Source organism: Podarcis tiliguerta, assembly GCF_965153285.1.
Source record: "Podarcis tiliguerta genome assembly, chromosome: 11".
In the NCBI taxonomy this organism is placed as follows: Eukaryota; Metazoa; Chordata; class Lepidosauria; order Squamata; family Lacertidae; genus Podarcis; species Podarcis tiliguerta.
Genome location: NC_139544.1, coordinates 2,270,201 through 2,342,289, shown reverse-complemented (window position 1 = coordinate 2,342,289; position 72,089 = coordinate 2,270,201). Strand labels below are relative to the sequence as shown.

The 72,089-nt window shown below is 43.1% G+C and overlaps 1 protein-coding gene across 1 annotated transcript; it reads right to left on the bottom strand.

Moving 5' to 3' along the window:
* Positions 1-56,725: 56,725 nt before the first annotated feature.
* ANXA1 (annexin A1) lies at positions 56,726-71,780 on the bottom strand. The gene is made up of 13 exons (XM_083404586.1): positions 71,638-71,780; positions 68,116-68,195; positions 66,953-67,046; positions 65,714-65,808; positions 64,959-65,072; positions 63,274-63,364; positions 62,168-62,247; positions 61,101-61,157; positions 59,947-60,040; positions 59,542-59,637; positions 59,046-59,104; positions 57,996-58,118; positions 56,726-57,116 (listed from the first exon to the last, which is right to left on the bottom strand). The coding sequence occupies exons 2-13, from the start codon at positions 68,179-68,181 to the stop codon at positions 57,057-57,059; spliced, it is 1,029 nt and encodes a 342-aa protein (XP_083260712.1). The 5' UTR covers positions 68,182-68,195; positions 71,638-71,780; the 3' UTR covers positions 56,726-57,056.
* Between the last annotated feature and the right edge of the window lie 309 nt (positions 71,781-72,089).

Here is a 72,089-nt window from a genome sequence, read left to right as displayed (position 1 = left end):
TAGCGTGATTGTATGGTGGTTAGACCTGAAGAGAGTCGGTGTGGTGTAGTGGTTAGAGTGCTGGACTAGGAGACCAGGGTTTAAATCCCCACTCAGCCACTAGGGGGCCTTAGGCCAGTCATTCACTCTCAGCCTAACTGACCTCACAGGGTTGTTGTGAAGATAAAAAATGCAGGAGAAGCATGTAGGTCCCCTTGAGTTCCCTGGAGTAAGGTGGGATATAAATGTAACAAACAAATAAATAATTCTGTTGCACACCAAAGTAGTGTGAGATTCCAGGGGTCCCAGGTGCTTACTCAGGGTCAGTGTTTCCTTTTGGAAATGAGGCTCAGCAAAGACTGTGGTGTCTTTATGATATATGGTTTATTTACACACATATGCAACCTGAGCCTGCCATGTAGGGGTCCACAGCATTCACAGCATCCTTCAGCCTGGACACTGAGGTCCAGCTCCGAGGGCCTTCACTGCGAGAAGTGAGGTTACAGGGAACCAGACACAGGGCCTTCTCAATAGAGGTGCCCTCCCTGTGGAACACCCCCTCCCATCAGATGTCAAGGAGATAAATAACTATCTGACTTTCCTAAGACACCTGAATGCAGCCCTGTATCAGGAAGTTTCTAATGTTTGATGTTTGCTGTGTTTTTATTATGTTGAAAGCTGCCCAGAGTGGTCAGGGCAACCATGTCAGGTGGGCGGGGTATATATAATTGTAATTATTTATATAATTATAATTATACTCTAGGAGGGTCTTGCTCCTCCCATAGGCATTACAGCCTGGGATTCAAATTGACAATAGCCATTGTGCATTTGCTTTCTCTTCAGGTCGCTATTTTACTACTATGTTCTGTGATTCTATAATCCCTGCAAATGCTACTCCTAAACAAAACTCTGCTTTGTCTCTGCTAACTCTCTCTTTTTTGCAGAAGGGGTTCACCCCCATCTGCCATCCAGCACAGAGGATTTGCTTTGTTAATTGCCCATTCCTTTTCTTCTCCTTGATGGCTCTTCTCCGTAAAAAAATCCTGAACTCTGGAAACTGGTTTGGTCTATATTTGAATCCTTTACTAAACCCAGCGCCTGGCAGCCATTTTTAACATTCTAAGCTTTAATTACCCATTAGACCCTAATGACCCATTGGACCCAGGAATTTAGGGAAGCTGCCACCCACAACTCATAACTATACATTACCCACTTTTAGGTAGTAAACTGTTTGTGAGAAGGAGTACCCTTGTGCCTTGCGGCTGATTCTAACCTTACTCTAACCTCACAGATTTCCCTGCTTAGATTCTGGTAGACCCATGAAATCACCACTTCCCATAACGTGGAGATGTGTCACTTTGGTTTAGGCTCCTGAAAACAGCCAGGCAACAAGGGAACTATGCGAAAGAGGGTTCTGAGCAGCTTCTACATGGAAGTTCTTTCCTGAAAGGATGAAATAGAAGCCTCGTTCCTACATTGTGCTAAACTATGGACAAACTATAATTCATTTAAACTATGGTTTGCTGAAACAAGACATGGTTTATGAAACTAGCTTGCTTTAATGAACTGCAGTTAACCACAACTTACTGTGCTGTACATTCAGCTAAAGCATGATTGACTGAAAACCTGAAAACTGAAAAAGTGAATGTTTCCAACCTCCTTGTAATGCTGAACGATGTAACATTACATGTGAATGAGGCCAGACAAAGCTAATTGCAAAGCGATAAGATGTCATGCTGCACTATTTAGTATAACTACATGATATAAGGAACTGCCTTATATAAATGCATCTAACTCAGAACTACAGAGCCCCTTTCATCCGGACAGCCTTTAACTGAGAGATGGGGAGCCTGTGGTCTTCAGATGTTGCTGTGCTGCAGCTCCCCAAATGTCTGCTGCTGGTCATGCTGAATGGGGCGAAGGGGTGTAGGAGCCCAACAACACATGGAGAGCCTCAGGTTAGCCATACCCTGATCGAACTGTGGATGGATGAAATGGGATCTGAGAGCTTCACCACACAGCACATGCACATAACTCTCTCGCTGGGGGGTTCATGACTGAAGGGCCCCTCATATATGATATATAGATGATGCCTTCCTGGAACAGATGGCCAAGCATGCAAAAGGAAGGGAGATAGTAGTAATGGGGGACTTCAATTACCCGGATATTTGTTGGATGTCAAACTCAGCCAAGAGCATAAGGTCAAACAGATTCCTCACTGGCCTTGCAGACAACTTCATTGTCCAGAAAGTGGGAGAAGCAACAAGAGGAACAGCCATTTTAGATCTGGTCCTAACCAATGTCGATGACCTGGTTAATGGGGTAGAAGTGGAAGGATCATTAGGCGCAAGTGATCATGCTCTTCTGAAGTTTACTATACAACGGAAAGGAGCAGCCAAGCATACTAGGACTCAATTTCTTGACTTTAAGAAAGCCAACTTCATAAAACTTAGGGAAGTGCTGGGTGAGATCCCATGGACAGTAATACTAAAAGGAAAGGGAGTTCATGATGGCTGGGAGTTTGTTAAGAGGGAGATAGTAAAAGCACAACTTCAGGCAATACCAATGAGACGGAAACATGGAAGGTGCCTAAAGAAGCCAGGGTGGCTATCTAAAGAACTTTTAACTGAGTTAAGATTTAAAAAGGATGTGTACAAAAAATGGAAAAGGGGGGAAACCACCAAAGAGGAATTCAAACAAATAGCCAGCACGTGTAGACACAAAGTCAGAAAAGCTAAAGCACAGAATGAACTCAGGCTTGCTAGAGAGGTTAAAAGCAACAAAAAAGGCTTCTATGGGTATGTTCGTAGCAAAAGGAAGAACAAAGAAACAGTGGGGTCACTCAGAGGAGAAGATGGTGAAATGCAAACAGGGGACACAGAAAGGGCTGAACTCCTCAATGCCTTCTTTGCCTCAGTCTTCTCCGATAAAGAAAACAATGCCCGACCTGAAGAATTTGGAGCAAATGATTCAGCAGAGAAAACACAGCCCAGAATAACTAAGGAGATAGTACAAGAATACTTGGCTAGTTTAGATGTATTCAAGTCTCCAGGGCCAGATGAACTGCATCCAAGAGTATTAAAAGAACTGGCAGATGTGATCTCAGAACCACTGGCAATCATCTTTGAGAATTCCTGGAGAACAGGCGAAGTCCCAGCAGACTGGAGGAGGGCAAATGTTGTCCCTATTTTCAAAAAGGGGAAAAGAGAGGACCCAAATAATTACCGCCCAGTCAGTCTGACATCAATACCAGGGAAGATTCTGGAGCAGATCATTAAGCGAACAGTCTGTGAGCACCTAGAAAGGAATGCTGTGATCACCAATAGTCAGCATGGATTTCTGAAAAATAAGTCATGTCAGACGAACCTGATCTCATTTTTTGACAGAATTACAAGCCTGGTAGATGAAGGGAACGCAGTGGATGTAGTCTACCTTGATTTCAGCAAGGCATTTGACAAGGTGCCCCATGATATTCTTGTAAAGAAGCTGGTAAAATGCGGTCTTGACTCTGCTACCACTCAATGGATTTGTAACTGGCTGACTGACCGGACCCAAAGGGTGCTCATCAATGGTTCCTCTTCATCCTGGAGAAGAGTGACTAGTGGGGTGCCACAGGGTTCTGTCTTGGGCCCAGTCTTATTCAACATCTTTATCAACGACTTGGATGATGGACTCAAGGGCATCCTGATCAAATTTGCAGATGACACCAAACTGGGAGGGGTGGCTAACACCCCAGAGGACAGGATCACACTTCAAAATGACCTTGACAGATTAGAGAACTGGGCCAAAACAAACAAGATGAATTTTAACAGGGAGAAATGTAAAGTATTGCACTTGGGCAAAAAATTGAGAGGCACAAATACAAGATGGGTGACACCTGGCTTGAGAGCAGTACATGTGAAAAGGATCTAGGAGTCTTGGTTGACCACAAACTTGACATGAGCCAACAGTGTGACGCGGCAGCTAAAAAAGCCAATGCAATTCTGGGCTGCATCAATAGGAGTATAGCATCTAGATCAAGGGAAGTTATAGTGCCACTGTATTCTGCTCTGGTCAGACCTCACCTGGAGTACTGTGTCCAGTTCTGGGCACCACAGTTCAAGAAGGACACTGACAAACTGGAACGTGTCCAGAGGAGGGCAACCAAAATGGTCAAAGGCCTGGAAACGATGCCTTATGAGGAACGGCTAAGGGAGCTGGGCATGTTTAGCCTGGAGAAGAGGAGGTTAAGGGGTGATATGATAGCCATGTTCAAATATATAAAAGGATGTCACATAGAGGAGGGAGAAAGGTTGTTTTCTGCTGCTCCAGAGAAGCGGACACGGAGCAATGGATCCAAACTACAAGAAAGAAGATTCCACCTAAACATTAGGAAGAACTTCCTGACAGTAAGAGCTGTTCGACAGTGGAATTTGCTGCCAAGGAGTGTGGTGGAGTCTCCTTCTTTGGAGGTGTTTAAGCAGAGGCTTGACAACCATATGTCAGGAGTGCTCTGATGGTGTTTCCTGCTTGGCAGGGGGTTGGACTCGATGGCCCTTGTGGTCTCTTCCAACTCTATGATTCTATGATTCTATGATTCATAGCAGGACTCTGATTAATGGTCTCATGAGGTATTTAATAAACAGCTTGAGCATATTTACAATGATAAGTACTGCAGTTACTGCTCCAACAAAGGATTTCTACTGAATGTTTCAAGGCAAAAATCCAAAGGTCTTATGCAATGTTTTGTAGGTCCTAGCATTGTGTAGGAAAATCCAGCTGTCTTGAAGCAATTCTCACTTGACATATCAGTAATTATCACATCCAGCAAATTGAATAGTTTCCCTGTAATACACTGTTCTTAAACTTGCATTTACCAATTTACTATTAGTCAGAGAGCCAAAGTTCATTGTGTTTGCCTACCCACTTCTATGGAGACAGACATAAACATCAATTAAGATACTTTCTGGGAGAGAGGTAAACATGCCGGCTTTATATAACAATGCCTCCCTAACATTGCTACTTCATACTAGAAATTTTGTGAATGCTTCTTGAACCAAATCTGAATAAAAGGTGACAGAAGATGTTTCCTACTTTCGTTTTGTTCTGTGTAACATCTATCTGATAAGTAGACAATGTTCTTTATTCCTGTTAGATCTTCTTATGTTTGCTAGGTGCTAAGAACATGGCAGAGTCCAAACAGGCAAGGTCAAGGTGGCCCAGAGCAAGCAGATCATCAGCTCCTGCAGGGCTGGAAATCAGCAGGGACAGATGATGTAGTAGAGGCTGCAGCTACTCACAGCAATGACTTGCTCAGACTGATGGACCATGGCTGAAGTCAGGGCTTTAAAGGCGCAGGTGAGGACCCCACTGGTCCGTGGAGTTTTTCCCTACTCACAGTCGCTGACCAGATGCCTATGGAAAGCCCGCAAGCAGGGCAGGAGAACAATAGCACTGTCCCACTCGTGATCCCGAGGATACAGGAGCATACGGATTATGTCTTGCTACTGCAGCTTGCGGCCGCCAATGTAACAAGGGTGAGAAAATAATAGTAACTAAGGCCCTATGTGCACAATGCATTTAAAGCCGTGTTATACTACTTAAACAGTCATGGTTTCCCCCAAACAATCCTGGGAAGTACAGTTTAAGGGTGTTGAGAGTTGCTATGAGACCCCAATATCCCTCACAGAGTTATAATTCCCTGGAAAGAGGGATTGATTGTTAAACCACTCTGGGAATTGTACCTCTCCAGGTGTGAATCATTTTTAAGAACTGGAGAGAGAAAATATTAAAATAAAGAAGTCCAAATCTATTTCACTCAAATGCACTTCCTTACTGCTATTTCATTGTTCCAGTTCCCCACACTACATATTTCTCCTTTGTCTTGAATTAAAAAAAAAATTAAAAAGATTTTATTTCATTTAGTTTCATTTTTTATTTGTATACCGACTTTCTATATTACTATACATGAGGAGGTTTACAACAACAAAATTTTTCTTTCTTTGGCGATCATTCATAGCCGAGTAAGATTGTCTTCCATAAACACGGTTTTAACAATGAGTCCTTAAGTGACTGTGGAGGCCAATTCTGGATCCACATGTCCTTCCACAGTGGGGACATAGGTTTCCGGGTGGGAGTTGATCCTGGTGACGGTTTGCCAAGTGCGCCTTCCTCTTAGCACGTTTCTCCCAGGGGAAGGCAGTGCCACAGTGCCTTGAAGTGAGGGTGAGCAGGTGCCCTGTTCTCTGTCAGCATGAGGGGACGGCAACGCCTCGCAATTGGCCGAAGGCATGCAAGCAAGTGGTTGGGAAACCATTCATAATTAAATTTTATTTTATTTTTTTCAAGACACACCTCCATTCTACCACTGACCATTGTAGGCATTGTGAACAGTTTTCAATATCACCCATTGGCAGATCATGACTCAAACAATGGTCACAAACAAGCCTGGAAGCTCAGCTCAAAATTTGGAAAATGTATCTACAGCCCCAAGTAGCTCTTTCATTAAGGAGCAGACTTCAGATTAAAGCACTAACATGTTTTTAGTCACATTATTTTTGGTGCATGACTCAGTGGCAGGTCATATACTGTATTTTGAATGCAGGAAGCCAAGGTTCAACCCCTACCATCACTGAAATATTTCTATGTATGCATTTATTATTCATTTCCTATGAGGCATCTTGAAACAATTTGTAACAGAATACACAATTCTAGATAGCAGGGGATAGGAAAAATTCTCAACCTAAAGTTTTTTTAATGGCCATTATCACCCTTCAAGAAAAGATGGCCACTGGGGCATTGAGAAGGACACAGAATGGTGGCCAGGCTGCTAAGACAGTTCTCACTGCTGCCATTTTCAATTACAGCTGCAATGACCAGAACTGTAGGAAAAAATAAAAACATCATGCTATTGCAATGGATAATGGTGAGTCCAACCCCAAAAAACAGTTAGGGAACCTCTCCTTCTCCTGGAGAGATTAAGTGAAATAGCCTCCCCTCAATTTATCTACTCACAAAAAAGTGCAAAATTTATAGGGGGGGGGGGCTTTTATGCCTATATCTACCATGAAAAACTGCTGTCAGTCAGAGTAGATAAAATTGGGCTAGATCAGGGATAGCCAACACGGTATAAACCAACAACTGGAGGGCACAACTCCCATTGGCCCTGACAATTACCTCCTCCTCTTCCTGGGGATGATAGGAGTTGTAGTTCGGCAACATCCGGGTTTCCCTGGGATACATGGACAATCGGACCTGGTATAAGCAGCTTCATTCATATGGAAGAAAAATGTATTTAAGTAACAGAAAAGAAAGTACAGTTATACACAAGTACTTTTATTATCTCCAGCATTACATTTGGAGAGAGGATTTCACCTGTGTGTATGTTCCTGCGTGTATCTATTCATGTAACCATGAAAATAAAAGTTCAAAAGTACAACATTGTTTTGAAGGAAATCTCCATCTCTACAGATACTTTACTATTCATTTTTACTTAACGAGGCAACAGATATGCAACAGATGTAGCATCAAATAGCTCAGTAAAATCTCTCCCTCTCTCTTTCTTTTCCCAGGAACTGCTAGAGGACAAATCTCAACTTATATTTCCTTCCCCACCAAAATAAAAATGCTAACAAATGTTTGCAACCATGACACATTTTCAATTCTGTACAGTTTTTTGCCAATGAATAGAGCCTTTTAAAGCTGCTACAGCCTACACTAAAAAGATAAAAACGTCTCACAGAAAACCCAAATCATGTGAAAGCCTCAATTAGGAATTTAGGAGATATCATATGATCCTAACTATGAAACAGAATTTGGTGAAATGAATACATGGCATTCATTGGCTACGTGGGATTTAGTAATTAATGGTGGTGAGAGAAATTATTTGACCCTGATCCAGAAGTCCACAGGTGCTCCAGTCTGCATACAGAAGTCCCTCAAAAGACAGGTTTCCCCTGGTCCTACAGTGGCCCCAAACTCCCACTGCATGGCTTTGACTCACCTTAACCTGCCAGCCAGCTCTCCTGCTATAAGCTCCCCCTCTACCTGAATAATGTTTTAGTACACGAAGGCCTTGCCTTCACCAACATCACAAACTGCTGCTCCAGCACAATGGAGGCTGACTGGTGATGAGTTTACTTCTTTCAGTTGTGACATTTTAAGGATCTTTCAGAACAATCCATTCCTTGCTGATTTGCAGCCATTCAGGAAACCTCTCTAACCAAGCTCTACAGCAGTAGAACCAGGTGCTGTACTACTAAAGTTGCTCCATAAAACATCCACTAAAAAGCTCACTGGAGCCCATGTTACAGAAGCTGTATATGCCTCCATCTTCCAGACACACTGAACACATTTTTATTTATCTCTTTATTTTGTCTGAGAGATTGTCATCCCACTCTTCAGATGGCCAAGCTCCCAGAGTGCCTATTAAATGGGAAAGCTTCCTGTTTCCTGGATCACAGTAGCTCTCCGAAGGCATCCAAACCGAGAGATCAGATAAACGGCAGCAAAAAATATATCCTCACCAGCTGAACTGTGGATATGGACATTGACTTCTTTCTAATCCCGGAATACCGTATTTTTCACTCTATAAGACGCACCGGACCACAAAACGCACCTAGTTTTTGGAGGAGGAAAACAAGAAAAAAAAAATTCTGAATCTCAGAAGCCAGAACAGCAAGAGGGACTGCTGTGCAGTGAAAGCAGCAATCCCTCTTGTTGTTCTGGCTTCTGGGATAGCTGCGCAGCCTGCATTCGCTCCATAAGACGCACACACATTTCCCCTTACTTTTAAGGAGGGAAAAAGTGAGTCTTATAGAGCAAAAAATATGGTAATTTTCAGAAGCTATTATTTCTTGTGGGATAATGAATGCCATATTTACTCAGCACCAGCCAGATAATACATTTTCTGTAGTCCAGGGCCCTGTCTGCTCTACACGTTTAAAGCAGCATCACACCACTTTAAACAGTCATGGCTAGGCATGGAAGGATCTGTCAATTTCACTTCTCTCATTTTCTCATTCTTCCAATTGTAATTTCAGTTCTCCACATTTTGCAGTAATTTGCAATTTTAAGAAAATCAACAGCATTTTAGTATGAATTTCTCCCAACAAACACATTTTTACATTGACAAATGTACAAATTTTTGTGAGCAATTTTCCCTAACATAATGTCTTTTTATATGTTAGATGCTATATGCACTAATATCCCAATTATTTCCTAAAATATGTATTTTGTAAAAATTGGTTGGTTGGCAATATGCATCACAAAATTTGGGTAAGTGTGACTTTTGAAAGATAGCTGTATTTCAATTTGCAGATTGTTTTGGAAAGTGCAAATTTGATGGATTCTGTTTTAAATGTCTCCTCTACCCCTAGTCATGACTTGCCCAGAATAATTATGGGAACTGTGGTTTGTTAAGCGTGCTGAGAATTGTTAAGAGACCCCTATTTTCCTCAGAGAGCTAATAATTCCCAGAATTTCCTAGGAAGAGAGGCTGGTAGTTAAACCACCAATGAAAGGAGTTGCTGGACAGATGTTTAATTATAAAAACTGCAAAGGTGTGGCACAGGGAGGGTTCCCACACTCAGCAGCACAAATGGCAAGAGACCCAGAGTTTTATACAATTGTATATAAAATTCACATTGTGGCAATGTACCATACAGACAAGGAATAACCATACCAATTACTGCATAATACTAATGTATGAGTCCAATCTGACTAAATGTAGCCTTTATCAAGTTTATATAAAGGTAAAGGGACCCCTGACCATTAGGTCCATTTGTGACCGACTCTGGGGTTGTGGCGCTCATCTTGCTTTATTGGCCGAGGGAGCCGGCGTACATGTAGCCAGCAGGACTAAGCCACTTCTGGCGAACCAAAGCAGCGCACAGAAACGCCGTTTACCTATTTATCTTCTTGCACTTTGACGTGCTTTCGAACTGCTAGGTTAGCAGGAGCAGGGACTGAGCAACGGGAGCTCACCCTGTCGCGGGGATTCGAACCGCCGACCTTCTGATCGGCAAGTCCTAGGCTCTGTGGTTTAACCCACAGTGCCACCCGCATCCCATCAGGTTTATATAATAAAGTCCTAATTCCTCGGGGAAATTTATTTTCATGTTGAATTCCAAATAGAGATGCTACTCAATTGTAATCCCCCCACTTGTATAGAGATAACATAATTCCTGCAATTATAAAGCAGACCTTTGAAATCAGCTTCTGCCGTTTACTACATATCCCGTTCATTAACTATTACAAAAACAAAGTAGAGGCCTTGCAAGACCTCCAACGTGACTTCCAGTTTCTACCAGAAGTCGTGCAGGAGGCCTGGGGTGCCTGGGCCCCCAGGGCCCCTAGAGTTAGCGCCAGTCCTGCAGAGCTACACACAGGAAAGCACTGGCTACAATCCATTATTGAAAACAACACTTAATGACCAGCAGTGATTTTCTTTGGTGCCACCTTCCTATTCAGTACTACAAGTAAAGATAGATAATTTACTGTTAAGGTTCAAAACACATTTTCTATCCTTCTCGTAAATAAATGATGTAAGATTGTTTCCCCTCTGGATGTGTGATTTCTTGAGCTGGAAATTAATAGCACTAAGCACCAACTTTTGTCTGGTAAGACAAAGCTTGTTACATGTCTTTTGCTACTTTGTCTAAATACACTACATGAATCAAATGAAAATTCACCTTAAGGAGGTCTGGTGGAGATTATCACCTTGCGAACAAAAAAATCATTAATTAAGTCTAATTAGACATCAGACTTTGTACTACTCAAACTTCAAAGAGAAACCTTTATACACGTGTATATCAATGAGTCTTTGAAAAAATTACCCAATAAATGAGAAAGATGCTTTGATTTGTGGAAGATGTTTACTAGAACATTAGGCTAAGGTGCAGATCTAATGATCCTGGTAACAAATTTAGCTAATGGGCAGATCTGAACTTGTTTCTTAGCAAGTGGCTGGTTCTGTTACATCAGCACTATATCAGCAATCATGTTGGCTTGACTAAAGTTCCTTAGGGCATCCACCTAACTGTGATGCCTTCCTCCACACAAAAATACAATGAACTCAAGAAGGAAAATCGTGTCCACTTGGCAGCAAAACCAATGAAGAATCTTATGGCATTTTAAAGACCAGCATGTATATTCTGCCATAAGATTTTATTGACTTTGAGAGAGGGATGAAATGGTCACTTCAGTGGTCAGGTATATATACCTTGAACCAGGGCTCCCCGCCCCCTAGAAAAATAGGTGCCAAAATTCACCATGAAGTTGATACAAAAGTGCCACACTTTTTAACAACAACAACAAAAGAGAGGTGCCAGTACTGTGTACCATTGAGTACCCCCTGGAACAAGGGGGGGGGGGAGCTCTGCCTTGGACACACAAAGAACAAAAAAGCCATAATAATAATAATTTCCTTTTCCACACAATGTGCTCAGAAGTATTGCAAAAGAAAGCAGGAGAGCACAAATGAATACAAGATCAAATCAATTTACCAATAATACAATACTCAACCCCAGTACTGATTGTGTCCCCATAAGCTACTCAAGCAGAATACCATCACAGCGTTAAACGCCATCAGTATGCCATCAAAAACTCACCCATCTCCATAGCATCCAACATTTCTTAAGTCATCATCTGCCAACAATGCCCCCTGCCATTCACACAGGAGAAACAAGACTGCTTCCATGTAAATAGATAAATAAACGGACACAAATCAGACACTGAAGATGTTAACATTCAGAAACTAATGGGAGAACATTTCAATCTATCCAAATATTATTTCGCAGATTCTGCTTCCAATCTCTCCCTTGACTCTTTGCAATCAGACATACAAACTGGATATGAGCTTGGAAAATGTTAGCTGTGCCCCGTGGAAAGTGGCTTGTGGGCTTCCACAGGGTATGATATTGCCATCAATGTTATTTAACATCTGAATGAAGCTTTTGCATGAGATTGTTTTTAAATAAAAAACTACATGGAAAATTGTTTTTAAATACATGTTTTAAGAGAAAATAGGCATTTTAAAATATAGTTTGATACAGTTTGGGGAACTGAGAATTGCACTGGAAACTTCATGGTTGCTAAGCAACACCTCCACCCATCCGCTGTTTGACTAGTTGCCTTTAGGTAAAGGTAAAGGGACCCCTGACCATTAGGTCCAGTCGTGGCTGACTCTGGGGTTGCGGCTCTCATCTTGTTTTATTGGCTGAGGGAGCCAGTGTACAGCTTCTGGGTCATGTGGCCAGCATGACTGAGACACTTCTGGCGAACCAGAGCAACACACGGAAACGCCGTTTACCTTCCTGCTGGAGCAGTACCTATTTATCTACTTGCACTTTGAGGTGCTTTCGAACTGCTAGGTTGGCAAGAGCAGGGACTGAGTAACGGGAGCCACGGGGATTCAAACCGCCGACCTTCTGATCGGCAAGTCCTAGGCTCTGTGGTTTAACCCACAGCGCCACCCGCGTCCCTTTAGCATTAACAAAATTAACTCTTAAGTTATCAAGTGAATGATTCTTGCTGTTGTGCTTCCAAGTTTGAAGCCAAGCAGTCCAAACCAAATGAATACGAATATACTGCCATTGCAAAAATAGTCAGCTACTAAATATAGACAGTCTAAAATGACCATAGAATCCATGTTGGCCAAATAATGACTAGAATTCACAATAAATTTCAGAATACTTTGATAATCACTACCAATAATAAATCTGAGATATTTATTATAATGAATATTATGTCCATCTCAAACCTAGATTGATTTTGTGCTGTTACTTTGCCTAGAATTTCTATCACCAGGAAAGGTATGCGTGAATTTGTACTGCAGGCACATCAGATACATATTGCCATTCACAGCATTGCACAATGGCTGTCTTCCATTTAGCTCTCCCAGCTGCTGTACGCTATTATGTTCCAAGACAGGCAAGTTTTGAAAGGCTCACTTGCAACTGCCTCCCAAGGGCACCAGGAAATTACCTGCCTCTGACAGGTAACTTGATCAATTAATTATGCACAACATTTTGGACTAGTGTTCAGTTATCTATGTTAATTACTCAACAAAGGCTGCTCATGCCAGGTTTGTCAGCAAGATGAACACTTTAATGCAAATGGAGTGATCATAAAAGAGGCCAGCCAGAAAGCGCTTCTCACTGAATGGATCTAATTATCCACATCATCAGGATGGCCTGGGCTGGCGAGAGAATATGCTTCTCCTCCAAGCACCTTTCCTACTTTGTCTCAGATTGTTACAGAGATGAACTCTTGGGATTGGGGGAGGAAAGCAATGAGGAACTGCAGCTCCCTCACTCACTGAGATCTAAAACAGAAGGACCAATGTGATATATAATGGTTCCTAGACCGTTTTATCCTGTAATTGAATGACTGATATGTCCCCACATATAAAATACCTGCCTCTTCTCACACAAATAAGCATGTCCGAAGAAAGCTAACCTGTAACTTTCTCTACCCCATACTCACTGGGGTGTGAGGGGGCTTTGCACGTTCAGCAGCATGCTCTCCAAGTGTTCCGTTTTAACCAGGACATCACAGAAACAATGTTAGCCACCACAGCTCTTCCAATCATTGAGCAGGATTCAACCCCAACCTCTGAACTGTTGTCACATTGGTTGAAACCAGTGAATGACCTTACCTCCCTGCTTGGTCCAAGGACCACTTCTCACCCACCCCTGCCATTCTCCAATAGGTAATAAACCATGTAGGGCCCTCCTCCCCTGACGGCCACTTCAGAAGCCCCCTGACACTCAAGCCGCAGAGCCTGCCTTTCAATACCTTCTAAGAGGCCAGATGTTTAGGTTGCCTGTTTCCTTTTGTACCCACTGGCCCATTTGCCCTGCCAATCACCTAAAGTCCATAAACAATTTGGTGCAGCCCCTGCCTACAAACTGAAATGGTATAGTCAAGCAACATTGTTGTATCCAATAAAGTTGTCCCACTAATGCAAGGACTTACTCCTGTGCAATGGAACTTCCTCTCACTTTCCTCTCCCCATGTGACCCCCTCCCAATTTTCTCTGGAGGTGAAGATTTTTGGGGTGCAGGGGGCACACAGGAAGAAGAGAGGAAGTCCCATCATGCAGACAGAAGTGCTTGGGCTAACAGTATAATTTAGTTGCATACAACACACTATACGAGGCTTCTGCTGACCTGCTATTTGCTCCAACGCAGGGATGAGGAACCCACAGCACTTCAGATGTTGGTAGACTATAAATCCCATCACACCAAAATGTTGGCCATGCTGGCTGAGACTTTTGGGAGGGCCATAGGTTAGTCAGCCCTGCTCTAACACATTCTGCTCTCCCTGTTCATCATTGCTGCAGGTAAGTTTAGAACTTTATTTATTTCTAAAGAGTCTTATTTACCATACTTTTGAAACTGGATTCCAGCACAGTAAGAGCAGAATGAACATAATCTACTCTCTGCTTCCAGCTTTCCATTTCAGATGCTGAAGCATGATTTTCATGCAACTCTGCTGACAAACACCAACATGCATGCAAGCCAAAATGCCTGGTTTAAAGAATGGTGGTGTTTAAACTACTTGCTTCAATGTGTGTATTTGTTTTCATGGTGTTGAAAAGCTCCTTTTATGTTAGGGATTTCTAATGCTTGTAAATGTGTGCAGTTAGATGTTATCAGTGCTTTTCTCCTAGAAAAAATGGCACCGGTACTCACCATGAAGTCGATACAGTAAGTGCCACACTTTTAACCAATGCTTTTCTTCTTTTCTTCTGGGAGAAGAGGAGGGGAGGAGAGCAGGGGAAAGCCCAATTAGAGTGGTATCTCCGGTTACGAACTTAATTCGTTCCAGAGGTCCGTTATTAACCCAAAACTGTTCTTAAGACACACTTTCGCTAATGGAGCCTTATGCCGCCGCTGCGCCGCCGATGTGTGATTTCCGTTCTCATCCTGGGGCAAAGTTCGCAACTCGAGGTACTGCTTCCGGGTTAGCGGAGTTTGTAACCTGAAGTGTTTGTAACCCAAAGTATTTGTAACCCAAGGTACCGCTGTACAGTGGTTCTGGGTAGGGGGAGGCTGATCCGGCATGCATCACTGAAACCTGGGTGGGTGAACAGTTGGGAGTTGGTCTCACCCAGTTGTGCCCACCTGGGTACTCGGTGCAACACCAGGCCAGACTCAAGGGTCGGGGAGGGGGAGTTGCTGTGGTCTGTCAGGATTCTCTATCTCCAGGCTCTCTGTCCAGTTGGGGGGAATCTAGAGTGTGTGTTCCTGGCACTGGGCAATCGGGACAGATTAGGGATTCTGGTGGTTTACCGCTCGCCTTGCTGCCCAGCAGTCTCCCTGCCTGAGCTGACAGAGCTGGTCTCAGAGGCAGTGTTGAGGACTCCCAGACTGCTGGTTCTGAGAGACTTCAACATCCATGCCAAGGCAGCTGACTCTGGGGCAGCTCAGGACTTCATGGCTGCCATGACAACTATGGGGCTGTCATAACATGTGACCAGTCCAATGCACATGGCAGGTCACACTCTGGACCTTGTCTTCTCGACTGGGCAGGAAGGTGCAGGACATTGACACAGGTGGCTTGCCTCTCCTGGCCTGGAGGCGAGCACTCCTCCTGCGGGAACTTAGTTCCCTCTGCCTCTCTGCCCTGAGCCTCTGCAGCTCAGGAGAGGCTGGAGAGTTACAGGACCCAGAGGCAACCTCAGCTTCCCCTGACGGGGCTGAGAGTAGAGCACCTGCAGGCAATGGGTCCTCCATCACCTCAGGAGCCTGAGCAGACTCAGCTGGTGCCTGCACCTGAGGATCCAGCACAGGTGAGGACCCTTCAGGCTCAAGCCCCAGCCCCGGCTCAGCTGGTTCTGGAGGCGGGGAATCCTGTGCAGGCTGGGATTCCTCAGGTTCAGCCTCTGAGTCCGAATCCCAGGCCATCACAGTTCTAGAGCAAGTGGTTGCAGATCAGATCCAGGCACTTTTGGAAGTAACTGATTTTCTGGATCCATTTCAATTGGGGTTTAGGCCTCGTTTTGGCACAGAAACTGCTTTGGTCGCCCTGTATGATGACCTCTGTCGAGCAAGAGACAAGGGAAGCATGTCCCTGTTAATTCTTCTTGACCTCTCAGCAGCTTTTGATACCATCGACCATGGTATCCTTCTGGTGCAACTCTCTGAACTAGGGGTGGGTGGCATCACTTTGCAGTGGTTCCAGTCCTACTTGGATGGTCGTTCCCAGAGAGTGTTATTTGGGGAATGCTTTTCAGCCCTGTGGAACCTTCTATGTGGGGTCCTGGAGGGCTCAATCCTATCCCCCATGTTGTTTAACATCTACATGAAACCGCTGAGTGTGGTTATCCGGAGGTTCAGAGTACATTTTCAGCAGTATGCTGATGACACTCTGCTCTATCTCTCCTTTACATCTGCAGCTGAGGCTGTGGAAGTGCTGGACCAGTGTCTTGCCTTGGTAATAGACTGGATAAGAGCCAAAAACTGAAGCTCAATCCAGATAAGACTGTGGCACTGTTAGTGGGTGGTACCCTAGGCCAGATGGGTGGGAGGTCGCCTGCTCTTGATGGGGTTACACTTCCTCTAAAGGAGCAGGTTCGTAGCTTGGGGGGTCCTCCTGGATCCTTTGCTGTCTCTCGAGGCTCAGGTGGCCTCAGTGGCCCTGAGTGCCTTCCATCAGCTTCGGCTGGTGGCCCAGCTACGCCCCTGGACATGGATAGCCTAACTACTGTTGTCTACGCTCTGGTAACTTCAATGTTAGATTACTCCAATGCATTATATGTAGGGCTGCCTCTGTAGACGGTTTGGAAACTTCAGCTGGTGCAGAATTCAGCGGCCAGGTTGCTCACTGGAGTAAGATGGTCTGAGCATATTACACCAATCCTGGTCCGACAGCAATGGCTACCGATTAGCTTCCGGGCCCAATTCAAACTGCTGGTTTTGACCTATAAAGGTTTAAATGACTCAGGACTGCAATACCTCAAAGACAGCCTCTTTCCATATGAACCTACCCAGACCCTGAGATCATCTTCTGAGGCCTTCCTTCATGTGCCACCTCATCTAAGAAGGCTAATGGAGCTGGTAAATGATCAACACAACCCAAACAATGCAATATTTGGCAACTGTCAGGAAGACACAGGAGCTGCTGCTCCAGCTGTCTTAGATGTTATTCCTCTAACTTTATTCAAATGAAAATATAGGTGAGCCGGCTGAGGCACAGCAGGATGGCAGCAACTGTGGAGCATTGCAGGATTCTGGAGTGCTGGCAGAAGTCTCTCAGGAAAGTTTCAAGTGAAAGGAAACAAAGGCTGAAATAGATAAAAGTACAAGATGGGGAATTGCAGGAGGAAGGAAGAGAGACAGTGAAGGTAGGAGGAAAGGGAGTTATTCTGCAAGTAGAGCCAGAGGGAAGAGGAATTATGGGTTGCCCAGTAATGGGCTAAGAAGACAACCGTGGAAATATTATGAATATGGGGTGTGAAACACAGAGCAGTCAAATACAACATTCCTAGACTGGACATAAAAAGGGGATGTCTGGACCAGCCAGCCAGAACTTCCTGTTTCCTCCTGGGCTGGGACAAACTTCCTCTACATGTGACCAAAGGTGGGCATGACCTCACCTATGCAAGTAACAAAATAGCACAGGGGAGGCAGCCATCTCTCTCTCTCTGACTCCATTCCTTGAAGAAGCAACATCTCCTTAGCCTGAGATGCTCTCCTTATGGGATAGATTCCACAAGTATATATTTTCTAACTTAAGTCTGCCTTCTGGGATCCAACTGTGAACAGGATGTGTGAGTAAACTATTTTATGCTTTTATACAAGACTGTGTCGTGTCTATTCTTTTTAAGAGGAAATAAAGGGAAATTACCAAGAAACTTATTTTAGAGGCTTATGCAAGCCTGGCAAACCTATCCGCTGTGAAAGTTTAAAATGGGAATGTTACTCTGCTAAATTGTAGAACTTGTTACCACAAGTTGGGAAGGATATAATTAAACAATATATCCTCTCCTGCCTCTCTGAACATTCCCATAATCAACAGCAGAACAGGTGAAAGGAACCACTACACTACAGAAAAATAGATATGGGTGTAAGTTAAGAAAGGCCTACATTATGGAAATAAAAGTAGAAAAGGGGTCCTCTGATTTAAAGGGACTTAAAGCCCTAGTGGTACATGTTCTACCAGGCAGTCTCTGAAGCTAAGAGTCAACCTGAGACTCTAAGGATCCCCAGGACTTGAAAAGGGGGTCTCTAAATGAAAGATTAATATTTTCAAGTGGTTTCTTCACCTGTAACAAATGTATTAATTTCAAGGCAAATAACAAAAGCAGAGAATCTGGTGTAAATCTAGTGTATGTTAAAATACCTGTCTGTTATTTTAAATCTAGTTTAATTAAAATGCTTGTTTGGTCACAAATGGGCAGGGATTAGAGGAGAAAAGAAGTGAGCAGTATATTCAAGGTTTACATTATGATCAGATACTAAATGTTGAAGTCCCTGGCCAGCAGCAAAAACTAGATACAAAGTCTGCTATACAGGGTTGGCAACTTAACAGAGTCAACATCATCCTAGGACGGTCGTGCCTTCCTTCTGTCACTTCTTTGGGGGTACCTAAAATGGGCCTCTTTGTTAAGGTGAATAATTTTCTACTCACAAAAGCATAGGAATTGGAAGTCACACTTATTCCAGCAGGACAAACAAACAAAAGGGTGGATACTGCCTACAAAGCTGCTCCCGCGGGTTCTTGTGGTTCGGGTGCCTTCTAGAACAGCATGGGATATGGCACAGAGAGATCAGCAAAAATGACGTGACCCACGTTGCCTGAGCGTAAGTGTTTTCTGCTAGTGCAAAGCCACCATTGCATACAACCCTTTGTTTGGTAGGTCAAAAAGATTCCTACTTTCGATTGAAAAGGCTCAATTCTCTTTGGCAGAAAACTCATGGCACATCTATTTGGTTTTAGTATAAGTGTCCTTCTTTCTTCCAGTTAATTGAAAACAATTCTCAATCACCCTCCTGTGTTTAAAGACGCCAGGATTAAGATACTTTTTCCGCCACTCTATCAGGGGTTTAAAGACATATAAACAACATCATTGTTTGAAGAGTTGACAAATAAATTCAAGCTCCCCAGGATACTCTTGTTTAGGATTTTCCCAATTAGGCATTTTATTTGATCTTAGGGTCTGGGTGAGCCACAATTCTTTAGAATTGAAGATGAGATTAATGGACCAGATAGAATGGCTAATTCATCTCCAGGGTTTTGTTCATTGCATGCCTTTGCTAATTTAATAGTGATATAACTAAAGTCAAATAAATCAAAACGAGAATGAGGCTAAGAGGAGCGCATCTTCAGAAAAAGTTGCTTTAAAAAATACAATGTAAATGCTAGACTTTATGGGAAAGATTTTTACAAAGTATATACAAAAGTCTGTTTGTTAGAGAGAGAGAAATTAATGGAAGTCTGTTGCTTGAAGTCTGTTACTGGTTGTTAAAGACATGGACAGAGCTTAAAAAAACTTTTTCAATGGGGTTTGGGGGGTGGATACATCCCAGGCAAATATCAGAGGGAAGCGGATGCAAAGTAGGGCACAGATAAAGGAGCAAGCAGGTTTTTCTTAATGGCTGTACTAGAATCTGAAATTAAGCACAGCAGGTAAGAAGACACTGCAGGGAGTTTAAAAGGTATCACACATCTGTATGCTAACAAAGTTTGTTAGAGACCTCACACTGTTTGTATTGACAAGGGGGAATTGTGTATATTGTGCTGTTTTTTATGTTGACCCACTCTACAGAAAATGCAAAGTGTACTATCAACCCCATATTGCTCCCCAAAAGATAACTTTTCTTTACTTTCATCAGAGCTGTGCATTTTGCACACCTAGAGGTGCATCAATTTCTATCTTACCTCCTGGATAAAGTCTATATTGTATAAGTTATATCAGACTGTACTCTGCAGGCCTTTCACCAGAAATTATGGCTGGTGGAGGGAAGTAAGGCTAGAGCTATGTTAAGAGAACCAGCACAAGTTAACATGAAACAGTATAGAACAAATATACAAGTAGAATAAATATTGTTATTTATTTAACAACTTAATTAAATATTAAGGATAACATTTTAACATTAAGGATAACATTTTCATAATGTGTCAGGACACAGCATTTACATTGAAATATGGGATGATCCTATATTATACAGGATGGGTGGCAACCCTAGTTGATAGTCTAGAAAGTCCTATGTATATTCTTATGTGACTCTGAGTACTTGAACATTTGGAGAGTATTTGCTTAATTTTTTTTAAGCCTGGTGTAAACCTAGGGTGGATCTACACTCATGGGTTTTTAATGTTAAGGAAGGGTTGAGGAATGGTTTTGATAACGTATATGGACACATCCTTCTTCTAACATTCATAATGAGCTATTAAAATGACACCAGAGGGTGCTGCAGAGCAACCCTCAACCAGCAGTAGGGGGACAGTGTTTTGACGAAAAAACAAAGGTAAGAAATGCTTTAATTTACAAGTATGCCCTATGTTGTTTTAAAACGATACATCTAATATCATTCTAATAACGTTCAACAGGTCAGTGTAGATCCAGCTCTAGTTTAGGAAGCACATGGTGTCCAAGTACCAACAAAGACTTGAGACTAGCTGTGTCTGCATCTACCATTGTCACAAAAACCATCACACTGATGAAATCTTACTAGGTGGGTGTTGAGAAGAGGAGAATTCTGAATATGGTGGTGCTAAAGCTTAGCTTAGCTAACTATAATTTATGAAATGACTGAATTCAAACTCTCTATAAACATCATTCCCTTCACCAAAAACTTCTTAGCAACCTCAAGAGCTTTAAATTGACTGATAATTTTAGAGGAAACTGAGAAGAGGATGGTAGCGTCAGATAGGTTCCAGTAGGCAACCCCAATGCTTTCCATCTCTTCCTTAACTTTTGAAGTCCCCTTTGAAGCTAGTCATTTGGGTCTCATTATGTGCTTTGAAGCTGTCATGTGCTTTGATTTGTTTGAGGAATGAAGAGCTTAGGGCCAGATCAACAGAACAGCTTTGCCCAGTGCAGCCACATGTAAGGGGTATAATTTGTTCTCTAGGGTGGGTACGGTAGAATTCTCAGAATCATAGGTGCCCAGAACAATCACTCAACATTACTCAGTTACCAGGTGGATCTTTATTCACCTGTGGCCCCTGGCTAGATTTCTCATTATCATCTCGATCCCTTGAATCAAAAGGTAATAATCTGAAAAGACAATTACGTTCCTCACAAACAAGCATGTTTGTCATTCATGCACTTGGTGCACTGTGCCTCTTTAATCTTTCTAAGCACAATAAACAAAACTATTTCAAGAAGATGCACGGGCTACATATTCATTACAGTGGTACCTCGGGTTACAGACGCTTCAGGTTACAGACTCTGCTAACCCAGAAATAGTACCTCGGGTTAAGAACTTTGCTTCAGGATGAGAACAGAAAACATGCAGCAGCAGTGCGGCGGCAGCAGGAGGCCCCATTAGCTAAAGTGGTGCTCCAGGTTAAGAACAGTTTCAGGTTAAGAACGGATCTCCAGAACGAATTAAGTTCTTAACCTGAGGTACCACTGTACTTGTGGCCAGTCCTTAATAAAACAAGAATAACCATTAAGGATATTGATAATTTTGCAGCAATATATATCAGTGGCAGGCAGTTTTTAAGCTTGCAGGATCCACTAGAATCAACTGGAGTCAAGTGCAAGACAGGAAGGTGGGCACAGAATTATGGAATAATGTGTGTCCATGCATAAGCCCAGTTTGAGAACTGGTTTTCAGTGCCAGAACTGGAGTCCAGATAAAAATTGTTCTGTATACATTTCCAGAATAATAACTGTAATAGCCTGCTGTGGCAGCAGAAAGAAAGAAAAAGGTCCTGTCACACTTTAGGAGCCAGCTAGTATAGTGTCTCATGGCTCATAATGCTATTTTGACTAAAGGGCTGAGTATAGAATTTCTATACTCTGCTCTTCACGCCGCTACCCTTGATTCCTTCAGAAATGCTGCTCTTAAAAGGGATCCTCTTGCCTGGTTTCCGAAGTCTGGAGCTGCAGTAACAACAGGGAATCCAGCAAGCTCCACAGGAGCATTTGTGGTGTGTACAGACAGGCCTCTTTGGATCCAGACCTCATTTGTTATTTTACAAAAGTTTTCAAGAAAGCAGTCCATGCCAGTCAGACCCATCACTGGGATTGAATGCAAATCATTGGGTCCCTATTTTCCAGGGATGTCCCTGATTTAGAGACCTGGTTTCTGATTTGATCCCAGAATGTCCCACTTTTCCTTAGGACGTCCCTATTTTCATTGGAGAAATGTTGGAGGTTATGGAGTTATCTGACCCCTGAGCTGTCTGAAGGCAGCCCTGTACAGGAAAGGGTTTTTTAAATGTTTAATATTTTATTATGTTTTTATATATGTCAGAAGCCCTTCAGAGTGGCTGGGGCAACCCAGTAAAATGTAAAGTAAGTAAAATTATCATTATGGAATGGGCTGTCCCTGTTTTCATTGGAGAAATGTTGGAGGCGATGCCCTGTGACAGACAAACCCTTAGCCAGTCATGGCAAGAAGGATAAATGGCTGACAGGAGAGCAAGAGGATGGCAAAGAGAGAATTTAACAGTTTAATGGGCAGATAGGGCCTGGGGGGTAGTCGGGCAGGATAAAGGCTGACAATGGGACATCTTACACCATACCTGAGGTTAACTTGAGAGGGCAGAGAGGCTAGTCTAGGGGTCAGCAAACTTTTTCAGCAGGGGGGCCAGTCCACTGTCCCTCAGACCTTGTGGGGGGGCTGGACTATATTTTTTTGGGGGGGGGTGGATGAACGAATTCCTATGCCCCACAAATAACCCAGAGATGCATTCTAAATAAAAGGACACATTCTACTCATGTAAAAACACACTGATTCCCGGACCGTCCGCAGGCCGGATTGAGAAAGCGATTGGGCCGCATCCAGCCCCCGGGCCTTAGCTTGCCTACCCCTGGGCTAGTCTAAGAGACTTACAGGGAATGGTGGACTTTGGGAGTGCTGCTGCCCCCTGGCATATGCCACCTGAGTTAGCTGTCTCACTTTGCCTAAGAAGAGGGCCTGAAATGCAGAACAGAAATGACACAGGAATGAAAGGGTTTTTAAAAACAGTGGCTAGAAACGCTTACGGGATTATTTTTAATTGAACTACTTGTTGAATCTCATAGCCAGGCAGGCTCCTCTAAGCTCACCTCTCAAGATGGAGAAGGGCTTGACTCAAATCAAGTGCAAGCAAAGAACTTGTATGCCACATCCTTGTATAGGCAACCGTTTATTTCTTTAAATGCCTAAAGTGGTTGCAGGTTGGACCAAAACATATAGAAGAGAAAGGTCCATAGCTTTGTGGGAGAGCACATGCTTTGCAGGACAGAAGGTCTAAAGTTCAGTCCTTGGTATCTCCAGGTAGGTCTGCAAGGGGGAAAAACCTGGAAAGCCACCACCAGGCATTTTAGACAATGCTAAGGTAGATGGAGGCATGGTTAGCCATGGTATAAGGCAGCTGCTTCCTATAATTTTCCTTACTTACCTTTGGATTTAGTAACCTTCAGCCAATCTCTTCCCTCTCTCCCTGCCATCTCCTCCCAGTTTTCATACCTGCTAAAAATAAAGGTGGTGTCCCTCATAAGACTATGGTGCAGACACACACGATGGAAGACTCTGAAGCATTTCCCTAAACAGCACTTTCATACTCGTGGTGAGTGTAAAGAAAACTGTCACAGAAACCTCTCATATATTTTTTCTGGCAAAAATGAAGGGCAGAACTGATTAGTTAGAATTAAAATATATAACCTGCTCTGCACTTTTTTCCTTGGATGTTGGATGTTTGCCAATGATGTTTAAAAGACTCAAGCCACAACTGTGACCTCTTCTCCATTTATCCTGAGCTGCTGTTTCACATACAATGTCCCAGTGGTCCTACAGTAGCCACACTTCTGAAATAGCAGCTCATCCTTGACCTTTTTTATCATGAAAGAAAGAATGAGGAAGCCATCTAGAAGTGGCCAGCTCTGAAATTTTAATGACTGGAAGCATTGTGCCTATTTTAGGGAAACAAAGAATAAAAATCCCAATCGTAGCTAATGCTGTCAGGTTCAGGGACGCACCTGATGTGAATAGTTCTATTTATCATAAGTGCAGGTTTTAAATAATCCACTTCTTATCTTGTTTGTCAACACAGTGTTTGATGCTCGGAAAGATTTATTCGAAGTGCAAACATTATCAGATACCTACTGTTCTTCTGTAGTACCACAGGGGAATTCGAAATCGGCCAGCTTAGATCTCTGCACTTCAAAGGATTCCCCCTGAAACCTTGTTTACAGCAGAAGCAGAAAAAACAAGGTCCCAGTCCCCTTTTGTACAACTATTAAAACCACATTAAAGCACAGCACTCTGCTAAAAAATTCCTCCCTAACTTACATAGCTATACCACCGACAGCTAAAATGGGTCAACCGCTTTTATTTCAGCATGTTAATTTCGTGTTACCAAATAGAAACCCAGAAAAGGGAGAAACGGAGGTATTTTGACAGTACGCTCTGCCCTGACCCCCTGCTACTCATTGCTGTACTTTCACACTTTGCCGCAGAATTGGTGACAGGATTTACCCTCTTAAATTACCATGCAGAAGGAGGCTTTTGTTGTAACCCTGAAGGCATTTCCAAGAAAGATGAATTTGTGCCAACTGGGCTTACATCTTAAAAAGAGTGTTTGGGTCGGTGACATTATGCACTCCCAATTCTGCAATAAATGCACCCTGCGAGTTGGCAATTGAGATCAGATGCAGAGGGTTGTGAGCAACAATGGCTGGGCACTAGACTTAGGGCCATGTAAGCTTCTGGGTGCCACAGTGGATGAGGCCAGAGAATTCTCATAGTTCAAGGACAATTTTTAGCCTCGCCAAAACTCTCAAAGATGTTGCAAAATGGGATAGTGAGGGGTGGGGCCTGGTGAAAGTGGATGTGGTTCAGGGGTGGGTGTAGCTTGGAGAGAGCCCCAAAGGCCATATGGAGAGGCTGGTGAGGGCTGCATTTACCACCCAAACTCTGCAGTAGTAGGAAGCACTTGGGTAAGGTGGACATGACCTACTGCAGCCTTCCACACCACATCCTACACTGCTCCATGGGATCCTCCAACCCTCAAGAGTAGCCTTTTTGTAGGTAAGGGAGATGGAGGCCTGCAATACTTAGGGGGTATGTACAAAAATTGGGGGTTGTGCCATGTGTAGATGAAAGTTCTTTTCATTAGTGCAAAGCCATCATTGGAGACAGCCTGTTGGTTTGTACAGTGGTACCTCGCAAGACGAATGCCTCAGAAGACGAAAAACTCGCAAGACGAAAGAGTTTTTCGTTTTCTGAGTTGCTTCGCAAGACGGATTTCCCTATGGGCTTGCTTCGCAAAACGAAACGTCTTGCGCCTCTTTTTTTAAACTGCCAATGCATTCCTATGGGAAACCGTTAACACACAGTGGTGCTTCGCAAGACGAAAAAACTCGTAGAACGAAAAAACTCGCAGAACGAATTAATTTCGTCTTGCGAGGCACCACTGTAGTTCTACTCAGCCTGGATGATGTAGCCCATTGTTTTGTTCATACAATAGTTAAGCCATCTGGTCTTCAAGACACTGCTATACTGTCATTCTTCCTGTGAGACACAGATTCATTTCTATTCTGCAATTGGTTGTCCAATACAAGTGCATTACAAACTTGGACAATGGGATGGAGCAAAAGGCAGGTAAGGACATCTGAAAACAAGATTTTGAAATCATTATCTATGCATTAAGGTTGCATTTATTGCATAATTTGGAGTGTGCAGTATTGATTGATATCTTTCCCTTTTTCCTGAAGGAGCCCAGGGTGACACACACACAAATGTTAGAACAAAAAATAATCCAAAACCACTTTTAAACATTCTAAAAACAGTTTTAAAACATTGTCTCCAGCACTGTTTTCACGGTTGCTTGAAAAAGAATCTTTAAGTAATCAAATGCCTGGGTACACAGAAATGTTTTTATATTTGTCCTGAAAGGCAGTCATGAGGGAGCAAGATGCACCTCTCTATAGAGGGCATTCCACATATGAGGAACCATCCCTGAAAATGCCCTATCTTGCATCAAGGCCAACCTGGCAACCTCCAGTGGTGGCACCAACAAGGCCTCACCTGTTGATTGTAGGGTCTGAGGTGGTTGATATTAAGGGAGTGTTTTTAAGTACTTGGGTCTCAAGCCATTCCAGGCTTTCTGTGCTAGTAGTAACACATTTAATTTGACCTGATAGCTCACTAAGCTGCACCACTTACCAGCCTAACAGTCACATTGTGCCCTAGCTGCCACCTCCAGAATGTATTCATGGGCAACCCCTCCCCCCAACAGTCCATTACAGTAGTCAATCTATCCTAAATACTCCTAAAGTTTAATCCCATTTGTTAAGTTGTGGGTGAACATATCAGACGACACAGCGATTCTTCAAACAGCTCTTGTTTATTCACAGGCCAGAACAGAACTGAACTGAAGGGTTCAGTCAGCCTGCTTATATAGAGCTCCACTAGAACACAACAGTAACCATTTTCTGTAACTATCCAATCACTGAACGTCACTTTTGATCCCTTATTTGCATATGTGGACCTGAGTGAAAACTATCTACAGTATCCCCCTGCTGGTCCAGGGTGAGAACTTCAGTACATAACACCATTGATTTTAATTTATCTATATCAGAAATGTCTTCGGGGTGAGAACCAATATATTGTTGTAAATCAGAGACATTGGGGGAATTTCCTCCCCATTTGTAGGGCTGGGGCATGTTTCCCTGCCTGCCTCAGTTCTTACCAAGGCATTTAAGAAATTCACTCCCAAAGGGATGGGCTTGGAGTAGGGAGCTGCACTGGCTGCCAAGGGATTGGAATCAAGCTACGTAAGTTGAATCTGCTGCAGACACAGCCTTCTTCTCCTGCCTCACCCTCCCTGCCCTCTCTAAAGCAGTGTGGGCTCACCATTTGTGTCTTCTAGGGGCTGAGAAGCAATTGGGGAGGGGGATTCCTTGATTGGCTTTTAGGACTCCCTTTTAAACCTACTCCACAGTTCTGGGAATTTTAATTGACTTTCTGGGAGTGGCACTAATTTGATGGTTGTGGTTTGGCAGTTAGTACAGGCAGGTGAGGAAGTTAAGAACACAAAGGATGTGACACTGAGGCACTGCAGGGTTAAGGGCACCCTTAGGCACCCATCATTGCCTTTGGCCTGGTGGCTTCTCTATGCCTGACATGTGCAGTTTGGATCAGCACTTCCCATGTGCATGTTGGGTTTGTACAGTATGTCCAAAGCTCATTTAGCAAGTAGGGAGCAATTTGCTCCTAATCCTTGGCTGGAGAAAGGCAGACTGTGGCTATGAATATGCCCAGGGGCTTAGAGAGATACACCCCTACCAGACTTATACACAACCCCACCTGTCCATACTTTCTGAATTTGGCTAATTAGATTCTAGTTGTTATCTTAATAAATATAACCTTTTAAACCAATGCATGGCCTATCAAGGTGTGAGGGTTAAAGCCTGCACACTGGGATGTGATAATACAGCTTCCTAAATGTTGGAAGAATATTTTCTCAAGAAAATTAATCTCAATGAAAGTTTCAAATTCCTCCGTTCACTAAGTTAATAAGGGTAACTGCCTGCCATTCCATGTTCTGACACTTTTATTAGAATTTACATCTAGCTTTTTCATGATAGTCTTTGATATCATTCTGCTTTATGACTCATTGTAGACTGCCTAAATATATTAGGCACTTTATTTATAATGCAACCTGCAGAACTGCAATTTTCTTTTGTAAAAAATTCAGATGCACTTTATTATCCTAATTCTGTAAAGTTCAGTTGCTTAGAACCAGACAAGTATGGACAAGTGATGACACCTCTTTTAAAAATAATAATTAATAATTCTATATTGTTTGATATATAGAAGCAGTTGTTGTTAGGAGTTGGGGATTGAAAAGGAACAACCACATTCTCACCAAGGAGTGTCACATCCTTTGTGTTCTTTCCAAACCTTACTTGCAGAAGTCCGGAATTGACCCACAGATTTTCTGAGTGCAGATCATGCCCTCTACACTGAGCTGCAGCCCTTTCCCTCAAGCTCCCCCAGATGACCAGCTATATGAGTAAGGGTTAACATCCTGACCTCATCACTGTAATTTATGTTCTCAGATGAGAAAGGTCCCCTTTGCCAGTTCTGTGGCTCTCAGATGCAGCTAATCTATGACAAAATGAAGTGACATTTCACCAATCTCAATTACACCTAATAAGTGCCTCCTGTTGACAGTAGTACTGTGTTTTAATGAACAAATAAATGGCTTATCTACCATTCTTGGCAAGCACCCCCAGCTAGTGAGGCAAAGCACTAGCTCTCCCAGTGTTACTTGGGCTAATTGACTCCTTGGATAAAGTTAAATCACACTATCCCCAGTGGGATGTATGTTTGCCAGTAATCAATAGCTCAACAAGATCCACATGGCAGGTAATTAAGTGGAAAGTAATTAATACCCATCAAATGTTTTATTAACTGTTTGCCATTCCTTCACTCAAAAGTCCCTCTGTACTGTAAATAAAGTTGTGATGGAAGCAATAAAGGCAGGTTGTGAGCTATAACAAGCAGAAAGACGCAGCTGGTAAATTCTTCAAAGGCTTGTCCCATTTCCAGGCATGGCATTGCTCTGAGACTGTATGGGATAGCATAATAAGATAACTAGTGAGGACATCTCTAGACTTGCATGAAACAGGGGGTCAGTATTCACTGCTAAAAGCCCACCAGGTACATGGTACACAAGACCAGGTTAAATAATATTTAACCACTGAGCAAGCAGTACTGACTGTTCCTCGGGCATCTGCTCCCATAGATAAACTTCATGGGCAAAGCAAAGAATCAAAGAACATGGCAGCAAGCCATGACATTCCTGGAACCAGGGCAGCATTTCTGCCAGCCCCTGCCATAACAGGAAATGCAACAAAGATTTCACCTCAGAAAAAAGACAATTCTCAGTAGACACCTCTGTAACTTCAAGGGGACAGCAAAATGTTGTGGGGATGATTGGCACATCCCTAGATTGAACTTCTCTTTAAACAAAACTGGTGACAAAGGGAATTTAGTGTCACAGGTGAAGCATGTTTCAAGAGAAATCAAGAGGGAAATGGCATTAAGGTACAGAGTGGCTGGAGCAACCCAGTCAGGCGGGTGGGGTACAAATAATAAAATTATTGTCGTTATTATTTTGCACATCTCAGTAGTTGGGTGCCAGATGTATGAGTGGAACTGGTGGAGAGCCTCAGGACCAAACGTGGCCCTTAAGGCCAGTCTCCCTGGCTCTCAGGTCTCTTCACCCTCCAAGGCAGAGAGAAGTCAGATGAGTGTCCTTACTTACTTATTTTTTAAAATAAAAACACACACCAAATATTTACATTGGTAATTTGTCTGACAAGAAACAATGTATCTCAGGTCTATTGTGTCTCACAAGCAGCTCTAATCAGTGGAAGAATCACCCACACATTTGATTGTAAAACCTCAAGGCAAAAATGTAAAACAATAAAATTAAAAAATGCAACCATATTTAATATGTATATACAAAAGATAAATACTAAAGCAAGTTAAAATTACACACGTTAAGATCAAGTGCTTCCTTATATAAGACACAAGGACCATTTCAGCATTAAAGTGAAAATACTTCACCATTGGACAGGAGTATTTTTATTTTAGATTTCTTGATATATTTCAGAATGTCAACAGTTTCATTGCCAAGTTTGGCCCAAGATGGAGCCCAAATGGTGCCCTGCTACAGCCAAGCATTTAAAAATGTCTTGCTGGACAATTCAGCACCAATTCCTGCATTCAGCAATCCAGCCACATAGGGTCCCTCAACCAGCTGCAGGGCAAGGCCAGCAATGTGCCTTGGCAATGAGGGCTATGTCAAGTATAAAAGAGGGTGAATAATTTGTGGCTCTCCAGGTATGGCTGACTCCAGCTCCAACCAGTCCCAAACAACATGGCCAGTTGTCAAGGATGATGGAAGTTGTAGTCAAGCAACTTCAGGAGAGCCACAGGTTCACCTGGGAAAGAGAAATCCTACTTGAAATCCCATCACCACCGAATTTCAGTGTAGGTATTCCGCATATAGCTTCTGAAAGGCTCTCTAGCTAGATGGTTAATGGAATCCACATTTTTATGGCATGTAGAGGCCTTGGCAGACTTTTGTAGAGAGCTCTGGACAATAATGTGCTCCCCAGATGTCACTGGCACACACGTATCTGAAGCCCACTGCTAAAGGTTTGGTCCTTGGTCTTACAGGTTGGCAAGGCATCCTTCTTCCGGAATAATTTTCACCTTAGTGCCATGATTAATTCTGGCACAAAGGCAGAGTTGCCACAACTTTGTATGACCTCCTTCCGAAATGTTCTGAGGGAAAGGGTGAGGCACAACACAGGCATGTTTATATAGCTTGATATTGCAGTGCCTCCAAATTAAGCAATTAACATCTACAACTGGGGCTCCTTAATTAGCTGCAACTGCTGCTAAAAAGTAACAGACATCTCCATTAGAATCCATTCTTTTCAATGGTTCAAAAGCAATTTTGCTTGAGCTTCCTTAATTAAGCCATGCAATTATTTCTCCTAAATTTAAAGGGTTACCAAAGAATGGCTTAAAGATAACAACTTTATATCCACATATTTTGACCCTGGAGAGAGGGAGAGAAAGTGAGAGATGTTTAGACTAGAGCACAAATAAACAATATTACAATCAATATTCCTCTTCTCAAATCAAATCCTCAAAGCTCCCCAATCAAGAGGATAAAATGCTGAAATGAATAACAGCTCAAAGGAGGCAGCGACCTTTTAACCCAACCAAGGAAATAACAATTTCTTGTGACGCTGATTGCCCCATCTGCCAGGGGGATGCTTTATGGAGGCTGTCTGAAGCAAGTAGTTTCCCCAGTTCCATTTGCAGCGAGATTTGCACAAAAAGCAATAGGACCCTTTTATTCTAAAGACCTCAGAAATAGTTCTTCATAACAAACTTGCACTTTCAAAGCAAAAAATGTTTTCATATTGGCTGCCTGGGTCTCTGCCTCTGTGCTTCCTAATGACAAGGCTGGAGCCACTGTGAGACGCAGGAGGCAGAAGCAGACAGGGAGCAGACTCACAGAGCAGCCCACTCACCGGCAAGCTATTCACCATTTAAATTATTCCATTTTGCCTGGTGCAGCTCAGTTGGACTGAGGAGGAGGAGGGGACCGTTTCAGTTGTTGCCTCGCCAAGGATATCTGAAGTTGACTTTTATCAGCATGAAACTCAAGCAACGTAATAACTGAATAGGAAACTCTATCTTCCGATTGGGAGCAGTTAAGCTGAATGGGACAGAGTTTCAAGTGCACAGTTTCACATATACAAGGCTGGACAACAGGAAGCCTCCCAGCCCTCTGGAAGATTAAATTGTCATTAGCATGTCACTTTTCCTGGTCCTTGTTTAGGGGGTAAACTAACAGTGGGTTTGGCACTACAGGGCGGAACAAAGTATACGCAGACCAGGTCTTTGGCACCTCGGTGCCATTATACAGGGCCAAATGCTTCTTGCTCATATGCAACTGTTCCAGGGCTATTTTAGACCTTGGGAGCACATCCTTACATATCCATAGCAGCACACGAGCCACTTGGACAGTGCCCTTCCAGGACATGAGACCTGAAAATTTTGTGACCCACCATCATGACCCACCAACCACCAAGGTTTGGCTAAATGTTTTGTTTTGTGCCTGATTAGAACTCCAGCATCAGGGGAAGCTGCCAGGCCCCTATCTGGCCTCACCATCTGGCCAATGGTGTGTTTGGCTTGGTGGCCCTGGGAGAGGAAGAGGAGTGGGGGGGAGCGCACTGTCCCCAGCAGTGCGATCCCAGCAGGGTGCCATTGCAGTTGTTCCCCCCACCTGCACTGGGTGCCAAGCCCCCGCAGGTGGTGTGTCCCACCCCTAGGATGCATGCCAGCCCCGTCCCCACCTGCTCTCCGCCCCCTGGTGCCGGAGCATGAAGCTCTGCCACTGCTTGGTGGGTCACAAATTGTGCAGGGCTAGTCTACATGGATATAGCACAAAAGCAGGGCAAATACGATTCTTCCTTTCCACACTAGCATTGCCACATATCCACAAAGTATCTGAAATCAAAGGAAGCTGGAGTGTTTTGTTTTGTTTTCAATCAACATGGGTGCAGGAAACATTTTATGTTACCATGACATTGTAAGTTACCATCTATATTCATCCATTACATTAGGCAACCAAACAGCTTGTTACTGTTAAGGAAAGATCTACAAGGCTTCTCCAGCAAGATTTGCATTCTGAGGGCTTTTGCCTAACTGGAATATATCCTTGACCTGTAATAATGACTCTTCCTTGTCTCAATAAAGCATAGAGAGGGGCATTTGAGCATGTGTAGAAAGACGCTAGCCTGCTGTACAAAGCTAACATGTACACTCACTGCCCCAACCCAACGCAGGCAAGTGGCCCTCAAAAAATGATCCAGAAGGGAAGCCAAGCCTTGGACTGAAAAAAAATGCCTCGTTCATGCATTACAAAATGAGCTAGGAAAAGTTTGCCCCAAATTAATTACGTTATCCAGAAGAAGAATCTTTATTTGCATTAAAGTAAAGGTAAAGGTACCTCTGCCTGTACGGGCTAGTCTTGACAGACTCTAGGGTTGTGCGCTCATCTCACTCTATAGGCCGGGAGCCAGCGCTGTCCGCAGACACTTCCGGGTCACGTGGCCAGCGTGACAAGCTGCATCTGGCAAGCCAGAGCCGCACACGCCAGAGCCGTTTACCTTCCCGCTAGTAAGCGGTCCCTATTTATCTACTTGCACCCGAGGGTGCTTTCGAACTGCTAGGTTGGCAGGCACTAGGACCGAGCAACGGGAGCGCACCCCGCCATGGGGATTCGAACCGCCGACCATGCGATCGGCAAGTCCTAGGCGCTGAGGTTTTACCCACAGCGCCCCCTTTGCATTAGCCAAATATTAATTATGTTCAAAGTATTCCCACCACACAGCCAACAATAGAGTGATACAGTTAGTGTTTATGTGTTATTTTTGATGCACACTGTCAGAAGTATGGTGTTTTCACTATGATCACTTAAATGTGCAGCATTGCCACAGGTTACATCTTTTTCAGTGGCCTGCACAAGCAACATTTAAATTCTGGGGAAATGACCCCTAAGATTAGCCTATCACTTATTATGTGTTTATTTTTAGCTGAACACATCCACATATTTTGTGATGTGCTCATAACTATTGACAATTATGCTTTCAATTATCAAGAGCATATGTTGTCAGTAGTTAGAAGCATAGTTATTACTATCTTTCCCAATTTGTCAAATGGAAGATTTTCCATCTTAACAATTCAAACCAATATTTACGGCATGAATATGCAAGTGTTTAGACATGTGCTGTGTATCAGCAAAAGCTTTTTTTAAAAAAAAAAAACCAGCTGGGATTGGAAGCCATAGAAAATGTTTAGGGTCAGTGTGCTAAAGAGCTGTTACTCAAAATGAGTGTCACAAAGGCTGGCATCCAGTAAACAGCTTACTATGCTGTCTGCCTGGAGGTTATATAATGTTCTATATTATGGATCTCTGAATTCAGCCTTTGAATTTCACCACTTCAGGAAAAATGAAGTAGTTATCTATTGATCTGTTTATTCTCTGAATGTTATGGAAGTCAGGGTCATTCCATGTAAAAGATGTGTGAATGGGTGCATGTTGCTGTTGTTGGTTTAAGGGTATCAGATTCTGCATAGACATACATAGAGGAATGAGATGCACAGGTGCATTCTCTTTCCTCCCCCTGCTGCCTTTGGCTTCTGTGTTACTTGTCATGTTGTAATACTTGTAATGCCTACTAGGTGTCACTATAGTGCTATTTGCACAACACAATATCAGCACCTAGTGACAAAATGAAGCATTTAATCTTTATGGTAGAGAGGAATGAAACTTTCTAGTTCCATGGAAGAAGATATGTATACCAATAAAGAAGTATGGAAGAAAGCAAGAGAGGTCTCATAACTAGATATTCAATACAAGGTAAGAAAGACCCACATGAAATACAGAGAAGGGAAACCAGCCCACATGTTTTGTTGCCTGCAAGCTTGTGTTTGCAAGTTATGGTCACAATAAGAAAAAAAAAGTAATTTACATGGAAGGAAATTGTGCTCTTTACACCATTATTATTATTATTATTATTATTATTATTATTATTAATAATACAGTCTTCACCCATAGAGCTCAGGTTGGTTCACAGCATTAAAATACAAATAAATACAAAATGCATAATAAAAACAAGGGCAAAAACAAAACAATAACCCCCTTCCCCTCTCCCATAAATACTGGTGCCAAAGAGGCAAACTGCTTTTAAAAGATGTTTTCACAGTTCCCTTAATGCATATGCTTGATGCAGTCTCTCTTTGATAACTGCTTTCTAGAACAAGGAACAGGGACTGGATTCCCTCTAATAAAGAGCTAATACTGAAAAGGAGAGGTCAAAGCTGGAAGGAAAAATGAGTAGTCACCTAACCTGGCAACATACCATATTGTGTGTAGTATAGCATAGTATAGCATGCGAAGAGGTGAATAGGGCTGGTCATGCTCAAGGCATCACAAATGGTGCTGAATCTGTAATTCCAAGTATTTTGGTGGAGAAGGGGAACTCTTTGAGGCTTCAATGGTTGTTACTTTAGCTGTGATAAACTACTAATTAGACAAATAAGAAGTACCAGATTTCATGCTATGGAAGCAAATGAGCGTGTGCTGTGTTGACCCGGGCACAACAGAAATATATCGTGAAGAGCTCACACCAGTATATGCAGTATATCCATGTTGCACAGGATTGGGCATTCTGAAATCAGTCAGCTGAAATACACTAGTTACATGCTAGATTCACTCTGCATGTAAGGAAGGCCCCCCCAAACAGTAGCATAGGACTTTTACAAGGGTAAGCAAAGAGAGGAGAAATCAGAAGCAGAGAGCTCTTCTTGCTCCCCTGCATTAAGGGAAGGGGCAGAGCATCTGCTTCACATGCAGAAAGGCCCAAGAGTCACTTGCTGGCATCTCCAGGGCTGGAAATAGTCCCTGTCCAAAACCCTGGCGAGCTGCTGTCAGTCAGAGTAGACAGTACCAAGCTAGATAGACCAATTGCTAGAGGAACCTAAGGCAGCATCCTATGTCCCTTTGATTCTAGTGCATAGACAGTTAGTGGGCATTCCAGCACAGTCTTTCATGCAACCCCATTCACTCCCCTGGCTTTCAGTCACAATGTGACTTATATACATCCTATATTTTATATACATTTTATATAGCAGATTAAATCCTTGCTCCCCTAATAATGGTCTTGGCAATCTCCTTATTCCCCAAAACTAATCTGGACTCACCCCTGCTAGAAGAGCTCACTGTGCCATTTTCTTCCCTCTACTTATTTATCTGTTCTTCTCCATTGCCCACACACCCCTTCTCACTCTCTCTGCTCCTCTGCTAGCTTTGCCCTCCATGAGCATAAACCCACTCATTCCATTGTCAAACGGAGTCCCTTCTGCTCCTCAGTTCCAAGCATCCATTGGGCTGTTGGTGGCATCCACACTCATTACACTTTCTCTTCTCTTGCAAAGGTGTGCAGGTTGCTGTACTGTTTCCAAACCTTGCAAAACTGTTTAGGCCAGAAATGATGGTCTATGGCACATGGGATGCAATGCTTCCTTCAAGTTTGAGAGAGAGAGAGAGAGAGAGAGAGAGAGAGATTTTCTTCAGGCATATTGTGTGGTTCTTTTAGTAACATCTCAGATCTTGGGTGCAGACATGGGATCAAAAGTCTTTTCCTTCCGTTCTTACCCTCAGCCCATCTAAGATCTAGATATATTTTTCTACCGCAAAAAGGAGAGAGACAAATCTTCTTTGAGAGACTTAAAAAAGAAAGACAGGAAAGGAAGTAAAAACTTTGTATGAGGAAATAGCACATTTAATTATCTTTTGAGGGTGAGGGGGGGGAATATGTGTCTGGAGGACCAGTAGCTTCTTCAGTCAATCTTCAGATATTCATGCCTCAGTCTCTCACTTCAATCCCCTCGTGACATAGAAGAACCAGATGCATAAATATAAGATGGGGGACACCTGGCTTGCCAGTAGTACATTTGAAAAGACTCCAGGGGTCTTAGTGGAAGGGGAACATGAGTCAACAGTGTGATGCAGCAGCAAAAAAAGCTGATGCTACTCTAGGCTGCATCAACAGAAGTCTGGTGTCCAGATCAAGGGAAGTAATACTACCACTCTACTCTGCCTTGGTCGGGCCACAACTAGAATACTGTGTCTAATTCTGGGCGCTACAATTTAAGAAGGATACTGACAAGCTGGAATGTGTGCAGATGAGGACAACCAAGGGTCTGAAAACCAAGCCTTATGAGGAACGGTTGAGGGAAGCCGATATGTTAAGCTTCGTAAAGTGGAGACTGAGAGGAGATATGATAGGTAAAGGTAAAGGGACCCCTGACCATTAGGTCCAGTAGTGACCGACTCGGGTTGCGGCGCTCAACTTGCTTTATTGGCCAAGGGAGCCGGCGTACAGCTTCCGGGTCATGTGGCCAGCATGACTAAGCCGCTTCTGATGAACCAGAGCAGTGCATGGAAACGCCGTTTACCTTTCCGCCGGAGCGGTACCTATTTATCTACTTGCACTTTGACGTGCTTTCGAACTGCTAGGTTGGCAGGAGCTGGGACCGAGCAATGGGAGCTTACCCCGTCGCGGGGATTTGAACCGCAGATCTTCTGATCAGCAAGTCCTAGGCTCTGTGGTTTAACTCACAGTGCCACCCGCATCCTGGAGATATGATACCCATCTTCAAATATCTCAAGGGCTGTCACATGATGGATGGAGCAAGCTTGTTTTCTGCTTCTCTGGAGCTTAGGACCCAAACCAATAAATTCAAGTTACAAGAAAGGAGATTCTGAATCATCATCATCATCATCTATTACTTATACTCCGCCCATCTGACTGGGTTGCCACCAGCTACTCTGGGTGGCTCACAGCATAAATCAGAACATACTAAAACATCAAACATTAAAAACTTCCTGATACAGGGTTGCCTTCGGATGTATTCTAAAAGTCAGATTGTTGTTTATTTCCTTGACATCAGAAAGGAGGGTGTTCCACAGGGTGGGCACCACTACCGAGAAGGCTCTCTGCCTGGTTCCCTGTAACCTTGCTTCTCGCAGTAAGGGAATCAGCAGAAGACCCTCAGAGGAGGACCTCAGGGTCTGGGCTGCACAATGGGGGTGGAGACACTACTTCAGGCTTGCAGGGCCAAAGTCGTTTAGGGCTTTAAAGGTCAGTAGCAACACTTTGACTTTTGCTCAGAAACATAAAGAAGAACTTTATGATAGTAAGAGCTGTTTGACAGCGGAGCAGACTCCCACAAGATGTGGAAGACTCCCATTCCTTGGAGAGCTTTTTAGCAGAAGTTGGATGGCCATCTATCATGTATGATGTAGTTGAGACTCCTGCATTGCAGGACTAGATGACCCTCAGGATCTCTTTCAACCCTACGATTCTGTGATTCTATGGTAACCAAGGGTCCTTCCAGCTGGGGGCTTAATTTGCAAAGAAGTTGTGGAGTTCCTGCAAATGGGTCATAGGCAACAGGGTTTGTTTTTTACTTACTGAATTTTGCCTGGAAAAGATTAACCTGGGGAAATGATATATACTGGCATTTGAATGCCAATGATATCATGTGGATGCAGCAAAAAGCAGCAGCAGCAAAAAGCATGCAAGTCGCCTGCCTGGAGATGCCAGGGGTTGAGCATGGGACCTTTTGCATGCAAGGCAGATGTGCTGCCACTGAGCTACAGCCCTTCCCTGTATTACCAACCTTTTTGGACTAGTGGATACATTCTGAATTTTGAGAAAGTGCTGGGGCATTTGACCGCCATGGGAGCACGGCATAACACAAAAGAGACAGCTCTTCTCCCCACCCCCCAACCTTATGCTTATCATGGGAAGTCAGCTATGTCCGATGCTGTTGGTGTTTGAAAGCAACAGGGAGCATTCCTCAGTACCAGGAAAAACACACAGCCTACACATTTTGTCCCATAACTTTCTTTTTGGAGGTCTACAGACTTGCTTCAAAAAAAAAAAAAAAAAAAAGGAAAGGAAAGGAAAAAGGAAAGCTCAGTGTCTGGCGGCCCCTGCTGAAGATTATCACCCCCCAGTTACATATAAGCCACTTTATCTAAATTCTTTATGCTAGTAGATCTGAAAACAAAGGATGACAGCCAACGATATACCCTCAGCAGCAGATTAAATATTAAAAGAACTCACCTGGAAGCCCTTTTCCTCATACAGCCTGATCAAGGACAGTTGCTAAGAGAAGGAAAATTTCTTCTTATATCATATATTTGAACATGAGACCCTAGCATGGAGCACAAATTGGGGGCGGGGGGGGGCAATACTTCTGTCTCCACCACCCTGATGCTCTCCCATTTCCCTCTGCAGAAACCTTTGACTGGATGATCTCTCCTTAGTGCTGATGCAGCCAGTCTTGCCTCACTTACCTGGGCTCTGCTAACCTCCTGCTTTGACTACTGCAATTCATCTTACACGTGACCGTTCTATAAAACGGCTCAGAAACTTTGAGTGGCCCAGAATAGTGTGGTAAAACTGTTAATGGTGTCTCCAAAATTTGATCATATTCTGCCAGTGACTTATCCTTTGCACCAGTGTCCAGGCCATTTCCAGGTCCAATTGAAATGTTTGGGACCAGATGATCTGAATGATTTTTGGGGACCCTGAGATGACCCCCAGAGGCCCTCCTTGATGGGGGCCTCCACCAGGCAGGGTGCGACAGATGCCAACTACAGAAGACATGTCCATTTCCCCAGATTTTTAATAATGTGAACTTTTGAATCCCTTGCATTTTGAATGTGTTGTATAGTTTTACTGATCTCACAATTTTTTTTACTTCTTTACTATTTGCTACTGAGCTTTAGTCCTGGGATTTGCTCATTTTTAGTATATTTTAATGTTTTATATGTTGCTACTAATAATAAAAACTCCAATGAGCCTCCGCTGGCACCTGATGCTGATGCTTCCTGTGTCACTGCTGCATATTCTCCCACATTATTAAGGAAAGAGAAGTCTTGGATTGCCTCAGATATGACTCTAGGCCAGAGTGGGTAGCTTCCTTCCTTCCTTCCTTCTTTTTGCTAGAACCACAAGATCTACAGTACCAACCAGAAAGCCTTCTGTTAAAAGACAGACTTAAAGCACAGGGTGCCTCTGAGCCTAATAAATCATTTTCTCTACCAAAATTAAACTTGAGTTCACAAGCAAGAGTTAACTTCTGGTTAGATTCATTCATTTCCACAGTTGTTGCTATTGTTAAAACAATCAGGATCCAGAAACCCATGTCACTTTACAAAAATCTATCTGCAGTTTCCTTCCCCTGCCCATTAAGGATGGGAGAGATATTCAGTTCAGTTCATATTTAAATGTGAATCAATCCAGATTGCATTTTCCCAAACAGCACGTGACCTCAAATACCACCATCCTTTGAAAGTCATACTTCTCCAAACTTTACAATGTAGTTCTCCAGACAAGGGACATCTACAAAAATACATATACTCAGATAAAGTGTGTATAAAATACAGTAACATTCAAAAAAATGGGAAACACTACTTTGCAAAAACATGATTGTGAGGCAAAATTTCATACAAATATGTTTATTAAGAGAAATTCACAGCTAAATGCTGATGAATTTCCATGAACACTTAAAAAAAAAATCCAAACCAAGGGTGCCAGCTCCTGGGGGCCAAGGCACTGTGAGTCCCCCAATCTTTCTTTGAGGGGGCTGAGCCTCCTCAATGTTCAGAGAGCCCCACGCCCAACATCCTGATGTTGTGTTGGGCCCCCTCAATCCTCCAGAGAAGCTGGCATCTCCGATGTGAAAATGTAGAGAACCAGACTTAAGACTAGAAAATGAGAGGAAGCAAAACAGACAGATTCACCCGGCCCTAGACTCCATCTGTGCTAAGGACTGTATTTTAATTCTGTTTCAGAATTAAACAGAATTGTTGCTCTGGAGTCATGTTTGTGCTCCCCAGAAGCCACACAGGACTCACGAGACACAATTGGCTCACCCATCCAGAGCAATTCAGGAAGCCGTAGTGTTCTCTGTGAAGTAAACTCAGACAAAGAAAAGGATTGATATGACAGTACAGAACACATTGAATCAAGATGGGGTGGTGGGTGTGAACACAAAATAATCATTCCAATGTTGGGGCATGGGATCCCCCCAATTATGGATGGCCTGAGCTGTGGCTCCTAATCAGTGTTTCTGATAAACCTTTGAGACCTCAGACAATACAGATTTGGGCAGTTCTCCCAATACAAAATCTCTCAAACAATCATTACAATCAACCATCTTTCAATCAAGAGCATGAGGGAAAGATCCTTACAGCCAACTCATCATTCACTGAAGTAATCCACACACTTTCCTCCCATTACTGATTTGACCACTTCCTATTGCTGCCAGAACTATAATTTGATTTTCAAAGAGGTGGGAGGAATGTGCTGGAGTGGGGAGTAGATGACATCTGTGATTTTCATCATGGAAAGAACAACGCTGAAAAGCACAAGCAGTTCACCAGTCAAATACATGAGATTTCCATAGTGAGATTGTAAACACTTTCTCTCTTCATAAAGAGTTATAGGATTTGGAAACAAGTTAAAAGTCACTTTAATACTAGTGGCAACAGCGGCTCCATGGCTTATCTTTAGTCGTAACTACTGCCATTCAATTCTCTGCTTGCCCTGCAGCACCAATGGCCACATTCTGGGCAAGGCCAGTGAAGGCAGCTGCCTGGACTTCCACAGCAGGACTCCCTGGGCTTATTATTTAAGTTTGTTGAACTGATTTTATTGTTTTTAGAACTTGTGTTTCTTTGTGTTTTATCTTGTACACCACTTCAATGGCTTTAAGTTGTGAAGCAATCTATACATTTTTAAAAATAAAATTTCCTCCAAATTCATTCCCATCACCAAAAGCCGTTTAATAGCCCTTATTGTCCATGGCCCAGCCATGCACTTGAGTGCCAAAATAGCTTAAACCCAGATAATTCCTGAGGTTGAACTGAACAGGATTGATCATAATACCAGGAAAATGGGTTAGTGAACAATTGGGTTAGTGAACAATTAAGATACAAGAGATACAAGACCACAACTTAAAAGCCTTTCTGATTTTTGCTTTAGGGAAAAGCCAGAAAGGAGTATTGCAATATACAACAACAACAACAACAACTTATTTTTTATACCCCGCCCATCTGGCTGGGTTTCCCCAGCCACTCTGGGCTGCTTCCAACAAAGATTAAAAATACATTAAAACATCAGTCATTAAAAACTTCCCTAAACAGGGCTGCCTTCAGATGTCTTCTAAATGTCAAATAGTTGTATAATATAACACACACACACAGTGTACACACACACACATTCCGTGGCACTGAAGACAGGAGAAGTTGCACATCTCCTTGAATGCAAATACAACATTATGTATGTATCCAAATCCTGTTCACTGAGTATTTTCCTGATTTGTCACCAAGTACTCATTGAATTCAGTAATCCAGACAGATTACCATGGGGCTTCTATTTTTAGGGATCCGTCTGGTATTGTGGCAATTGCCATTGATCGGATTACTGCTATATCCTCCACATGTAAAATGCATTGATGCTGCAACAGAAACCTGCACTCTCCCAGCCGCACTGTAGTTACAGTGTCAGTCTGAGAGCTGGAAATCTATAACCTAATTTATTTTGAAACACCCTTGTACCAGGGCTGATTACTAATTTATGAGAACCCCTATTACCTATTCAAACTTGGCACTCTCCTTCTCTGCACACTGGGGACTACAAGGGTTTTCTGTAGTTTATTTTGGATGCGGTTGGTAAGCGGAGTTTGGGTGGCTGACACAAGCACATTTGAAGGCCCCTGACATATCACCCAGGAGCTTTTCTGAAGGGGGAAATGTTGCCACTGTGCAAAAGAACAGCCTTGCTCAAATATCTACAGCTCCATCTAGTGGTATTATGTCATGCAGTTTCTTAAGAGCAAGAATACACCTTTTATTTTATGCATATGAATTAATAGATTAAGCATTTTGATGCTTCAGTAAAATATTTTCAACTGAGGAAGTGATTTTACATCTTACAGAAACTTTTTCCCAACTGACGGTCATGACTGCAAAGCAGGCTTAGTTGTCATAGGCCTTTTTTCAGCCCTTAGTTTTTGTTTTAAAATTTTATTTATACTTCTGCAAAACTTAGAATGTTCCCAAGCATGCTGATCTCTCTCTCTTATTCCTCAATGGTTGTTTTGACTCCAATCCTATTAGCACTTAGCACTTGAGATACCTATTAAAGAGAGTGATGCATTCCTATAAACAGTGCTATATTCTTAAAAAATAAAAAATGTTTAGGGGTACTCCCATTTTCCTACTCATATTGAAATACTGCCCCTCAATGAGGCCCAACTTAGATTCACAAAATGTTTAGGCGCATGCGTACCCCTGCGTACCCCCAGAAAAAGCACTGCCTATAACATTTTCTAAATAAATAAAAAAATTAAAAAATTGTCCAGTAGCACCTTAGAGACCAACTAAGTTTGTTCTGGGTATAAGCTTTCGTGTGCACACACACTTTCTTCATATGCACTGAAACAGAAGTCACCAGACCCATAAACTTGGTTGGTCTCTAAGGTGCCACTGGACAATTTTTTAATTTTTTTTATTTATTTCGACTGCGTCAGACCAACACGGCTACCTACCTGAACCTATAACATTTTCTATTCCACATACACAATAGCAGGGGTTTTTTTTCGAGCTCTGGCCCACAATCCAATATAGACAAATACACAAACAAACAATACAGACAAATACACAAACTCACTTATTTAAGATTGCTTAAGACTCTCTGTTTTGTTGTTGTTGTTTAGACATTTAGTTGTGTCCGACTCTTTGTGACCCCCTGGACCAGAGCACGCCAGGCACTTCTGTCTTCCACTGCCTCCCGCAGTTTGGTGAAACTCATGCTGGTAGTTTCGAGAACACTGTCCAGCCATCTCGTCCTCCTGTCGTCCCCTTCTCCATCTTTCCCAGAATCAGGGTCTTTTCCAGGGAGTCTTCTCTTCTCATGAGGTGGCCAAAACATTTATCCTTTTAATTGTACTTATTACTATTGGTGTCTGACGCTATAAATAATTATGTCACTCTGCAATATAAAACCTGATCCCTCCTAAATATTGCTTTGACCATTCCTAAACTGCTGGAAGGCTAGTACACAGGAGAAAAGCCATGCTGGGTTAGGGCAAAGGTCCACTTAAGCCACGGGTCAGCAAACTTTTTCTGCAGGGGGCCAGTCCACTATTCCTCAGACCTTGTGGGGGGCTGGACTATATTTTGAAAAAAAATAATAATGAAAGAATTCCTATGCCCCACAAATAACCCAGAGATGCATTTTAAATAAAAGCACACATTCTACTCATGTAAAAATACGCTGATTCCCAGACCATCCGTGGGCCGGATTTAGAAGGCGATTGGGCCGGATCCGGGCCCCGGGCCTTAGTCTGCCTACCCATGACTTAAGCCAACATTCTCTTCTCATAGTGGCCAATCAGGTGTCCATGGAAAGTTCACAAACAGATTGAACATTAATACTAGCAGAAGCAATGAAAGAAGAAACATTTCTGTGGCTTGGTGGTGCCAGTGGCAGCAGGTGCAAATCTTGGGGTCAGTTGGTGCCTGAACTATTCAAGCAATAATTTGTTTGCAGGCAGCTAAGTTGATTGGCAGCTGGGTCTTGCACACATGGGCCTTCTCTAGGTTTGATTATTTTGTTCTTGATGATTGGCAGCTGAATGTGGGTATCAATTCTGCTGGCGAACATTGTGTTTGTGGTGATGGGAGAAAAGTGAAAAGCACTCTCTTTAGTGTTTTATTGGTGATGGCCAAAGTTGTATTTGGTTTTGTTTTGTTTTGTTTTTTAAAAAATGCACTTCTGATTTCAACACAAAAAAACCCCACCCCACCCCCCACCCCGAAGGTAATAGAAAATAGGATAAGGAAAATTGCATACAGTGGTACCTCGGGTTATGCACAGCCTAGCCAACTAACTTTTTGGATTACGAACACTTCAAAATGAGTGTTCCGGTTTTCGTGTTTGGGGGGGGGGGGATTGCGAACATAATCCCTTCAGGGGTACACTTCTGTTTTGTCGGGATGGCCTTCCGTTGCTCAGCGCCGCCCAGAAGCGGAGCAGGGCGTCCTCGATGCCGCACTTCTGCGTGGGACAGAGGAAACCCGCATTGCTGGAGCGGGAATAAGCGCTGGGCTGGAAGTGTCTTCGGGGGACTCTGCAAGGCACCTGGGGCTTGGAGGGCAGGAGAGCCCGGGCCCTTCTCCGCGCCTTGCTGAGCATGCAAATTCTGGCCGCCCCCAGGCCGCCCCCTTCCTCCCGACCCCCCGAGGCTGGGAGAGGATGGGGAAGCCTCCCGGCTCTCCTTGCACGAATCGGGCGGAGTCGCAGAGAACTGAGGGCGAAGTGGAGCGGGGGCGAGGCGCCTTCCCGGCCCGTCGGTATGAATGGCGCCGCCAAGCCCCCACTGGCGAGGTGCTGGGCAACTAGCCCCGCTGCCCTTTGCCCGGTCGCCGCAGGTACACGAGCGCCAAGACGCTTCTCTCTCGCTCCGCAGGCGAAGCACAACGAGAAGAGTCTCGGTCTCCCCAGAAACCAGACGCCTTTCCGCACTTCCAGCCCAGCGCTTATTCCCGCTCCAGCAATGCGGGTTTCCTCCGTCCACACAGAAGTGGGGCCTCGAGGACCCCCTGCTCCGCTTCTGCGTCCCTCCGCCGCTGCCCAGCTTGGCCCAGAAGCGACTGCTGCGCCATTCAGGGCGCAGGAGGGCGGGGGCAGCGTAGGGGGTTTTATACTGGGTAGTAGATTGCAGCCTGGTCTATTGCTTTCATTTTATGGATCAATGGTCTCCTTAGACAGTAAAATTCATGTTAAATTGCTGCATTAGGGGTTGCTTTTCATCGTCTGGAATGGATCAATCCGTTTTCCCTTACTTTCTATGGAAAAGCAGGCCTTGTTTTGAAACGCTTTGGTTTAAGAACGGACATCAGAACTGATTTAAGTTAGTAAACCAAGGTACCACTGTATTACATATTCTATTACATTAAAAAAAACCATACAGTCATTGACAGGCTTCCCTTCCTTTCCTTCTCTGATTCCTTTTATCTTCCACTTCCCTTTGCATTTCTTAGTTTCCCCAATCTTTCTCTGCTCCTCCCGTTAACTCTGCTGAAAATATTTCAACCTTGCTGGCTAATCGGCTGCTTATAATAATTTTTCACATAATAAATAATACCCAGTCCTTATATCTTGAGAGGTCCAGAGGGTGCCAACACAAGAACAGAGCTTTTCTGCAGTGGCCCCCCCTCTGTGGAATGCTCTCCCTGGGGAAGCTCACCTGGCGCCTTCATTATACACCTTTAGCTGCCAGGCAAAAACGTTCCTTTTTAACCAGGCCTTGGGTTGATCCAATTTACATCCTATGCCCTTTTAAAATGTGTTGTTGTTTTTTAGGAGGGGAGGCTATTGGGTTGTTGTTTTTATTTTTATTAGGTGTTTTGTGGTTTTATATCTTGATTTTAGTCTGTGAACCTCCCTGAGACCCCCAGGTATAGGGTGGTATATAAATTCAATAATAATAATAATAATTTTTATCATTTTGGTTTCTTATTCTGGTGGTCATGCCTGCTAACTCCGCATATTCAGTTTGAGATGCCACTCTTCTTTTGTTGGTACGTTATCCATTTTTGTGCTTTTTCTCCTTTTTTTGTAACTTCTGTTGTGATTATCCCCAACAAAAAGGATTCTGGGTTTTTGGTAAAGGTTTTTGAATGTTTTTTAAAGTTCCATTATAAGGCCAAAGTTGTATCTGATTGCTTATTCACACACATGTCATCATCTGATGTTTCAAAAGTGGATTTGTCTTTGTGAGCCACATCTACATACCTCCAACACTCCTCAGATGAAAATAGGGACATTCCTCACTCTCCCCCAACTGACCCTCCTTGACCCCCACACCTGCAGAGTCCCCCACTTCCTATCAGAAGAGGGGCAGGTGCCACCACCACAACAATGGGACACAGCACACACACTCTCCACCACCCTAATCCCAGTTTTATTTTATTCTTTGGCAGATTTACAGAAAGAAAAGCACACACCAATAAATAAATTTTAGAAAGGGCCAAGATTAGGCACACACAATTTGTTCCCCCCTTCTTCCTGCCCAGGGTGGCTCTGCCCCTGCAGTCTCAGCCACCCCTGCTCAGGACAAGCGCTGCCTCCTCCTCCTCCTCCCTGAGCTTGGCAGCGGCAGCACTGGTGGGGGAAATAGGGACATTCCTGGATCAAATCAGAAGCCGGAATGGCTTTCATAATTCCCTGGAAAATCAGGACACTTGGAGGGTGTGTGTCAAAGGCTGTAATCCTATGCATACTTACCTGGGAGTAAACCCACTGATTACAGCAGGACTTGCTTCTGAGTAAAAATTGCACTGTAAGTCAGTTACCTGCTGATGGGTAACAAACCCCTTGGGTCAAAAAGCTGAGCGCTAGTCTTCATATATTTTGTTAAACTTCAAATAAATCTCAGCCAAAGTAAGCAGTCCAGACGCAAAAACAGCATGTATTTAGAGCAGGAATGATCTGTGCTCTCCCTCCCTGTTTAGGCAAAAAAATAAAAAAGGACAGAGCTCCTGAACCTTTAATAGTAGTGTAGAAACTAGGATTTCAGCAAGTGTAGTTTGTCATGCAAATTCCATCCTCTACACAACTTAAAGGTACAGGAGCTCTGCCCTCTTTTTCATCTGGATACCTTGGAGAAAGGCCTTGTATGTTTTCAAAAACTGAAGAGTTAATAGCCTTCAGCTTATTTATGTTCCTTTTGTTTAAGCACCTTACATTTTAGGCCACCTGATCTATCTATCTATCTATCTATCATCTATCTATCATCTATCTATATCTATCTATCTATCTATCTATCTATCTATCTATCTATCATCTATCATCTATCTATCTATCTATCTATCTATCATCTATCTATCTACCATCTATTGTCAGGCATGGTATTATAGCATGTATGCATACTCGTTGTATACACTGCTCTCTGTCCCTGGAACCTACTGCCACGTCTTCAGTAAGGCCCAAGTCCCTCGTTCACATCTGTTGTGGGGCCACTGAATCCTATCAGCAGTCCTGGGTGGCCTCCACTGTCCCTGGGATCTCAACTTCCCGGGTTACGGTGTACAGCTTGTCCCACCTAAAGTGATGCCTGCTGGCTTCTGCTGCCTGTGCACAGGAAACACCAGCAGGAACCCTGGACTCAAGTCCTCAAGAGGGCAGGTCACTCACACCAGGAGGTTCAGCTGCAAAGATAGGCCACATGCTCTTATCTGCTTGATTTTGTCTGATGCAGAAGGCATAGGGTGGCCAGTTAGGCATTGCCAAAAAAAAGAGAGGACACCAAGTTGAGTACAGTAATTTATGTGTATAAGCACAGTTTTAGAATTATTCACTATAATTTAAGCAGGACTATAATGCATATTACCGTAGTGAGGAACACATCATTTGGCATCATTTGCTCTGATGGTGTTTCCTGCTTGGCAGGGGGTTGGACTCGATGACCCTTGTGGTCTCTTCCAACTCTATGATTCTATGATTCTATCAGGTGACTTGTGTGCCTGTGGACCAGATGCTGCTAAATGTTGCTCTTTTCTTTTTACCTTTAAACCAGACTTGGACTCACTAGCACTCAAACAGAGGACTGTCCTCAGTCATTACACACACACACACACACACACACACACTGTTTTCTTTTCTGTTCAGAAATGTGCTGTCACTATAATCTCCAACGTTACTTAGATCAAAACCACAGCTCTCTATAGACAGCTTACAGTTAGCACATTCTTCCATCATCATAGGAGTTCAAGACACACTAAACTACATTTCTTGTTTTCAAAAATGTTTATTGAAGAGGTTGTTTGGGGTTTCTCTCCTCCCCACCACTGGTTTGGACCTTTTGGCAGCAGTGAAAATTGAACTTTTTTTTTTTTTTTAGTTCCAATTTTTCTAAATGGAAACGTACCCACAAGGTGGCAGTGCAGCCTAGAAAATGGGGGCTGTTTCCAGCAAGGTGTATTTACTGTACTTTTGCCAAATGCTGCTGGTAATGCTGATAGTCATGAGATAAAGGTCTTTATTTCAATGTGTTAGAATTTTAGAGCCACTTTTAGTAGAAATGACTGTGCTCAAAGAGAGAGAATACTTTACCAAATAATTATCTTCAATGAAGAGTCACATGACAGCAACATTTTCCTCTGGTAGGGCACATGATCCCCTCTCAACTGATTGGAAAGCATTCTGTATTGATATCGTCTATATTTTCTTGTTATGAGAATTTATCAGTCATGATTTAGGGCAAAGGCCCCTCAAAACAACTTGCATAAAAATAAAGCCTCTCCTCCCTTACAAACCCTCTAGGCAAGCCGAGGAGGCCCTCTTGGTAGTTGTGAGGATACAGTGAAGCAGCACCATGTATGCTGCCATGAGCTTGTTTGAGGAAAGGTGGGATATAAATGTACTAGATGAATGAAGGAATGAAATAAAATAGAAGTCAGTTATAATTAAGAATGGTTGGCTTCCTTCTGTCTCGGGAGACAATGGAAGAGTGTACCTTCAGGGATGAAGACAAACTTCTGGAGAGTTACAGTGCTTGCTGTGGCTGTAGAGACCGATACAGGAGAGACATGTTTTGTTGCAGCTGGGGCAGAGGAAGGCGTAAAGTTCTGCTGACGCAGGGTCCTGCCATCTTCAGGTCTGTGGACATGACCAAGTCAGCATAGATGTCACTGAGACAGGAGTATGAACACGCTGGAAATGTGGGCTTGGGAGAGCACCTCTTTGTTTGAGACTCTGTCCTCCCATGTGATGTCCAAAATCTTTCTGACCCAGCACATGCAGAAGGCATTGAAGCATCATTCCTGGTGGTTGTTAGTTGCCCACGTCTTCCTGCCATAAAGGAGCATGCTCAGAATGCAAGCCTGGTAGACCTTCATCTTGGTATTGGTTGCTAGTATCACATTCTTTTATCTAGGATTGCCATATTTCAAAAAGTGAAAATCTGGACAGAAAAATATGGGTTGCCATATGTCCGTGTTTTCCCAGACATTTTGCTGACTTGTGGAAAATCCCCCCGGATGCCATTTTTGACATCCAAATACAAGATAGGTCTGGGAAACCCTAGATGTATGGCAGCCCTTTTGCAGAAGCAACCCATTGCTGTAGCTGCCTTGCCAATATGCTTGTCCAGCTTATCGTTGATGGAGAAGTTGCTGGTTATGATGGAGCCCAGGTAGACAAAATCTTCTACCACCTCAAGTGTGTGGTCCCTAATGCTGATGTGTCCAGTGCTGGTGGCATTCTGACCCAGGATGTTGATTTTCATCAGGCTGATGGTAAGGCTGAACTACATGTAGGCTCTGTCCTCTGCTGGAGCTGGGTATGTCCTGCATCTTACTCTGTGTTCATATTAGCCTTCTGTTCTGAGGTGCAGTGGAGAACTCTGTCCCATCACCAATTTTAAAGTAAGTTATTGCCAGACCAGTTGACCTATGTATGTGCAGTGGGGGGAGGCTTTCTTCTTCTTTGCCCAGGGCAGCAAAATGTCAGGGTCCAGAGCTGTGCCTCTCTGAGCTTCCCAGGTATTCTATTCAGGAGATTAAATAGCAAGACGGAACACCTCAGACAGTTCTAATCTTGTATTTTTGATTCCCCATTTACAATTGAGAACACCCTAAATCTTAAGACTTTAACATAGATAATATCTGTGCAAATTATTTACTCATAATGCCAGCATTCCTTTTCCATTCGGTTTTCCAGTCTGCTGAGAGTTAAGTTTATGTAAAATGGAGTTTATTCTCACTTTCATAAGAAAGAGCTGAAGAGTTCTTTCCATCCTGCTAGCCAAGACCAAGCAAAACAAAACCAGATGCTTTTGCTGGTCTGAAACATTCTGAACATGTAGACTTTAACCCTCATGTGACGGGCATTTGCATCCATAGGAAGAATATGAAATATCTGCAGTTTCTCTGGCTGATCTCAAGATATCATTTAATAATCTCCTCTTCCCCTCTTAAAATCTCCTAATTCTCATTCTGTGAGATCCAGCTGTAGTCATGTTTATAATGGAGATTTATTTACATGGGACTTGTTGCACTGCAAGGAGGATAGCAATATACACTGAAAAATCCATCCCACTGAAAGCGATGCCTAGGATTGGTCTCTGAGTCTTTTTTCCAGGCACATACCTATTCATATATGCAGACAATCTCCTCCACCCTATGACACACACTGTGCTGGGTGGAACTCAGCTAACAAAGTGATCTTCCTCTCAGTTCCCATATCAAGTAGGAATGGCTGGTTTGATCTGTAAGTGGCTTGGGTTTAGCAAAGCTTTGTAGGAGTGAAAGGAGCTGTCCTGCAAAGCAGTTTTCTTTCATCAACCGATGTCATAAATAGCATGGTTCAGGAAGCCTCAGTAAGATTAAATTGATGGTGGGAATCTGGAGACACACCTCACATTATGCTGCTCTCATGATGAGCAGCTGCGTTCTGCTCATTGGGAACTCTGAAGATCCCCTGCACAAACTGTTCTTCCCTGCAAGGAAGTTAAGATGAGTAAATGTGAATTGTTGACCTCTCCCAGCACTTTCAGAAAGGAGCCACAATTAAATCCCTCCTCAGCAAAACATCTTTCGTAGCTGCATTTTTAAAAATTAGACTGAATCTGACAGTGCCTTCTGCCATTCTTCCAGAGACTGGAGGGTGATGGGGAAAGCTAAGAAAGTGCTCCTCTGAGTCTGTCCAGAAAATCCTAGAGCTATAAGGCAGCTTCTGGAGGAAGCCCTTAGCATTCAAAACACAAAACAAGGCCTTACTCGGCAAGCGGCTGCCAATATGTGGCTCAGCTCTGAAGCACAGTGGGCAGATTAGGGTTCCAAGCAGAAAGTGGCCTTTCCAACTCCGAATATGTCGGCCTTGATGTGTCCAAAACACACTCTTTGCTTGCTTCCACTAGAGTTTGCGACTCTCCCAGCTCCAAAGCCTCCTTGAAACCCATCACTATCCTCAGGCCCAATACATTTTGTCGCCTGAGGCAAACCACAAAATGGCACCAGGGATGAGTGAAGATCTACATCAGGAACAAGGGAATAAAGATCTACATTGGGATCTGCTATCCCTGTGGATCCTGCCATCTAAGGCCACCACCTCACCTTGCCTCATGACTATTGCCAAACAAGTTGCACTTAGCACCTGGTTGTCCATAAATAGAATAAAAAGCAAATAGTGGCTTGGCCCAGATCCTCCAGGGTACACTCTCTAGCATAGATCACAGCCGCTTGGCCCAGCCACCCATCATTTTTCTGCCATGCTTTGTCAAGCTAAGCAATACCTTGGCTTAGCATGTCATCCTGGACTTGTGATTTAGCTGTAGCCTATGTTTTATGACTCATGGTTTGTCCAGGTACTGAACTCTCCTGTACCTACTGCTTAAGTCCTTGTGGTCTGTCCCTGGATTTTATTGATTTTTGTTTAACAAACCAAGTTGAGTGAAAGTGCCTTGCTTAAGACCTCGCAGTAACTGTGTAGCAAGGTAAGATTTGAACCAGCCACCACCCACATCACAGCTCATTCTCTTGACTGCTGTGGCTGTCCCATAATTCCCTTAAGCTTTTAATTACAGTGCACAGAAACTCTCCGTTTACCTTCCTCCTCTACAAAAGACAGTCAGTTGAGACATTTGTATTTGCTCTATTACTCATAGGTTTCCAATGCACTAGAGGGAAGCACCCATTCTACATCACTAATATGTACCAGAAACCTCACAATGGCAGCAAAGTTTATATTCCCACACCTGACTGCACAAAGAAAACTTGGCAAAGAACATTCATTGTGATGACAAATCAAAAGTCTGAGATCTTAGTTTGTTCCCATTGGCAAGCACAGACCTGAAGCTGAAAATATATCTCATGGGTTTATTAATCATTCATAACTAGGAAACAGATTCCGTTAAACTAGGTGTGTGCAGTGAGACTGAGGATATAGAACTCAAACGTTCCAGGAAATCAGGTACCCTAGAAATGAGAAGTCCTGGAGCACAGCTATTACATGGTTTTCCCGTCCTGTGACCCTGCAAGCATTTAGGAGGGCTGTGTGTATTCTACATTTCTATAGGACCACAGGGGGGTCCAAAAGGGTATGGGGAGAATGTGACACTAACAACCAATACCAAGATGAAGGTCTACCAGGCTTGCATGTTGAGCCTGCTGCTTTATGGAAATGAGATGTGGGCAACTTACAACCAACAGGAGTCTTGCACATGTGCTGTGTTGGGAAGATTTTAGTTGGCACATGGCAGGACAGAGGCTCAACCCATATTTCCAGCATGTTCACACTCCTGTCTCAGTGACGTCTGCACAGAATGGAAGATGGCAGGATTCCCAAGGATGTGCTCTATGTGGAGCTGTCTTCAGGCACCAGGCCTGTTGGCAGACCAGCTCTGCATTGCAAAGATGTCTGCAAATGTGACATGAAGGCTGGCAGCATCACCCCCACTTTGTGGGAATCCCTTGCAGATCATCACAGAGCCTGGAGACAGAGAGATCAGGTTGTTCATCCAAAGCAGTGAGCAGAGGAGGAAAGGCTGCTGGGAGGAGCACAGAGAAAAGCAATGTCCCAGCTGCAACAAAACACGTCACTCCCACACTGGCCTCTACAGGCACAGTAACCTTCCAACAGTTTGACTTCACACTCAAAGGCACACTCCTCTATTGTTTCCCGAGACAGACAGATCCCAATGGGGGGCAGAATTTTGCATCAGGCACAGAAAACTGCCTAAGAATTGCAGGTGTTTTTCTTTGAAAGCAAGTTTCTAGCTCCCGTTGCTGTGTAGATATGCTTGACAGTCTGTAGCAGGGGCACAGTACTGCTTGTCAGCACCCAGGGTGGGTGCGACGGCACGTGGCCCTGGCGGGTGCAAAGCACACTCATCCAGCCCTCGCTGCGGATGCTGCAGGCAGGCACTCGCTTGCTCACCGGGTGGGAGTGGAGCACGGAAGATGATCTTCACCCTCTGTGCTCTCCAGGCCTCGCTGCCAGCAGGGAACAACAGGATCTCAGGGGTGGGGGCACCAGGTTCGCTTCCCCCAATTGTGCACCCGGGGCAGTGGCCCCCCGGCCTCCATGCTACTCCACTGGTCTGTAGGCAATGCCGACTGAAATCTCAGAAGCTGTAAATTGATAATGTTGTTGGATCCAAAGGTTGCTTTCTTTCAACAGGAGTTTTTTCTGTTGGAAGGATTCCTTCCATCTGTAGAAAGACTATATGTTAAAGGAAGGGAGCTTTTGGATTCAACCCAGGAGAATTATGATTATAATTGAATGTGTGTTCCACCTTTCTCTAATGCACTCAAGGAACAGCAGCTGCTCCCTTGACGTTAAGGGGCAGGGCATCTGTGCCTTTCACTGCTCCTCAACCCTCCCAATGACTAGCAAAACCATAATCAACTTAGGCAGAATAAGAGACGTCTGTTCTTGGTGAAGAACCTGGATGGCCTTTGCACATAATTTAAACTTTTTTTAGGGAACAGAGCTCTGATTTTGAGGCAAGTCCTTACTGACTAATGATTATTTATTTTCTGATGGGAATGCTCAGAGGTACTCTTGTTTTCCAAACATCCCAGGGCTAAACTCTTGCGCTGAAAACACATTCTAAGACAATGTGCCCTAAGCAGCAGAAAGCAGCAGGAACCTCCTTCCTGCGTGAGGGGGGCCAGTCGCAAGCTTCCAAGAAGGGAAGAGGTGCAGTTTGCTACCGTTGGCAGACATGGCCATAAGAGAAAGGGAAAGGCTGACAGGGGATTCACAGCATTAATTGCTTTACGTCTGATGGCCGAGGGGCCAAAGGCATCCCTCAGAAGAATGAAAAGTTCTAGCTCCACCACTAGCTCTTCAGGGAATATACAGGGTTAGGGAAACGGGACATGGGGACAGTTAGACATGTGCAATTTTTCTCTTCTTAGACTCTCTAGATCCTTATTCAGCCCTAACATAATATGATTGGCTATACCACCCACAAACCAGAACTGGGGAAGTGCCCAGTTCCTGAAACTTGATGCCACATTTGTAATTATATAGCAAGTGTCATCTATTATTCCCTTAAAGCCTTCACCCATGTCTTAAGGACCAAACTTTGTCATGAAAAGAAATTTGCCTCTGCACCAGCTCTTCCTGCCTCCCCCCACCCCTGACACAGTTCTTCACAGTACAGGGAGATGGGTTGAACCAAACAGTTCAACCACAATAAAACAGAGCACCAAGCTTTTGCCCAACTTCCACGGCACAGGAGGCCCTGTCATCCTCTATACTGATATTTTCCTCTATGAAGGTCACTATAAGGCCTGCAGTGGAAGTGTATGTCAGACCCAGATGCTTTTCAATGGGGAGGAGCTGAGACACAGACAAGGCCTATCTGCTGCCGGCAGAATAGCCGGCCTTGGAAGCTTTTGCAGATGTTGTGAAATTTCAGTAGACCTGCACTGGCTATTTTAATTAAGATCAGAGCAGGCTACTATCCAGCTGAGGCAAGGTGGTGAAACAAGACAAAGGAAAGTAGGATTAGAAAACCAAAAGGGCAGCAAGAAGGTAGCAGCCAGTGGTGAGAGCAAAATTGCTCAAATTAGCAAGCCTGTCCTTTATATGTATAGGAAGCTTTTGCTAGGAGACTGCATTGACATGGATGCTTTCATAGTCCTCTTTGGTCAGGAGCTGCCATTGCAGCTGCTCTCCCAAGAGCAGTGTCACCGCTACCTGCCAGAACAGTGAAGGGTGAGGAGCTCACTTGGCACTCACACCACTGCATCCGTGCAGCGCCAGCCTTGCCACAGCTGCCCTGCCCCATCCTGCCTTGCCCACAGCCGCTGTCCAGAGGGCTGCAATGTGACACCGTCCCACTGCTGATGCTTTGAGGCAAAGACAAGTGGCAGCCTAAAGATAGGATGCCTTCCTTATCTCTTAAGTCCCCAATCCACAACCTGCAGTGGTTGCCCTGTTTCTATTATCTTTTTACAGAAGAAAGAGGCTGGTCTTTCTCAGGTTTTCTGCTGCAGCAAACTTTGGATTTCCTATTAACTTCCAAAATGCCAGAGATCCCAACCACACCTTAGACAATGAAGCTGAAGTATCTTTCTACATCAACAGTGTACACAAATCTTTCTAGCACTGGAATTCCAATAGTTTGAGTAATATGAACATGGTAAACAGGTAGCAATACATAGTTGTGGTGATATCGCCCCTTTAATACTGGTTTATGGGAATAGCTTAGACTGAACCTCAGAAACAATTAGCTTACATGCAGCTGTCTCCCATTAAGGCTTCAGGGCTGGTGTCACAGGTAATTGGGTGGAAGAGGTGAATGCCCATGGTCTAAGTCCCCCATAAAAGCTGAGTTGGTGGGAGCTCTCAGCATCCAGCCAAGCTGAGGTCAACATCTATTTGGGCTTTTGACAGCATCTTGTTCCATTGTTCAGCTTACTGAGATTTAAGTGTAAGCCTTTATGTTAATTAGCTGGATAAGTTACTATTTGTTGTTTTCTTACCTTCTGAACTATTTTAATCTGTGTAATTATTTTGAGTTTTTCTCTCTTGTAGAGTTTTGTTTTAGTAAAGTCTGTGTATGATTTTATAGAATTTGGTCTGGTCTTAGTTCTTGAACCCTTTACTTTTGCCCATATTTTTTGGAGCAAAGATCATCCACCACAATACTCTAAGAGAGACTTTATTTTATCTAAGAGAGATTATTTACTCCATAAAGATGGTTGGGCAGAGTTTAAGCAAAGTTAAAACATTTGTTGCTTATGCATGACTTCAGGAATTATCTAGCTGTTGGAATGTTTTTCTAGGTGAAAATATCGTTTTCTGCAACCAGATATGTTTTTAATTTCCTCTGTAAGGAAAGAGGAGAGTAAATCTGTATTGTTGCTTCCTAGGTGAGTTGGCATGGGTTACTGGGTTATCCTTAACAGCCATTGCTCAAGCCAAAATACTGTTTTCTGTATTTGTTGACGAAATATAGCAATTTGGCTTGGAAGAAGAGGATGTAACTCGAGTAGAACAGCTAAGTTGGGATAAGGGATGCATTTGTGGATGTATGTGTGCATGTGTGAAATGAGAATTGTAAAAGCTTCATCCTAGCACTCATATTTTAAATTGTAAGGCCCCCACCCTTGTGCGTTCACTGTATGAATGGGCTCCACTCAGTGACTGTTGCAATGTGGCAATGCCTGAGGGCTCCATTCCTGCCTTGGGAGTCTTTGCTTAGTAAAAGCCCAAGGCATAAGCCACTCCGCATGCTTAAGCATCTTGCCAGCACCTGCACCAATGGATGGATGTTCCGGGGGCAGGGCCAGCATCACAGCTCCGCTCAACAGCCCTTATGTGGAGCCCTCTTCCCTTGGACTAAATGCTGGAAGGATGCATAAAGAAAACACAACAGACAAAGCCCGACAATGTATATCACAGGTTAATTTTATTTGGAATGTTACTTAGGCCTGTTCAGGCACTTTCTTTACCTTTTACATTGACTAGGTATGTAAAAGCAAACATAGCTGTTCTTTGGCTTAGGATAAATATTAAAAAAGATGATAATGCCTCAGAAATTAAGAGCAACAAAGAGTATTTTTCCAGGCTACAGTTTTTCAAGGTATCAAGACTGAACAATAGTCTAATTTGGCTATTACTCTAAGCGCCTTCATTACGTACACATATATTTAACAGTTGGAGTTTAAAAGGAATGATATCCTCAAGGCAGAGGCTGGAGAGTATCCAAAAGATATGGAGCTCAGTTGTCACCACCACACAAAGCCACCAGAATAGCTTCATAATCACCTTTTGTTTCATCCTAGATGTGGAAGAACAAAGAAGAATCACGTTATGTGTCCAAGAAAACAGTCTACTACTGCTAGACATAATATAATGAAGTACAGTAATAAGAAGAGTTTTCCTGCTATGCTCACACAATACCTTTCCCCTCTGACCTCTTCATGTGATGTTTTAGATCCAGAACATCATGAGGAGGCTACATGAGTAGAGGAAGAGCCCTGCTACAAGTGGCCCCTCTTCAACGCATGGAGGACAGCAGGGATGCTGATGGAGGGCTGACTTCAATAATGCGAACAAACAAATGGCTGGAAAGGGCTTGTTTCCATGGGGCTGATGGCAGCTTCACAAAGAGGAAAGTGTCCTGGCTCATCCTGGAGTTCATGGCACTGAACATACATCATTGCTAATGCTGCTCCACTGAAAGCAATGGAGTATTCTCCCAAGTTTGGGGGGGGGTGGAGATTCTGGAGCTTTGTTGAGAGACTGTACCCAAGCTGTGAAAATTCTATTGTAGCCCAGCCAGTAACAGCTAAGAAGGAAGGACAGCTAGGTTTCTTAAACAGGGCTACTCAGAATGCAGTGCATACCTACAAGATGCAGTTGTGTGACATCGAAGGGAGTCTTACAGCAAAACCCTGTGTGCGTCTATTCAGAAGCAAGTCCCTCTGAGTTCAATGGGACTTCTAGATAAATGTGCCTAGATTGCAGCCTTGATGCTACATAACTGTTTGGAAGCCCCAAAAGTAGTTTGTCAACAGGAATAGATAAATATATATACATAAACAAGTCAGGATCTACATTTGCAAGCCAACCTGTCAGAGCTCCAGACCTAACTCTTTAGCCACTCAATCAAGTTTAGTGCAATTTAAGTTTACTGCACTTTTTAAAAGTTACATACCAAGATGGCCTGGCAGAGGGATTTGCCATACATTGACTTGTAGAATCCTTTGATCTCATTCATGTCAATCTCAGAACGTGACACCATGATCCTGTTCAGAGTTCTGTGGCGTGTTCCAGAACCCTGTTGAAAATAAATGGAAGTAAATTCACTAGATACTGTCGTCGGTTGGCAGGTGAGGCCAGCAGCACCCTCAGGCTAAACAAGTGGCTGGTCAGTGCCTGGATGGGTTACTGCCTGGGAGTCACATGTAGGCCTCCTCCCAGTGTTCCATGACAGGGTGAAAAGAGGACTATAAATGTAATTAAATAAATAAAACTTTAATATAGGCATTTTGATTGTAGTTGGCTTAGCGCTGCTTGCCAGACTTTCCTGGTTCTATCACCGCAGCTCTTAAAAGGATAAAGGGCATTCACTGCAGGCAAACAAATGTTCCTGCATATTTATTTTTCAAAATGGTGTTATGAACACATTGTAACATCAGTTTTTAAAGTGAAGGTGCAAGAACCTTTGCTTCTCTGCAGTGAATCATGTCCTTTGGCCGTATCCTTTGAATAAACTACTGGCACCCCACCCGCATCCCCCAAAGCCCCGTTTCAGAGCTCCCCACATGCTAGCGCTAACATTGGGGGGGGAGGGATTCACCAAAAGTTCTCTGGAAGTAGTAGAATTCCAGAGCAGGCCCAGGGTCACCAATAATTCCTCGTTCTCTTTGATAAATTTCAGCTCAACTAGGACTGGAGCCACAGCTGTTCCAGACATTGTCAACTTGATTCACATGTCAGAAGCTGGGAGGGGGACTATTTTGATCAATATTCTCAGGGTGCGGGGATACATTAAAATGTATACACACACACACACACACACACACACATTCCTTGCCTAAGTAATATACTATATTATATTGGGCCAGTCCTATTGGGAATGCTCCACTGATTAAATTACCCCCTTCATCATAAAGAGGGCCAGACCTTGGGCTTCCTTGCCTAGGGACTCTGATTTTAGCCTACCCCTTTAGAGCAAAAGTTCTGCCACTAAAGTATATTTTACCTTCATTGCCAAGTGGAGCTTTTCCGCAAAGAAAGCTGGCTTGCTTGTGGCACATTTCACTGGAAATCAAACAGAACTGTGATTATTTATGACAGCAAAATAACAGAAACAAGATATGAGGGGAAGAACAGATACAGATTCTGGACTTCAAACTCAATGGGCTTTATTCACCATTGGGAGTTAATTAAACACAAATTGCAAGCCTTGGGTGCCTTGACAGAAAGGTGATACGTAAATGCAAATAAATAATAATAATAATAATAATAATAATAATAATAATAATAGTCTCCGCACACCTACACCCACTGCATCCTCCATGAAATTTTTTAGGCAAGTAATGTGAATTTCACAAATCACTATATACAGTCAGGCTGAGCTCAGTTGGACTTACTTCTGAGTAGACAGGATCACACTATTGCTCGCCTAATAATACTTTTTATATAAGGGGGGACAAAACTAAGAAACAGAGTTTTAACTCTGGAACAGGGTCACATACCAATTGCTGTCAGGCAATTCTCAATGTCTCCCTTCAGCTCCAGATCCAAAGCCTTGTTCATGTCATGCTTGCTGTACTTGGTGTATTTCTGGAAAACTGAAAACAAGGGTGTGAGGGGAAATGTAAGGCTGTGCTTGCCATGAGATATGCAATTTTCATGCAAGTTCTGTGAATGCTGACAGCGCAATGTCCTATGTTACTCTTTCAAAACAGCTTTTGTTACTTTAGAAGCAGCCAACTGTAGTGTGGAAATGCAGACTTATTAACAAAGCTGTGGGGGCTCCTCTGTTTATCCTTAAGCAGTCACTATTTTGCACTTTGCTGTTTTGCTTTGTCCCCACAGAATACCAAAGTGGCTGAAGCAATTCTTGACTGAAGTACAGGATTAAATGGCTTTCTACCTACCTCTTCGGAGGTGTGGCATGCTTCTTGTAGTGAGGATATCAATGAAAGCATCAATATTAGTCCCCTTTCTTCTTTCTCCAGCCTCATACAAGGCCTGTGGGAATAAATTAGATTATGTAGTGTGGGAGTCCGAAATATTGTGTATAATCCGATTCAGTCAAAAGCAAACAACTGCACAGCAGAATTCAATCTGCAGGTCAAATGATTTTCTGTCCATTCTGTAAATTGACAGCACCTTAGGATTCCTGCAGTTAAGTGAACCACAGAATCACATATACACTCTGGCTGAGAGCTGGTGGAATGGAAGGAGTTGCTTATTTCCTTGTTGACCATTTCCCCACTCGTATAACTCTCTCTCTCTCTCTCTCTCTCTCTCACACACACACACACACACACACCCCCACACCCACACACACACCCTTACCCTTCTTTGCACCTAATGCTAAGCCATGCTGTGCCCAGGTAGAAACTTATGGCATGTGGCCTAGAACAATCTTCTCCCCCCCCCCCCCCCCGCATGAATGAACTCCTGGGGCACAAAGGCCACACAGAAGGGAAGCGACCCAGGCCTGCCTCACATCAGATCACCGCAGGACCCTGCCTCAGTCAGGCCCAGCCCTGCTTTTCCTCCAAGACTTGGTGGAGGGCTGTTTAATTGGGGGGGGGGTCATGTGGAACCTAGTTCTTTCCGTTACATTCTAGGGTTGCCATACATCCAGAATTTCCTGGACATTGCCAGGATTCGGCTGTCAGAAACAGTGTCCGGGTGGAAATTGCTTTAATATCCAGGAAAATCCAGACATAGCGCAACCCATGTTGGAAGTGTAGATTTTGGTGAACTCCCTTAAGAATAGCTCAAAAACATTTTTATTTTTGCAAAACTAAAAAAATCAACAACTTTTGTGTCCAGATTTTCACCGTTTGAAATATGTCAACCCTACGTTAGAACCATTTCTTTGTGAGTCCTGAGATTTTATTAATGAAAAATTAATAAAATATTTGGTGCTTTGAGGGGAGTGGCAGGATAGATACCAGAGCTCTGGCACTATGAAATAGACCTGGTGCTCTTATTAGTCCTTGGCAAGAGGGAAAAGCTTGTGCTTCTGTGGGCATGGAGGGGAGGACATTCAGAATATACGCAAGCCTGCTCTTACCCGGGCATCATTATCGGCCAGCTCTTCATTCACATGAGGGTTTTCATCACGGTCACCCTGCAAAAGATCAAGTTCACCTGTTACCACTTTGCAGACTATAATCCTGGCTTCCTACCAGCAAACAAACATAGAATCATAGAGTTGGAAGAGACCACAAGGGCCATCGAGTCCAACCCCCTGCCAAGCAGGAAACACCATCAGAGCACTCCTGACATATTGTTGTCAAGCCTCTGCTTAAAGACCTCCAAAGAAGGAGACTCCACCACACTCCTTGGCAGCAAATTCCACTGTCGAACAGCTCTTACTGTCAGGAAGTTCTTCCTAATGTTTAGGTGGAATCTTCTTTCTTGTAGTTTGGATCCATTGCTCCGTGTCCGCTTCTCTGGGGCAGCAGAAAACAACCTTTCTCCCTCCTCTATGTGACATCCTTTTATATATTTGAACATGGCTATCATATCACCCCTTAACCTCCTCTTCTCCAGGCTAAACATGCCCAGCTCCCTTAGCCGTTCCTCATAAGGCATCGTTTCCAGGCCTTTGACCATTTTGGTTGCCCTCCTCTGGACACGTTCCAGTTTGTCAGTGTCCTTCTTGAACTGTGGTGCCCAGAACTGGACACAGTACTCCAGGTGAGGTCTGACCAGAGCAGAATACAGTGGCACTATAACTTCCCTTGATCTAGATGCTATACTCCTATTGATGCAGCCCAGAATTGCATTGGCTTTTTTAGCTGCCGCGTCACACTGTTGGCTCATGTCAAGTTTGTGGTCAACCAAGACTCCTAGATCCTTTTCACATGTACTGCTCTCAAGCCAGGTGGCACCCATCTTGTATTTGTGCCTCTCATTTTTTTTGCCCAAGTGCAATACTTTACATTTCTCCCTGTTAAAATTCATCTTGTTTGTTTTGGCCCAGTTCTCTAATCTGTCAAGGTCGTTTTGAAGTGTGATCCTGTCCTCTGGGGTGTTAGCCACCCCTCCCAGTTTGGTGTCATCTGCATAGAATCATAGAATCATAGAGTTGGAAGAGATCAACTTCTAGTTCTCAAAAATTCAAATTGTGCATACCTTTGCTAGGGCAACCAAAGCCTTCTGGAAGGCTCCAGATGTATCTGAGACAATGTCTTTGGTAAGATCCCTCTTATAAGCTGCAAAAAGTACAAAGCAATTAAAATAAACCTTTGAAATCCATTTTTTAACAATAGAATATTCATTGTGGTGAGATAACTTTCTCATTCCATAGTTTACTGACTGACGTTTTACACCCAATGACAGATTTCCATTGGAAATCCTATAGCACAGTCCTATGCATGCTTGCTTAGAGACATGTCTCACTTTGTCCAGTGGTGGAGCAGAGCCTAGGAGCCCCCACCCCTGGCACTGCGAAACTTACCAGAAAAGGCTGGGGTAGCATGGCAGTGAGGTCATTTTTGAATGAGCCAATTCAAAACTCCCACGAGCACAACACCTGCGTAGCCAGCAAGTCCGGAGGGCAGCCCCACAGCCCCCTCCACCACATGAGCTGCTGCTGCTGCTGCATAGAATCGCAGCCTCAATGTGTTTTTATTTCTGTCTTTTTGCAAAGAGGACCTGCAAATGACATGTGAAGAGTCCCAGTGCTTCCTTCATTTGACAGACTGGGGGGGGGGGCAAGAAGAAGAGAGGGACGGGGGGGGGGGGATAGGTGTGATTTGCCTACATGATTCTTCTAACAAGGCATTTGAAAGGTAATATCACCAATTACAGAAGCAGATGCATACCCAGACATTATTTTCTTGTGGCATAATTTTCACACATATTTTTATAGAGTTAGTGGAATGTTATCCATGTAGACAAACATTTGCAGCTTAGTAGCTGTTCAACGGCTTTGCCTCACAGTTTAAAACTGAAGGGTTGAGTGGGGAGAGGAGAGTTCAGCATATAGTCTAGTTCCCTACAAGCCATAATCACAGTGGACGAAACACAGGATTGTCAGATTGCTGTCTGTGTTCCAAGAATGGCACAAGGCCAGATACATGCATTGCTCTTAGTTCTATACCCTGAACAAAATGCAAGAAGTTGATTTTTCTATCTTAAGATACATTAACAAAGAAAGCAGCTCCGAGCATTTTATTCTCCCCCTTGCATAGCATTTTATATTGAGTTTAAACAGACAAACCCAAACACTAAGTTACCTTCATTATATGCTCTGCTGTCTTCCTTGATTTCTCTGTTGTTCCTTGATGCCATAATCTCGATTAAAATGTCTTCATCAGTTCCAAGACCCTGTATGGCAGTAAATCAATAATATGTATTCCTCTAAAATGACTTTAATCTAAAAAGTGCATAAAGGACCCAGAACAATAAAGGAACAGGTGGTATATCCAGTCAAAATCACAGCCATGTCATGCATTCACAAAATAAGAGTTTATCTTCAACCTTGGGGGCCAATATGTTGTTGGGCTACATCTCTCGTGATCCCCAGCCAGCTTAGCCAATGGTCAGGGATGATGGAAATTTGAGTTCAATGTCATCTGGTGACCCAAAGTCCATGGGACCTAATATATAATATCTGAAAGACTGCAGCCTTTCCTATAATCCCTCTCAGGCAGTAGGATCGGCAGAGAGGGGGCCTCTCCGAAGTTTGTGGGGCTGGCCCAAAATAGAACATTCTCTGTGGCAGACCCTAAGCTATTTAATTCACCACCCCAGACATCGGTCTGGCTCCTTCATTCTGCAGTTTCCATACCCTGAACTTTGGCACTGGGGATACATACACATGGACATGTATATGTACATGTATACAGTTGTACCTTTCTCAAACAGAATGCATTCTGGGAGTCCATTCGACTCCCGGAACCATTCAAAAACCAAGGCACGGCTTCCGATTGGCTGCAGGAGTGTCCTGCAGCCAACTGGAAGCCGCACCGGATGTTCAGCTTCCAAAAATCGTTCAAAAACCAGAACACTCACTTCTGGTTTTTGATGTTTGGGAGCTGAAACATACGAGTTCCAATGTGTTCAGCAACCAAGCTATGACTATTATATATATATATTTATATATATATGTAAGCAGTGCTTTTTTTTCTTGAAAAAAAATGTTTAGGGGTACTCTCATTTTCCTACTCATATTGAAATACTGATCCTCAATGAAGCCAAACTTAGATTCACAAAGTTTTTAGGGATATGCGCACTGGCGGAGGAACAGGAATGCGTAAGGAGCGGACCGCCCTCGGCACCACTATTCCACTAGGGTGCCATCGTGACGGGCCCCCGGACACGCACCGTGCACCCTCCCACACCCCAGGCATCACACCCTCACAGGCAGTGCATCATGCCCACAGAACGCGCTTCACGCCCGCGCGGGCGGTGTACCACACCCCGGGATGGGCAGCGTGCCATGCCCCTGGGATGCGCACAACACCCCCTCCTGCTCTGCGCCCCCAGTAGTGGAGCATTCAGCTTTGCCACTGCTCCTGCGTCCCCCAGAAAAATCATTGTATGTAAGGTAAAGGTAAAAGGTATATATTTAGGACCCATCCTGTTCTCTTGACTGTAATTTGATCTAACTGATTTTACTATTGTATTTATAAACTATTGTAAATTACCCTGGAATCTCATGGTGAAGGGTTGGGCAACAACCACAGAGACCAGAAAGAAGAAATGGTCAGCCACAATCTACCTGTGCAGTTTACACAACAATATTTCTGCCTGTAACTGACCTGTACATGAGTGGAGCCAATGAACTTCTTGGCCCTGCTCCACTCTCACACTTGAGGTTATACACATTTATTAGATTTGTTTTTGACTCAATAATGCTGAAGACCAGCTCTTGCTTGGGTACAAGACCCAGCTTATCCCAGTCAGCAGAGAGACCTACCTTCATGGCGTACCTGAGCTCATCAGCATCAAACTGGGCTGGAGTCTTCAGCAAACCCAGGACAACATCTTCCAGTTGGCTTTTAAGTGCTTTTTTCAAAGCATCTTCCAGGGGCTGTAACCAAAAGCAACATCAGTGTAAACTACCCATTTAAAGAGTTATTTGGATTATAAAATAAATATCTAATCTACTTCCCCCCTTTGACAACAATTCCCTCTCTGCCAAGAAGAATATTGTTCAAGCGTCAAACACTCCATATACTTGTGTGTATTAAACTTGTAATGCCATCTTAAACAGGCTCATTGCCATGTACAGAAACCTCACACATTCAGGAAAAGCCTTTTTTTCCACTTGAAATTGGCCATAGCTTCCTCTCTATACCCCATTCTCATAGGTGCGGATGGAATCTGCCTTCAGTTGTTCCTGATTCATTTATCATTCATTTATGGTTAGAATGTGGCATGGCATTATCCCTTTCAGATTCTTTTATTAAAAAAACAATTTAAAGAAGCCAAGGAAAGGCCTTCCGTTCAAATCAGAACCATGGTGCTGGGGGGGGGGGCAATATCCCTCCCCCATGCCAAATCTGGGACACATTGACATCCACCTCTTCAAACCTATATTCTAACAACCAAAAACCATGAGGATTTTAAAATGTTGATTCCTTTTTCTAAAACAATGCATCATGATCTTCAAAATGCAAACATGTATATACAAGATAGTTCTTCAGGGCGATCCTTTATTAGCAGCTGTACCTTTCCCTTTAACTGCTGGTAGGCAGCTTTGATCTGCTGGCGCTGGGCATTGTTTCGCTTGGTCAAAATATCAATGATGGTTGCTTCATCAACTCCTGAAATGCAAAGAAGAAGTATTTGTAAGCCATATCACTGTGTGCAGGTCATTTTCCCTAATTATAATACTGAGAGACAAATAAAGTTTCAGCCATCACTGGCCCATGTCACTTTTTTCATGAACATTTTCAGCGGTGCTGAAAAGATGGGTTTTCACTACTCATTCTTAAGCCATTCACTTATGTTTTGTCCTTACTTGCCCTGCATTTTATAATCATGCTGCTATATATGATGTCCTATGCAGAGCTGTGAAATCAGCCCCTTCACCACACTTCATCGGGTGGCGTCAAGCAAAAGAGGAAGAAACAGCAGCCAGGAGAAAATAATGACAGATTTTTTAAAAGAATGTTTACAGACTATTTAAAGGGGAGAATTCTTCATTAAGGTTAGTAAAAAATGATATTTGAGTGTAGGGAAGCCATGCGTGGAAGGGGGTTCCACTGAAAATTATTGGAATAGGGAGGAGGCAGAATGGATATATATTTGGATTTTTATAACTTTGTATTTGTAAAACCAAATAAAAATGATTTTTAAAAAGTTTTTTCACAGAAACCTCTCCTGAGAAATGTTGGCTTGATCAGCTGTTACTTTCTTCATCCTAACAACAATCAGCAGAGAAAGGAGGAGACTGGAAAAAATAGGAAGTCAAACCCATTGATTTATTCAGCAATTTTGGTGTAAGATGAAACAATATTTAAACTTAATGCACACTTTTGCCAAAATTGGGTAGGCCATTTTGCTGAATATTCTCCAGGTGAAGACTGAAATTCTCCAACAATTCAGATTGGGATTAGGAAAATTTGGGGGTTTTTTAACTGTAAGAAAGAAATAAACTCAGCCCTAATTTTCCACCAAACTTTGGAACTGGAGACTATCCAGCCAGAGGCTAGAGTTTGTATGAAAACCTCACACATACCAGCCAGATAAAGGAGGATCTTTGAATCCCATGATGGACATACCAGAACAATTTAGAAGACTGGGGTAACAAATTGGATGAAAAATCAGTTTCTATTGACAACCTTGGAAAAAGGACTGATGATCTAATCTGGTCTTCAAAATAGTAGTCCTCACTATATTAGGGACATGTCAATGGAGGACAGTTTCAAACTGCTTCCATGTGCATGATGAACAGGCCCATCTTACCTTTAGCTGTTATGGCCTTATCCAGGGCGGCAGCATCAGTAGATGGATTGAAGCTAGGATAAGAATGAACTGCAGAGCCACTTTTTGTATTTTTCTAAATGAAACAAAAGGAGTGAATGAGAAATTTACATTTGCATTAATTTTCTATCCTCTGAGGTTCAGGATGAATTGCATTTAGAACCAGGTAATTGAAGTATAAATTACCAAAAGATGCAAAATAATATATATATAGCATGTTACAGTTATTCCATTGACATATTGCCCCTACATTTTCAATGAGAATTAAGGCTTGGATCTAAGAGATAATTATGAGTACCAAGGATAGCATTGCCATATGTCTGGACATATACTGAATACTGCTGTCTCTAGCAGTGTCTGGGCAGAAATCGGTGAAATGTCCGGGAAAATCCAGGTGGATGGCAGCCCATGTTGCCTGTTGCTTTTTGATTTTCCATTAAAAAGAAGCTCAAAAATGGCCTGGGGAAAGTGACCTGAAACTTAGACCCTGCTCTACAACTGAAGGCTCCCTGTATAGTGTAGAAGCATGATCATGTACAAAGAACCTACATGCACAGTACAACCTTTTCCCTTCAGATGTCTTCTCTCTTCCCATGCATAGAAGGTGGCAAAGACAAGCAAATAGGGGCATGACAAAGGGGGTGTGGCCAACAAGTGATGGACAGCGCATGAAAGGGCTCTTGCTTAAGCAGCAATAGTGCTTGTTAATAACACTGGGGCTCTTATAGGAAGACACTTTGACATGCCACACCCATGTTCTGAAATCTATTTGTGTTGACACCCTAATACGAAGTCATTCTCTGACTATGAAAGAAAATCCTCCCACAGGCCAAAAGGTATCATCCACACAAAGAGAGATGTATTTGCAAACTTAAGGAAACCCCAAGGTTTGCAAAAGTATAAAATATATTTAAGGAAAAACACCTCAATGAAGACTGGGCATTGTTTAGTGGATATAGACCAATGGCTGCCTGATGCTGGCAGTGGGAGTGGGGATAATGCATTCTGGAAAATGGTACAGATGGCTGGCTGGCAGGAATCCTGAACAGCAGCATATTCCACATTGGAACATTTTGTTGCAGACCCCGTGTGATTAACTCTGTCTTCTACTTTTCTTTTTTTATGCACATAAAAAAAAATCTTACCACGTATTGTGGTTCATCATTTTCAATAAACCAGGCCTGTTTCAGAAACTCTTGCACAAAAGCCATGTTGTTTCAAGGTTCTGCAGGGAGAAAGCAAGGATTATAATGAAATGTTACAGCAGTCTCTTTTCATGTTTTCTAAGGTTAATAATCATCTATATTGTCAGGGCTTTCTGAAAGCCATGAAAATAGATTAATGTTTCCCAACAGCCCTCTGAAGCAAATGAGACTATGACATTCTCATTCTATACTGGGAGGAGGGTGACTAGGTCAAAAAGATCACATATGCGTCTCACATGCTGATTTTAGCATTGGCACAAAGGGATAGGTGGAGGGGTCAAATTCTGTTTCTCTCAATTTCTCATTTTTCCAATCTTAAGTTCAGTTCTCAGTTTAGAAAATTAATCAGTTTAGAAAATTTCATCAGCATTTGGGTGAGAATTTCTCCTAATGTTACATTTTTTAGCATGATTTTTTTGCCCAATATACACATTTTTGCAAAGCAATTTTTTGTAGTATGATGCATGTTTTGTATTTTATTTTTACTAATATATACATTTATATGCACAGTTTACTCCAGTACATGCAATTTTGTACACATCACACAGCTAAGAACTACACTGCAAAATTCAAAGTAATGCTGATTTGGAAGGATGGCTGTGTTTTAGTTCACTGAATTTTGTATGATTGCCTTTAAATACAAACTGAATTGAATTTCTCCCCCATCCCTTCTTGGCAGTGCTACTTCCATAGAGGAAGTGCCCAGCCCAAACATAGCATATGAGTCACACACCACTTCTAAGATGCAGTGAGAGAGGCAGAAGGAAACCAGGGGTTCACTGAAAGAGACCCATGGGCCGCCAGAAGGCCATCCCTAAGCTGGATCTTCATTAGGGACACAAACAAGGCATATTCAGAGAAGGCCCATTGAAATCAATGGGCAAAAGTTAGTTATAACCACCGTTAGTCCATTGGTTTAATTAGGTATAGTCCTGGCATGATTTAATCAGATACAACCCATAGTATATTCTTACACACACACACACCATATCACTAGAGTTTGGGGAGGCAGTAATAGGGTGGTAAAACAATCCTCAGCTTCATGCAACAGAGGAGGAACGCAGGCTCAGAACCACCAAGCTGGGCTGAGATAAGATTTGAAAGGTTAAGAAATCAAGATTCAATGCTTTTAATCTTCTTGGTTCAATCACAATTCCATTCAGATAGTATTTCAGCAAAGTCCTTCTTTTAGTGTTATTTATTTTGGTACTTTGTGAAAGACTAATTTCCCATTGAATTCCAAAAATAGGACAGCTAGAAAGTTTGTCACCAGTGGCCTACTTGGAGGGCTTTCCAGTGATGCAAAGTTTGCAGGAAGTAAGTAGGATGTATCCAGGGACTGGCCAGGAAGGTGCCACCCAATAACCTTTTATATCTCATCTCTGTGGTGGTTTTCACAGGACAGTTTATTCCATTTCCCCAGTCCCTAAGTGTTAATCTCCATGTTATGTTCCAGAAGACCACAGGAGTCAACTCTTTGGGGCCGAGGTCCTTTTGCCCCCCCATAAAATATTTGAGGGGAGCCACCCCCCACAAAGTTAATGAGCATTGCCCTGTACCAAACAAAGAAGAGTGGCTAACTAAATTGATGGACTATGCCAAAATGGCAAAATGGGTGGGTGTAATAAGAAACCAAGAGGAAAACAAAATATTAAAAAGTGGGGAACATCTGAAAAATTCTGCCATGCAAGTAAGTTCATTAGTAGGGTTAACTTAAATCAAGTAGTTAAAATTATCATTAAGAGAAAAGGAAGAATAACTTAAAAATGGAGTAAAGTTGAAAATGCAGTGTTAAAATTTTAAATTAGAAAAGAAACCACAAAGGTGGGAGAGGGAAGTCAAATATATAATTGTACTGGATGTATGTGTTTGCAAGGTGTGTACCTGTAAACTTTTGAAAACTGAAAATAAATATATATATAAAAAGTTAATGAGCATTGCCATTCAAATGGTGTGCATATGTCACATCTTGCTAGGCACCCCCAATATTTTATTCAAGTTGCCACCCCTGCAGAACACATACAGTAAAGGCCACTTCTGGAAATCTAGTGGAATGCGGTGGAAGCTCAGCACTCATTTCCATGTTAATCCATTTGCAAGCCCATTAACCCAGAAAATTGTGAGAATAAAATGGGGCTAGACAATGTACCACCAGTATATAGGTCTTTCCTGCTATTTTCATGAGTGAATCAGACGGGAATCACTGGTGAAATTTAGCTCAACATGCTGGTATATCAGTCAAAAAGCCATGGCTCCATAGTACTGCCATGTGAAAGGAATGTTAGAAAATGGAACAGAAGTGCTAGCAATCAGGAAAACTAATGCAATGCTCTGCATGTCTGGATGCCCCCTGTGCCACCAGCTAGCCTAGAAGTTGCTCTAGATGCTTTGCAGTTTATACAAGACAGCTGCCCTCAAATTTGGCACACAAATCCAGCTAGTTAGATGTATAAAACCAAGAGTTCCAAAGCCATGTTTTGGGGATCATTGCAAAAAACCAGAGCTCACATGCAATACTTGCACAACAAGAGGAATAATCCTGTGTCTACAAAAATGTAACCTGATGCAAAGGCCTAAGTATATTTCAAAGAGCTTCTTTTGCAACATTCCAACGTGTTTACTAAGAAATAAATCATATGATGTTTAATGCCACTTTCTCAAATCTGATACACCAGATCAAGTATATCAAAGTACTCTCACAAGGACACAGCTATTTTTGGCATTTCATGTCCCATAGGCAATCTCCCCTCATGTCCAGAATGGATCAAAATCTTGAAAAACTTGTCCCTTGACTCAAAAGAACTACCAAGCAGAAAGACACAGCCCCACCCTCTTTTGAAAGCAGTTGTGGAAAGTATGAATAGACTAGGGGTGAGATTCTGCAGCTCTTACTCATACATACACCCTCAGGAGGAGCCGTCTGCAATTTTAAAAAAGGAAGGAGACTAATTACTGGCTCCCCTGCCTTCTTTCTTGAAGGAGAGCTCACATTTTAATTTCATACCTAGGTAATGTTTGCAAGAAGTGACAACTCGGCTGTTATTAAAACAGTTAAGCAAGGTCATAACCACAGGGTGCATGTTTTTCAAAAAAAGTTTCCATACAAGGAAGTCACATTTCCCCCCTCTTAACTCACTCTTTTGTGGTTAAAAATAATTCAGTTTTCCATGGTCACACACATCCACACAAAAGCCAGTCCTAAAAGAGCTAGTTTTAGACAAACTAAAAAAATAAACCTGCATTGGCAGCTTTAGAAGTATTGCTGCTTTTTCACAATCCCCCCCCCCCGGAAAAAAATACAGCAAGCAAACAACTTTTTTAAACAGACTACAGCCTTGTTCCTAAGCACATTTGGTTGAAAATAAGTACATAATAAAGTAAATTTGCACAGGATGTCATCCCATAAGTTACACATTTCTACAATTAACAAGCAGTAAAGAGCAAGGAATGAAGAAGCCATACCTTTTGATTTCCAAACTCAGAAAGACTCTTTTTTGCTCTGGAAAACTACAGACTGGAAGGATCAGACTGCCGACTTGTGGCTTTTATAAAGCTACCAGGAAGCCACACCTAGCAACCAATGCTTACTTCTACAACTCATATGATTGGTTGCTTGGTGGGGGAAGGCTAAGAATCTAGGCAAAACTCACACCCAAACATTTTGGAAACAAACTGTCCACTGCAGTGAAGAAACAGATCAGTGAGCTAATGCTGAAACTGCTAGAACCAGATGAATAACTGAGATGGCTGAATCCTGAGACATTGAAGTCAATGGTATTAACAATTAAGCTGCAAATTAGACACTCTTAACTGTTCAAAAATTAACACATTACTCAAACTGGTAACTCGTTTAGGATTGCCATGTCAAAGTCAGTTTCTTTTTTGTACTGTTAAAAGCAGTTTCTTTGTAGACT

Excerpts from the sequence above, each read along its gene's own strand:
- ANXA1 (XM_083404586.1), bottom strand. The coding sequence starts at position 68,181 with ATGGCTTTTGTGCAAGAGTTTCTGAAACAGGCCTGGTTTATTGAAAAT. Across the intron at positions 65,809-66,952 it reads TAAGGCCATAACAGCTAAAG|GAGTTGATGAAGCAACCATC; the intron begins GTAAGATGGGCC and ends TTTGCATTTCAG. Across the intron at positions 59,638-59,946 it reads CATGCCACACCTCCGAAGAG|TTTTCCAGAAATACACCAAG; the intron begins GTAGGTAGAAAG and ends CCTTGTTTTCAG.